Source organism: Zeus faber (genome assembly GCF_960531495.2).
Source record: "Zeus faber genome assembly, chromosome: 15".
NCBI lineage: Eukaryota > Metazoa > Chordata > Actinopteri > Zeiformes > Zeidae > Zeus > Zeus faber.
The window spans coordinates 23,549,363-23,619,755 of NC_137194.1; the positions used below are offsets into that span (position 1 = coordinate 23,549,363).

General features: G+C 45.0%; 4 protein-coding genes across 5 annotated transcripts in view; 1 reads left to right on the plus strand and 3 right to left on the minus strand.

Moving 5' to 3' along the window:
• Positions 1 to 17,700: 17,700 nt before the first annotated feature.
• Positions 17,701 to 25,832, minus strand: dhx35 (DEAH-box helicase 35). The gene is made up of 21 exons (XM_080015901.1): positions 25,778 to 25,832; positions 25,373 to 25,500; positions 25,135 to 25,227; positions 24,442 to 24,519; positions 24,103 to 24,207; positions 23,952 to 24,013; positions 23,762 to 23,831; positions 23,578 to 23,637; positions 23,110 to 23,222; positions 22,881 to 22,977; positions 22,151 to 22,309; positions 21,786 to 21,996; positions 21,535 to 21,659; positions 21,362 to 21,416; positions 21,061 to 21,251; positions 20,858 to 20,935; positions 20,640 to 20,769; positions 20,470 to 20,551; positions 20,242 to 20,313; positions 19,721 to 19,832; positions 17,701 to 19,493 (listed from the first exon to the last, which is right to left on the minus strand). The coding sequence occupies exons 1-21, from the start codon at positions 25,815 to 25,817 to the stop codon at positions 19,455 to 19,457; spliced, it is 2,100 nt and encodes a 699-aa protein (XP_079872027.1). The 5' UTR covers positions 25,818 to 25,832; the 3' UTR covers positions 17,701 to 19,454.
• Positions 25,833 to 26,473: 641 nt separating this feature from the next.
• rab5if (RAB5 interacting factor) lies at positions 26,474 to 30,345 on the minus strand. The gene is made up of 4 exons (XM_080015457.1): positions 30,073 to 30,345; positions 29,442 to 29,545; positions 29,096 to 29,225; positions 26,474 to 27,897 (listed from the first exon to the last, which is right to left on the minus strand). The coding sequence occupies exons 1-4, from the start codon at positions 30,178 to 30,180 to the stop codon at positions 27,856 to 27,858; spliced, it is 384 nt and encodes a 127-aa protein (XP_079871583.1). The 5' UTR covers positions 30,181 to 30,345; the 3' UTR covers positions 26,474 to 27,855.
• Positions 30,346 to 32,616: 2,271 nt separating this feature from the next.
• Positions 32,617 to 45,465, plus strand: zhx3b (zinc fingers and homeoboxes 3b). Of its 2 annotated transcripts, none has more exons than XM_080015592.1 (7): positions 32,617 to 33,131; positions 39,032 to 39,938; positions 40,053 to 40,154; positions 40,273 to 41,919; positions 42,051 to 42,851; positions 44,569 to 44,908; positions 45,066 to 45,465. In XM_080015592.1, exons 2-7 carry the CDS (start codon positions 39,195 to 39,197, stop codon positions 45,074 to 45,076), a joined length of 3,645 nt encoding a protein of 1,214 aa, XP_079871718.1. In that variant the 5' UTR covers positions 32,617 to 33,131; positions 39,032 to 39,194; the 3' UTR covers positions 45,077 to 45,465. The 2 variants fall into 2 exon arrangements, with proteins under 2 accessions (XP_079871718.1, XP_079871719.1); XM_080015593.1 differs by having other exon boundaries at positions 45,072 to 45,465.
• Positions 45,466 to 49,521: 4,056 nt separating this feature from the next.
• plcg1 (phospholipase C, gamma 1) overlaps positions 49,522 to 70,393 on the minus strand; it is a gene marked incomplete at its 3' end in the record, with an annotated part of 28,638 nt that continues 7,766 nt past the window's right edge. The window contains exons 6-33 of the mRNA XM_080015314.1: positions 70,273 to 70,357; positions 70,017 to 70,100; positions 69,504 to 69,526; positions 69,331 to 69,400; positions 69,136 to 69,237; positions 67,825 to 67,943; positions 67,099 to 67,184; positions 63,750 to 63,870; positions 63,438 to 63,606; positions 63,192 to 63,314; positions 62,993 to 63,094; positions 62,260 to 62,447; positions 60,230 to 60,430; positions 59,383 to 59,502; positions 59,051 to 59,231; positions 57,520 to 57,597; positions 57,294 to 57,397; positions 54,556 to 54,649; positions 53,713 to 53,785; positions 52,603 to 52,766; positions 51,882 to 51,978; positions 51,537 to 51,761; positions 51,261 to 51,409; positions 50,965 to 51,079; positions 50,554 to 50,715; positions 50,351 to 50,439; positions 49,733 to 50,073; positions 49,522 to 49,564 (exon numbers count right to left, since the gene is read on the minus strand). Coding sequence (XP_079871440.1) covers positions 49,522 to 49,564; positions 49,733 to 50,073; positions 50,351 to 50,439; positions 50,554 to 50,715; positions 50,965 to 51,079; positions 51,261 to 51,409; positions 51,537 to 51,761; positions 51,882 to 51,978; positions 52,603 to 52,766; positions 53,713 to 53,785; positions 54,556 to 54,649; positions 57,294 to 57,397; positions 57,520 to 57,597; positions 59,051 to 59,231; positions 59,383 to 59,502; positions 60,230 to 60,430; positions 62,260 to 62,447; positions 62,993 to 63,094; positions 63,192 to 63,314; positions 63,438 to 63,606; positions 63,750 to 63,870; positions 67,099 to 67,184; positions 67,825 to 67,943; positions 69,136 to 69,237; positions 69,331 to 69,400; positions 69,504 to 69,526; positions 70,017 to 70,100; positions 70,273 to 70,357 — 3,508 coding nt within the window. The remainder of the gene's footprint in view (positions 49,565 to 49,732; positions 50,074 to 50,350; positions 50,440 to 50,553; positions 50,716 to 50,964; positions 51,080 to 51,260; positions 51,410 to 51,536; positions 51,762 to 51,881; positions 51,979 to 52,602; positions 52,767 to 53,712; positions 53,786 to 54,555; positions 54,650 to 57,293; positions 57,398 to 57,519; positions 57,598 to 59,050; positions 59,232 to 59,382; positions 59,503 to 60,229; positions 60,431 to 62,259; positions 62,448 to 62,992; positions 63,095 to 63,191; positions 63,315 to 63,437; positions 63,607 to 63,749; positions 63,871 to 67,098; positions 67,185 to 67,824; positions 67,944 to 69,135; positions 69,238 to 69,330; positions 69,401 to 69,503; positions 69,527 to 70,016; positions 70,101 to 70,272; positions 70,358 to 70,393) is intronic.

Genomic DNA, 70,393 nt, shown 5'->3' on the forward strand with positions numbered 1-70,393 from the left:
TTTCTATTTAAATGGCGCCGACTATTCTGACCCATTTTCGTCTGCCAGATGCCGGTCTTGCCGCTCCCCGAACTCTTCCCACGGTTCTCTCAGTCTCTCTCTCTCTCTCTCTCTCTCTCTCTGAGGGAGGGACAAACAGTTCATAAAACAATTAAACGGATGGATAAGTAATACGCTCAAGTGCCAACAGACCTGAAAAACATTGTGGTATAAATCCCGGTAATTAAGTAGAGGAAGGTCAGCATCGGTTGTCTGAAATGACCAACGAGAACAGACACTTTCATCAAGCGGTACATCATCAGCGGCTGAATAATCCAGGATATATTTTGATTGACCAATGACAGAGGACATGTTTTGTACGTGACGGATTTAAAGACTTACGCCCGTCTTCGTCGCAGAATATCATTACGCAAGCCAGAACCAAAAACTCCCTAGTGGTTACAAGAACATCCCACCAATTAAGACTTGTTTTTAATTCAGGTCTCCCCTCGTACAGCAGCACCCTGCCCCTTTCTCTCGCCCTATCTTCCCCCCTTTCCTCCCGCAGTCCTCTAATGAACTGAAAGGTCAGAGCACTAATAAAACTATTAGCAGAAATGAATCTCTCATATGTGTTAATGCACTTTTAATTCCTGTTAGCAAATTTCATCCCCGAGTAGTTTGCTGCCCGCTAATGAGAAATAAAACGCCCCGCCCTGGGGAAGGGGGATGGGAGAACGGGTTGGCACTCCAGCCATTCCACAATAGACACTGTGCGAATGCAACAAACGACACAGCAAACACAGACATGCACAAACACACACACACACACACACACACACACACACACACACACACACACACACACACACACACCAACGTTCTATCTCACACCAACCCTGGATGCACTGGGTGTTATTCACGGACCGAGGCTGTTCTCAGCCCCGTGATTCTGCAGGGTTAATTAAAGAGCACATCTCCATCTGTTCTCAGTCAGCCCCAGCCCAATCCCACCCCATAACACGCACACGCGCACACGCACACTCACACTCACACACACACGCGCGCACACGCACGCGCACACACACACACACACACACACACACACACACACACACACACACACAGCAATCAAACGCTAATGTTCCTCTTCCTCCTCTTCTTCCCCGGGGGAGTGACACGGGCGAGCTTGACGGCACCCTCAGTCAAGCAGATGTGCAGATACTTGTACGCTGTGACACTCGCGATCAGGCCTCAGTCTCAGGCCTCGGCCACTGACCTGACTAATGAGCGACAGGAAGGGCTTGTCTACGGTCTTTTGTCGCACGTCTGGGAGCCACACGAGATGTCAAATGTCGGGAGTGATCCGACAGTGCTGCCTGTAGATCACAAATCTAGAAATGACCATAAAGTCCATCATTCGCTCACTATGACCACTTTGTACTGATGTTGGTAGCAATTGTGGTCAATACAGCAGATAACATGGAAAAAGAGAATTATAGCTCAGAGAGCTGTCACTATTATTGTATAATCACTTGATTGCAATCATTTTGGCAGCATGTGATAATTTTGAAAAATTGTTAGATTCCACAATCATTATTAGAAATGTTGCAGCAAATAAAATGCAAACTAGGCCGGTCTAGCCAAATTTTTATGTCAATAAATGGCTTCTTCTTGAGGAGGATTTGTGCTATTACATCATAGACTTATAGTATGATAGTTGAAAAAAATAAACAAAAACAGACAATTTTATTGCCGATTTAAATTATTTTTATGACAAATGTCAACTAAAACTTTATGATCATTTTCATAACAGCCCTGGCTCCAATTATAGAAGCACTTCCAAGTACCTGTAAGAATCAGCAGGACCATTTGCTCATATATGAAACACAGCTTGTATAGAAACAATATTAATGTTAATTAACATATATTTAAATCTAATTAAATAAAAACTTTAAAAAGCTGCTAACTTACAACTGACAATAACACAATCTGTTGCAGTTTAGGCACAGACTGGAACATTTTTATGTTCCTTTATCCCTTGCCATTGAAGATAAGGGGACGAAAAGGAAGCATAAAGAAAGCATAGGGAGGTCCATTCAGGAGGGGCAGAGACATTCTATTACCAAACTAGGCCTTTTAATCAATAAAGAGATAAAAGATATTTTAATCAAAGACATATTTCCTTGTTTGTCTAATGCCTCTGCCCCCGTCGAACACATAATCTTTAAATGCTGAAAAGGATGCATAATACTCTCCCAGAGAGCCACTCATCCATATAAACACAAAACAGGAGCAGTCAGCAGAAACACACACCAGCCCAGCCCAGCCCACGGACACTCCATAGACGCCAAATTACATTTGGATGGGTATATTAAGGGGAAATTGCATCCTGTAAACTAGAATATTATCCCACACCCAAACACACCATTTGTGCACATGACCATAATACACACACATAGGTACACACACAGATATGTTCCCACTATGTGGTAACACATTGTTTTGTACATGCACACAGAACACAATATACTGCTATCTCTCTCACACCACACACACACACACACACACACACACACACACACACACACACACACACACACACACACACACACACACACACACACACACACACGCACACACACACACACACACACACACACACACACACACACACACACAGCAGAAACACAAAGCATAGTGCTATTAGTGTCAGACACGCAAGCATCCGCTAGCCCTGGCTAAAGCCTTTCAATGAGATTAGAGGAGTAACCGGAGCCCTTTCCAAGCCCGATAAACTGAGCTCATTCTGGGCTAACGAGTCGGAGATGGTGGGTGGGCTGGATCACGTTCCGGGAGCTGGTGGGTCAAATACCAATTGACACTTAATAGAGTGGGATAAGTGTGCACGGTTTGTGTATGGATGTGTGCGTTTGAGGGATATGCGTGTGGGCGTGTGTGCAGGCCTGCATGTGAGTACATCTGTGAATAGCTATAGTGGGGCTGGGCGACAAAACGATCTTGATCATTTTCCATATAAAATCTTCCAGGATAACAAATGAAGGAGATTTATTTTCGATACAGTTTTCTGAGTCGGTATTCCTCTACCCACAAAGACACGACGCGAACAGCCAATCGTACAGCAGAGAAACCACCGTGTGACGCGAACAGCCAATCATACAACAGGGAAACAATCATGTGACTCTGACGCAGTGGGTCTTCCTCAAAACACCAACTTGAAGTCCAACTCACCCTCCTCCCAACCTGAGCCCGGCACAGCCCCCGTCCCTACATAAAATCACAGAGCGCAGATTGGGGAACCTTTGGGAATGTTCTCAGACGACAATAATTATTATATTATGTATCTAAATGTCTATAATGTATATTTATATATCATTTATCTATTTTTTGGTTTACATATTTATTATATTTATTCAGTGTTTAAGGTAAAGCCATGAGAACACATTTAAAACTGTCAATTGAGCATTATGAAATATATACTGTGATAACTATCGACCGATATATCGATCAATATAAAAAAAATTGTATGTTATATTTCATTGTGCCAACATTTTCGGCCGTATAGTCCAGCCCTAAGCTTCACCGTTTGTGCACGTGTACAAAAATCTAGTTCATTTCCAGCGCTAGGCATGAGTGGTCCGGGCCGGCACATCATTGCTCACACGCATCTGCCAGGCGTGGGGAGCAAACAGCAACTCCAGTAATAGTGATTCATGCCTTTCGTCAGCTTCCTTGACAGATTGTGTTCGACCCCCTGTTCCACGCGCTGTAGCGGCAGCTACAGCGGCCCAGGCAGCCGCAGGACCAGGAACTTTATCATAACTGCTGGGGGGGAGTGCTGGGCTGCTGACATATTGATCCACCCTCAGTTAGGAGATTTGATAGATTGACCTCAAGACGCTTGACTTTAAGCAGTGAAGAGGGAGACTGGAATCGGGAAATAAGGGAAAGTAGGTGCGGCAGGAAGAGTAAGAGATAAAGAGGAATAAGTGACTGAGATGGATAACTGTTAAGCTCGTTTCGGACGTAAGCGTAGGGATAGACAAAATGTTTCACCAAATAAAACGGCATGTTTGGTGTTTGGGTGCGTGAATAAAATTGGTGAATATTTTTGCTGAATATGTGACGGCGTTTTTCCGTCGCTCCCCTGTGTATCGATGACACATTCAAACACTGGCAACAACCGATTCTGTTCGCATCGTAATCATGCTGTGTGGAAGGGAATAACAAAGGGAAACAAAGGAATCAAAGGAACACCATTTGAGTCTATATTAAATAAATAAATACATAAATATGCCCATGAAATAAATCCTGAAATAAATAAATGAGGCAATAAATATAAAAATATCTTAATAAATAAATATAATTCAATAAATAAATGTAGTTTTTATTTTAAACAAGACGTTTTTTTAATTAATTTCAGGGGAATTTTTTTTTTTTTATAATTTCACATAAGGGGACTCTTATTTATTTCAGGGCACTTTCATTTCATAATAGGCCCGCTTCTGTCGGGATCCGGCATCCGTTCAGGCTTGCCTGGTCAACCCGTGCGCTTCTGTAGCCTTTCACGGAGGTCATGGAGGTAGCCCAGGCCGGGCTCCACCCGCACCTCCGGCTCTGTCGCGAACACCAAGTCGACGGGGGTATGAAGTTTGTGTCCAAACATAAGCCCTGCGGGAGGGCAGAGAGTAATACCGGATCCCGACAGAAGCAAGCCTACAACTCCCGCTGCCTGACAACGGACTTTGCACCCCGGGCCCCCAGTGTAGGTCTACTGTCCAGAGAGAAAGAAGGGCCTCCCCCCCAAGCTGTCGAGCCAGTGGGCTGGCCCTTACACTGTGCTGGAACAGCTGTCGGACGTGGTGTACAGGGTGCGGTTGGTCAAGCGGAACCGCGTGGTGGATCTCCACCGTGACCTGCTCGCTCCAACCGAGGAGGTATCTTTAATAAAATACATAGAAATGTGGCATTATGAAATAAAGAATCCCCTGAAATAAATAAATGTGGACTTGTGAAATCAAAGTCCCCTGAAATGAATAAGAAGCCTTGTGAAAAACATCCTTTTTGAAATAAAAACTATATTTACTCATTTATATTTACATTGTTTTATATATTTATTGCCACATTTATTTATTATTTATTTAATAATGACTCAAATGAAGTTCCATAACAGTGCAGTGGGGTAGTCTGAAGTGATAAAAGCAGAAAAAAAAAGGGATTACAAAATATGGTATTAAGAAGGAAGCATGTTTACACTGTATTTTTACTTTCCATTGATGCAGTACCAATTTGTAAAATTGGCTCCCACTGGAAGAGAAACCAATGACGAGTGTGAGAACTCCAGGTACGCAGGATTGTGATGGACGCTCCCACGCCTTCGGTTTGTTCACATCAGCCTTATATTTTCCTTATGTTTGTTAGTGTTTGTTAAGTGATTTTTTTTTTACAGACTACATTCATAATGCACATACAAAGTTAAAACACAGAATAACGACAGGTTTTGTTTCAAATAAAATACATATTTTGTTGCTGGGATTTAAGTTTCTTGCCCCTGCTGGGAAGGACAAAACTCCACAGATGCAGGGCTTAACGCGATGTGGAGGAGTCTATTCACTCATGGGGGGGGGGTTATTTTTATTTATTTACTTTAACAATAATTTATTTTCACTGATGAATATTTTGTATTTATTTTGCACTTATTAAACCATGTGCACTTGTGTTATTTATTCCCTGGTTTTATAATATTGATAGTTAAATAATTTTTGTTTCTGATACTTCTTTGACCCCTGTTGTGTCATTTTGGTTTGGCCATGTGCCTATATACTGTATGTTTCCCCCCTGTTTCAATTGAGGAGGTCCATTTGGTGTGTACCTTTGTCTTTATGCTTACCCCTGTTTAAGTTTTTTTTACCTTATACTTTAGTTCAATTGTAAAAGTTTCCCACTGCACATGTTTTCCAACCATCCTAAGTTAATTATATTTTGGTCAATAAATCCAATTTTTTGCCCTGATCTACCTGTGACTCAGTCTACTGTGTCCGACAGCTTGGTCCCTCACAAAGTATGCCAAAAAAACAACTACAGTGTCATCTTTATGTATTTTTGAAAGCTACAGGCTTTCCATGCCTGGAAAAGCTTAGCGCATGGATTTTATTTTACTGAGCCGAATGCATGGAGCAGGCCTGACGGGTATGGTGGCACGGTGCATTGCACGGCTGCCTCACAGCGAGAAGGGACTGTTGGCACCGCGCTCTGGCGGGTTATCCCCCGATGAGGTGCCTTTCTCTGTGGTGTTTGCATGTTCTCCCCGTGCTCACACGGGGTTTCCGCCATGTAACACCAGTGAAGGACCCCCACCAAAATACATGCAGAGCATCGTCGTCTGACCAGCGATGGACATTTGCAACTGGTCCCCGGGCGTCGCGGTATGCTGCCCACTGCTCCTGGCTGCCCCCTCCCCGTGTGTATGATAAATAAAGAATGTTCTTCTTAACGATATTTTGAACTTGCTCCAGTCAATGATATGGAGAGATGTGGCAAATAACTAATACCGAGACAACCATATTTTGTGTAAGGTATTTTCCTCAAATTTCAAGAATCCTCTATTCTGATTTCAAGAACTTTCACTGCGGTGTGTCACACGTTCAGAATTAAGATAAGATAAGATAAGATAAACCTTTATTAGTCCCACACCGGGGAAATTAAAATTGTTCCAGCAGCAATAAGGGGACAGATGTTTTGTTCGAGCATTATTACCAAGTTTATAACTTATCTTTTTTTTTAATCAAGCAAGTGACGTAGTGCCGTAAAACGTAACGCACTTTTCCCACGGTTTCGTACCCCGAACACCGTTCAGGGGGCGGGTGGGAATAAAAGAGGTGCCATTCTCCATGTTACAAGTCAGTGTACCATGAAAATGATTCCAAAGCTGTTATTTTAAGGTAAAAAAGTTATAGTGTTGCTTTTATTAAATCTCATCGCTTGGATTTATTATATATTATTTATTGCCCTTCACGACCAGCAGAATCATACAGCACACCGTTCCCGATGCAGTCACAGAAGGTCTTTCTATCCATCTGCCCTACCCCCAGTCTACCAGTCGACCAGCCCAGCAAACTATCAGGCTAAGCCTAACCCTGAGCCTCCCTGGGACCCCCTGGGGCCCAGGGGCCAGCGAGGGCCAGAGAAGGTGCTAGCTCACATTAACAATAGGGGAAACCATGTCCAGTCGGCTGGAGCCGGAGCTGAAGCAGAAGCAACCCTGCACCATTGTTCTGCCATCACGCTGACAGCCAGTGATTTAGCACCGGGGTTGCCCAGGAGCGTTAGGGGAAGGACAGGAGTGAGGGGGGTCAGAGAGAGGCTCCACGGGCACACCTCAACAGCCCCCCCCCCGAACCCCTCCATCCATGAGATGGCAGAATGAATCATGGCTGACTATGTATCGGGCCCGGGCCTTGCCCGACCCGGCCTCTCCATACCCCCCACCCCCACCAACCGACCCACCCTCTCCCTGGACAAACATGACAAATCTGGTGTTTATTTACTTAAAAAGACCTGGAGAAAGAGCAAAGGGGGGGCAGATAAAAACTGTGTAAAATCAATACCGTGTTAGCAGTCCCTGCCCCGGCGTTACTTTCTCCAGGCTGAGGGGCCCAAGCAGACGCTGCGGTGAGGAAAAGGTTCTAATAAGGGCCCCAGGCGGAGCGGGACGCAGGTGGCTGACCACGAGGGTGAACCAACGAAAGGCTAGCGGGAAAAACAGAACCGGGCCTGAAACAGGGCTGGGCGTCAGCCAGGGCCTTACCTTGCACTTGAATAAGCCGATCATAATCGGGTAAAGGCAATACTCTAAACATTTCAAGTGTCGTGCAAACACCTTACCTCGATTATCTTAATGGAGTTGAGCTCAAAATAAGGGTAAGTACGACCCGGTTAACAGACCTGGGTTTCTCCTCAATCATTCCATTTATTGTGGCATGTTAACGTCTTACTTGAGCCAGAGAGAGTTGTTTCAGGAGATAAACAACAGGCACCATGACAACCACCGGTGAACACGTTCACTTTTTTTTGTCAGAGAGTGAGACTCCGCCAGTAGACTGAGGTTCAGTCATCGCATGATTCCAAAATGCATGTAAACATCTTAAATGCGTCATTACCTCAACCCGACTATTGAGCGCAATTGTGTTATTGAGTGCACATAAACGCACCGAGTGACAAAATCAAGCATAATGATGTTTTGGACGAATACTGCGATAGCGATATTTTTCTGATATTTTGGGAATGACAAAATATCAAGGAATATTTGGGAACCAATCACGAGAAATATATAAATTATGACCAAGCAGGTGGAGGCATTGATTTCGAACAGCTAGAACAGTCCATGAAGTTCATAGAATTGCCTTACTTGACTGTAATGCAGCCTGAAAGACAATTTAACTACATTGCAATTTATTTAGCTACAGAGACCAGGCAATCTCTATATTTCTATCACAATATCAATAATACAACAATATACTGCCCAGCCCAATATATTGTACTTCATTCTTATTGTCATTCATTAAACTAGTTATGTAACATTATTCAAAAAAAAGTAGCGACAAATTATCCAATTGCCTTGGTTTAACACTTGGAATATTTTCCTGAATGAAGCATGCGTGCAGGCGTCTGACTGGTGACCTGTGAAGTCTGAGCCGTGGGTGATACATACGCTGTCTGGGCTTTGTGAGATAAAAACAGTATCCAAGTAGGAGTTCAGAGCGAGGGCCACTGGATCTACAGAGCCCCTACATCCTCCACATGACAGGGTGAAAACAGATAAGGCTTTCTCTCGGGGGGGGGGGGGGGGGGGGGGGTGCGGCCATCAAGCCAACCCCTAAAAAGAAATAGCAGCAGCAAGCTGTCAAGGTTTGTGTCATATCCTACATCACATCAGCCGCCCATTCCATCTCATTGCTGGCAAACCATACACGCAGCATTGGCCAAGGATGAAAGTGGTGGAAAATGGGAGTCATTGTAAACCATTTTCTGGAGCCCTGGAGCCCCCCCACCCCACCCCCAAACACCACCGCAACCCCCTCCATCTCTACCCGTTCTTCCCCGGGTCCTCTTGAAGACAAATGGGTCCGGGGTAATGACAGAGTGCCTGGTCCACAAATCACCGGCGGCTGGCCTGCTCGTCCACTGCCTCCTCCTCCTCCACCGCCTCTCCCAAACCCCACCTCGCCCCTCCTCAACCTCAGCCCCTCCATTAGTCATGTGCACGCGGGCAGCAGCAGCCAGCAGTTGTAATTAGACAAGGACAAATCGCCAGCCGCGGACACGGACGGGTCCAGACGCTAAATAAGGCCCCGTTTCTATACCGACAAGTGGGCGGCGAGCAGGGCCAAAGAGAGGATTGGAGTGTATGAGGGAGATCTGGGGAGGGGCAGGTAGTGTCCAATACCCTGCTCCTGGCCTGGTCCGGCATGGCAACTCATTTATTATCTCAGAGGCTCATGGCTTGGACCTTTGTTCCATCCATACACACCCATAGCATACCTCTGCTCCCAAACCATCACCAGCCATGACGATGTTCCCGAATGGAGCCCGCTTGGGTCCATGGCAGCCTTGGTTTAGCGTTGCACCACACACAGGCCTCAGTGAAAGGGTGCATGATGGACTTTGCATACATGGTCGAAATCCCCCAAAAAAAAAAAAAAAAATCGACAGATTGGTTGGTATAATACAGAATTTAAATATCATGTGTATTTCTTTGGGCCGCGCTTCAAGAAAAAATTTGACGACCTTCGCAGTTTACTGTGGAGAACCTGAAGTCCATGCAGAGACCTCATTCAGCTCCCTATCGCACTCCAGTCGGTGCAACACGACTACGTCACTTGTTTCTGCGGTGGTCAAGCCCAACTCTAAATAAATAAATTAAGTAAGTAAACCCAAGCTGAAGCAATAAAGGGCAATAAAGAGGTTCCAGGGTACATTAGGCGTAACATTAGATGGGTGGAATTAGCAAAAACGAGAAATCATCGAATCGCATTACACACGGCCAGAGAAACTGGTAGTCAACAAAATATAAATTAGTGCTATAAGAGGGTAGAGTGGGCTAAATCCACAGAGGAGTATCAGTAACAATTGTTTTGGCCAGGTCACAGCTTCACCTCATTCCCTAGGAGGAACGGGGTCGACCATGTACTGACCACCACACACACACACACACACACACACACACACACACACACACACACGCACACACACACACACACATACACACACACACACACGCGCTCCACCGGAGCAAACTTTATTGATCTCCAACCTAATTTCCTAATTAGTTTTTATTGGATTTCATAATCGTCATCAGGACACATCAAAAGAAACTCAAAACCCAAGCAAGATTTTCTGCCCTCCTCAACATAAATTTTTTTGAGTTTATTTCTCCCCCCCTCCCCCCACTTTGAAAATGAAGCCATGTATTCAATTTCAACTCCCCAGCTGTGAGAGCGACCCTCTGTTTCGTTCTTTTTTTTTTTTTTTTTTTCTTTTAATTTTTCTACCAAAACTCCTTGGACAGCAAACACTGCGCAAACACACATTTTTCCCATGTGCAGTAAGTGATGTTTAGCGTCGCACATTTTCTGCATGATCTGCTGCTATTTGTCACACTGCAGCTCTCTCCCCGGTCGCCCTTCACTTGTAGCACTTGTTAAACACGCAGCAGTAAAAAGCGCAGGAAATCAGGGGAAAAACATCGTCCCTTGCTGATACCGATTCTGGTCAGTGAATTATTAGTGCCCCCCCCCCCCCCCCCCCGCTCCCTCAGAGCCGTGATTCTCAAGCTCGGGTGCCAGACCCCCACAGGGAGTCGCTAGAGAACGTAGCAGGGGTCGCGGGCCCTGGGTCGATTGGAGGCTTTAGTTTCCTTGCTCAAAAATCAAGCTTGCAAGTTTGTTGAAATATAAATTGGAGAAATAAGCCCATGATCACATGTCCTAATGCACAGCACGCCCAAAAAAAGCTCTCTCCACCATGAAAATAGAAAGAATTCATAGAAAAACGACGGGCGAGGTTGGATTAAGGGATTCGGAGGAATAAAGGTCGGGAACCCCGTCTTCAAGAATACATTTTTATTTATTTATGATTTATTTATTATTTATTTATTTTCACGCGTGCTGTCAACGTGCTGGGTATACAACACACAGTACTTGTACGCCATTGCATCTAGGACAGAGTTCACCCGAAAGTGGCGCTCAACTTCTCAGCCTGCAACGCCACTTTAGAGGAAAACTGGGACAGCAGTTCAACACACAGCCTCTTCCTGTGAGGGCCACAGTGGTGTAGGAGGGAGAAAAGGAGAAGGACGCGATCAGGGAGGACGTCATCTTAAAGATGTCTACAGCCCATGTTACTTTGTTCTCCTGACCCAAGGAGCTCAACGCTCAGCGGGTCAAAAACAATGAGAATGGGCCGGAAGTAGCAGCGAATCATCTGAAAAGTAATCCATTCCTGACCTTCAGGAATTTTGTCACCTGGCCACGCCCCCTGGCACAGAGTTAACATAACAAACCCCCTTTACTGTAAAACCGAGTCGTGTTCCCTGCCTGACACCGGCCACCGGGTATTTTTCCTCAACACGGGAAACCCGAATTGTAATCCCCGCGCATTGCATAGTCGCCCGCTCGTCGACACGCTGAAAGATTCAGAGTCCAACGCAGGAACAATGCTTTCCAAGATACACAGACGTCGGTGCGGATCGCTACACATCAGGATGTCCGCTTAGACAGCGTGTGCGCCGGGCACTGTTTTTATGTCCGTGGTGTTGAGCGATTCAATAAGGAAGCATAACAGAGAGAGTCTGAAGGCGTTAAGAGACAAAGGACACCTAATGTTCATGTTCACAGCAAGGGGGATAACAACCTGTTTACAAATCACCGTCGGCCCGGACTGACACATGACTCCCGATATCCATGGAAAATGGTCCCATCTATTTAAGCCATTTTCTGTGCGTTTTGTTAATTCATCGAATGAATGACAAGAGGAGGAGAAATCAACTGAGAAAATGATCAAAAAGCATTGAACAGCAAGTGTTTCTCTCTCTGATAATCCATTTTTTATTCAAGGCAAATAAATTGCAGGTCACAAAGCGAAGAAATGTGGTATTAAGGGCAGTGACGAGTATGACCCGATGCAGTGCAATTCTGGGACGAGGCGCCCTTCCCCGCTTCTTCCTCTGCTAACCTCGCTCGGCAGCAGAGACTCCTCCATCACTCCGGTCCTCGCTCCATGTAAGAAGTGAACGCGCCAGAGGTTCGGCGTGGAACGGGCTTAAATCGCAGTGAAGATGTTTTTGGCCTTGATCACCGCGCACATCGATCCCTGGCTGATTCCCACTCAGATATGTCTTATTTTATTAGTGGCTTCGGCCTTCTGCCGCCCAATTCCATTGTGATCAATACCAGCATTGGGATAGCCCGTATTTTTCTCACTTTTAGTGCCTTAACACTGTTTAACCGTGTCACCTGATAAACGGCAGGCCCTCCCCAAACACTGATTTCCTATTGATTTCCCCCTCATTCCACCATTCTTCCCTTCGTCACTGTCCCGTGGTTTTTATCTCCAGTTATTTCCCTCCCGTCCCGCCCCCCTCCCCACCAATCCATCCCTTTCTAGCTTACTTCAAGTAGAGGAGGGCACTGTCAACCATCATGTCAACCGCGGTCACCCATTCAGTTGAGAGTGAACCGAGCCCAGTCGAGTCGACCCACATAAGAGTCCTTCCTGTGCTTCATCATCACTTTTAATGAGAATTAGTGAAATATTATCCAATATTATCACCAGTTCACCACTTCGTCAATAATTTCTACCAGCCGTTTACGCCACACAGCATGGGGATGGGTTTCACTGTAACCGGACATCGCCGGGTTACCATTTCTGTGCGGTATTAAAAAAATGAACCCAGCCTCGATACAAACAGCCCCGTAGTCTAGCCTTGCCTCGAACGCCTGCGTCGCCGTGTGCGCAGGCCCGCCACACCACACATCTGCGCATGCATGCGCTACGGGGGCCAAGTCTCTGTGGAGCACAGTGAAATGAGTACCGTGCAACAGATGCTATGTCAACCTGGAGGGGAGACAGCTCCATCCATCATCGGTCGTGGTCCCGACGATCAAAGCGAGGGTTTGGACCGGGGAGCGGGATGCACTGGGAGCTCCAGCGGGGCAACACCAAATCCACTTAGAGGGATTCTGGTGGGAGTCAAGCCGCACGAAAACACCTGATCTGAGTCAATCGCCCAATAAAAGCCAATCAAATGGGCAAGGACCATAACGCAATGAAATGTTCATCCCTGATAAAAAAAAAAAAAAGAACGACAATATAAATTCTGTTTAAAGGTACTGTATGGAACTTTTCCGCATAAAAATTTCGAAAAACGACTAGACCTATGTTATATATATTTTTTGGCGTTCTGTACTCACATTATCCCAAATGTTTCCAACAATTTTCAAGTATTGTTTGAATTGCTCTACTATTACTCTACCGACGATTGTTTTGATGGAGAGCTATTATTTATTGCCGTTTGCTGCGCGGTCTGTCGCCGAAAGCTGTCCCCATCAAGACCAAACGTACGGGCGGAGGCGGCAACTCCCATGATGCCACGCTGCTACACCACGTTGTCAAACTCCGTCTTTTTTTTTTTGTTTTTTTTTTGATTAACAGACCCTGAGCCGCAGAAATTGCATATTGCACCTTTAAATGGGATGGGATAGAAGAAAATAAAACAACATAAAAAACACTTGAATAAATGCGCCACCAGAAAATGTACATTAATGACAGTATAGTGAAACATCAGGCTGGTGCTTGGTTCCATCTCACTCAGTTCATTGTTTATGCACACTTCAACTTTTCTATTATCTCTGCATAGTGCAACTCGCTCGTTTTGATCGGGCGCAATTATCGAAACTCTGCAAAATGCAAGGTTTTGCTGATACATACGCACGTTGCGTAAAAAAGCGCTTGGAGAACGCTCCCCTTCGTTTGTAGTGTCACCCTGATGCAAAGCAAGCGCGGCAAACAACCAAGGTAAACGAATCTCTCCTTTCCCCTCCGATTCCCCCGGAGACGCCTTAAAAACTATTTTATCAGACAAACAGTACAGCGCTGGGAGAAGCGGAGCGCCTGGCCCGCGCACAAACTCTGAACGAGCGAGCGGAACTTTGGACATCGGTCAGGAAACCCACTAACGTGACCTGGCATTTTTTTTTATTAGTCCTCTCGCCCTCGAGCCGCGGGTTGTGTGATAAACTGACGTTCGCGGCGGGGCCTGCCAAGTCACACAGAGCGAGGAGCACGCCGAGGAACTGACCGTGAAGTAATAACGAGGGGGCGGGCGAGAGCACAGGTTTTCTATTAACGCAAAAAGGAGAGGAGTTAAAGTGTTTGGGGTCCGCGAGAGGACCCGCGTCTTCTCGAGGAAAAAAACACCTTCGCCTCCTTCGGCGACCACTCATGCACCTCGCTGTAATGGCCGCAGCTAAATAGGAGCTTCAGCACCAGCTAGTGGCGGCGGCGCTCCAGCACCAGGCTCGCTCCGCGCCGAGCACATAAATCATGGCCAGGAGAGTGTAAAATTCAATCGGCTTCTTCCATCCATTTCATGTGAAGCAGACTGAAGGCCGGCCTTGTGGTGCCCGAGAAAGGAAGGGATGGGGGGGGGGGGGGGGGGGAAGAAAGAGGCGCTCCCTACACTTCATCAGGACCCCTACTTCATAACAAATGGAGTGTCTCTCCAGCGGAGGAGTGCCATCAGAAACACGCATTCTCTCTATCCATTTAATTCCGGCGGCGGAGGAAGGGTCAGGGAGGGAGCAGTGGGTACGAGTTCTGCTCTCCGCTCGCCGCTTCCCCAGTCACACAGTAAACTACCTTTTAGGAATTGTTTCTCAATAAGAAATGATCAGTCCATTTATCTGCACCAGGCGGGCCTGTCTCCTCACCCGGACCTCCAATATTTTTCGTTTGACCTGATCAGGGCTATAAACTACACCGAGACACTTTCAATTTGTCACCCGGGGAGGCCCCCGGCAATTCCATGCTACTGATTGCATCCTACCCAACAAATGTAAAAATTCCTCCCATGCTTGAAATTTTTTGGTTTCGGGGTTCTTGTTCCCTTTTTTTTTTCATATTTTCAGCTACTAAGAAACAAGGCCTTTCTATGCTAGAATGGGATGTAAAGATCATGCCTTGGGGATACGGCTTTCATTCACATCTAGTTACTGATGATATCATACCTGATATCAAGGTGATTTTTGAAATAAATAAATGTCTATGTAATTACACAATTAGAAAAAAATGGAATGGAAACACACACAAACAGAACAACAAACACAAGCACGCAAGCATGCAGGGCAAACAAACATACACACACTTAAATGTCTATGTCCCCATGCTTTAAGCTATGGATATTTATACCTGACCATATGTCATTTAATAATCTCATTATGGCTTTATATCCATATGTGCTCAAATATGGATATGGCTATTTGCTGACCATCACAGGTTCTCCCAAAAGCAAGAGTTTAACTCTCTATTTCATCAATGTTGCCTAACATTTTGGGCAAAATATTACTACGTAGTGGTTTTAAGGAATAGTAGATCCTGCTACAGTGGAGAGCGTTATAAGAGTGTCAGCACCGACACTTGCCGCTTGACTGGTCACGGGGAAGAGAAAAATTAACCCGTTTGTTTTCTCTCAAAACATGTATAAACTTTGAACAGGGGGTAATTACAATTCACACATGACTTGCTTTCCCATTAAACTTCAAAAAACAGTTAAACATTCTTTAAACGGAATAGGACATGTCAATGATTTTTTGTTTTTGAAAGCGCCGAAACACGGGAGGGAAGAGTCGACCTCGTACACACAACCCCGTTCAAATGGCCGCCTCGTCCGAATCACACGCCCACTATTCATCAGCGGTGCGTCCGGCTGTCAGGCCATCCCATCATGTCTTTAGTTGCACAACAATAATGGCCAACTGAGCGGAACAGACCAGCACATGCAGAGACGTTTCCTGTATTGTCTTACGTGCATGCACACCGTCGGCATATTACGCCTCCTTCCCTTCGGATGACCCCGAAACCGACGCCGGTTGAGCCTCACCCTCCGTGCGTCCTGGGGTCCCTGTAGTGGCAGTAACAGAAAACACACACAGGTTGTGCAAACCACAGCTACAGTATATGAGTGCAACGGTCCATAGAAGTCATTATTACTTATAATATGTTGGTAAATGGTGTCATTTCTAAACCCGCTGCCGGTCACATTATATTTTGCTGGGATACCTTCTGGACGTAACATGAATAACCAGTAACCTTTGAATAACCAGGTGGGGCAGCATGAGCCCCCTTATTCCCCAAGCGAATAAAAGCTTAAAAACCCACGTATCCACACATTGCAAAAATCGCTTCTCCTGTTGCGTGTGACGATAATTTAATTTACAGAGACGCTTTGCATCTTTCATTTGGAAATGGATACGGCATGACACGCATCACTAAAATAAAGCGATAGACATCGTATCTCTGGTTTGCAGTGACTAGTTTGACGCCCACATTTGGAGTGTAATGTATATTTAATGGCATGCAACATGCATTACAAGGTATGGGCTCGGCCTAATACTTTCGATACGACTGAAACACCTAATTATTGAATTACCAGATACTTAACTAAGAGGATGTTAAGTATATGAGACTAGAATCACCTGGCCAGTGATGAGTGGAATGGGAGAAGCACTGTGGTCCCCTCACCTCAATGACCCTAAATGTCCCAGTGAAAACATGCAGCCATGGTGCTGTGCAGGATGGGCCGTTTAGTGCCAAACATCTATCACTTCAGTCATCATGAGTAAATCCATTACATTTTTATATATAATAGCTAATGAATATACAGTGTTCATGTGATTCGCTGCTTTTTCTTTACAAATGACAGTTGCTGCGGTGTTGTGTTGGCAAATGACAGAACCCACTTTGCAGGCCCCTGGCACCTGAGCCTGCTCATTCCAGTGAAAATAATCCAGTTAAGGTGCTTAAATAATAACAAAATTATAGTACATCATTATAGGACATCACTGTATAAAAGTGCCTTTTGGGTCAAAGTGTTATTGTTTTTCAGTCACTAACCTCCAGAAGTGACCGGTTCACCACGCGACGCGCCACCATCCAGACAGCGGCTGATGTTGATTACACCTTTGGTCGATCTCAAAAACTGTGCTTTGACTTTTGTTCAAATAAGTCCCATGGCACGACTTTGCATTTTGGAAACTGCACTCTCAGAACCCCTTAAAAATATATATGATCGTTAAATCCATTTAAATGTAAATCCAGGCCATAAATTGCATTTTACTACCAGATTGCGCTTTGGGAGCGTCAAAACGCGGCAAATAAATGAATTGACAAATGATTAATATAAAATACATACAAATTTACATTTAAACTCAATGTCTAAAAACACTCATTAAATGATTGGACGTCCGACAGTTTTATTGCAAGACTTGTGTCATTGTTCAAACAAGGTCCAACACTGCCACCCTCTGGTGGAAGGATTTACTGCATCGACAGGTCAAGTCTGAATGAAAAAGTAAAAGCTCAGTTTGAAGCAGTTCCAGTGTTTAATGGTGTGGACAGTATACAGACAAGAAGCCACACTTCAGGGCATGAGCATATGGCTTTATTGTAAGATCAAGAGATGTTGGGGGAGGAGGGGGTGGGGGTGATTTGCAAGAGTTGAGCGGCTACTACGAGTTTTACACATGAAAAGCTGAGTTGGCCGCACACGGTGTCCAGAGTACCAGCACAAATGTAAAATGAGTCGTCTTGCATTTTGCTACGTATGTGATTAACTTATATGGTGATTTTAAAGTACTGCAGAGTACCATTAAACATGCAAGAATACTTCACTTTTATACTCATCTAATTAAGATCTGATTATTTTATTAGCTGTTTAAGTTCAACTAGTTGTTATTGTTTTTTTTTCCCAAGGACAGGTTATATGATGAAAACCCATGCAGATGTCAAATGTCAATTTAGTTCTGCACAGTAATCGTACGGTTTTAAAAGCAGGTCCTAGTGATTGAAAATGATAACCATGTTCTATTGCTTGCAGAGGTCATTCGGTTTTCAGGGCCAAATACTTGGGGGGGGGGCGGGACAGGAGTAGGAATCACAAAGACAAAAGTCATAGAGTACACACGGAAAACAGAAGGAAAACTGTAAAAAAAAAAATTGTGAATAAACGCAACGGCGCTGACATAACGTACAAATATGGCTACAATAATAGATGTCAAGAATTTTTCAAGCACGTCTGTATGCACGTAAGCAATGGAACAAATGGCACTTAACGTTCAGTTTTTAAAATTCACAGTTCAGTACTTTAATTGCTCGGGTTTATTTCCACAATCCATTTCACAAGATGGAAGGTGAAATAAGGTGAGTAAAAATTATTTGGCACAGAGCGGTGTTAAGGCCAGTTTGTTTGAGCTAGCCGGTTGTACAGTGACAATAGAGTTGTAGACCTGTGGACTCAAAGGAAAAATCTCATGTTTGTCATACAATGTGGGGTTACCAAACTAAACCAAAAATATATTTTATTCTCCAGCAAAGAGCTAACCAATACAGACCAGAGACGTCAGTGTGAAATTTAGAGATTTTTCCGGTGGTTGTTTTTCATGTGTAGCATTGCATACTGTTAACGATGACTAACACAGACGCACCCCATCCGTGTCTGAAGCAAAAGAATCAATAATTAAAATCACATGAATTCCCTCCTCGAAATATAGTACATCTACACGCTCTACTGTCCTTTACAATTTTTCTGTGCTTTACAGCAATACCAAAAATAAAGCTTTACAAAAATAAAACAATGACGCCATTCGCCGGGTAGATCTAACAGGACGACAACATCCTGGGACCCCAGACTTCTCCGACTATGTACAGGTGTGAGGGATGGGGGTGGGGGGTGGGGGGGGGGGGCTCGCCACTATCCACTACAAGCACACAAGTAAGGCACATCCTGAAGTCCTGCCAAATCCAGCGCTCCGCACGGACCTTCCTATCATCCACACATGGATCACAGATCAGATATTCAATGGAGAACAGATGCTACAGTAGATCCTAGGCAAAAAAGAGGCAAAAAAATAAGCTTACACATGTAAGCAAATCACACATTTTCAACGTCAACATATGTCATATGTCACTAGTGTCGAAACTAGCATGGCGAAACAGTGCCTGCTTCGTGAAAGGGCCGGGCGGATGAAAATGGGCCATAGTATTTATATATATATATATATATATATATTACAGTTCTATATACAGGAAGATGGATGGGTGCACAGTGGTGGTTTCACAGGGGTGAGCTCCTTCGGGGAGGGTCTTCTTGTCTTCTGTGTCAGTACGGGGCTGGCTTATAATCAGAGAACACGGGATCTCTTGCTGGCCAGTGAGCCATGCTAACAAAACAAAAGAGAAAGTTTGTCTGCAGTCAGAATCAACACACCAACATCTTGGCCGTCTGAAACGGTTGAAACAATACGAGGGGGGGGGGGGGGGGGGTGGAAAAGCCTGAGACATAAACACGGCGAGTGACAGCCGTCGGTCATTTTCCGGGCAACAAAAGCCCTTTGACAGAGGCTGAGGCCGAGAGATTAAGAGAATAGATACTTCCTCTCTCCCGTACCTTGGCCTGCTTGTAGAAGTGGGGGGCCAGCTCCACCAGCCAGGAAGACTCCACAGCGGTCACATCACGCATGTAATACTTTGCCGTCTGCAACACTTCATTAAAGACGACCCTGCGGATGGAGCATAAAAAGTGAAATAGCATGAAATACATTCTTCTTTTAAGTAGGTTCGTTGATAAAGTGGACTGGAATCACTAGATGATCCAATCTCAAAGACTAAAGAAAGGTCATTTACTCCCTGCCCAAGTAGATCCTTTGTCCACCATTACAAGTGCAATTTTACGCATCAATAAAGAATACATTTCAATAAACATCCCTCACAGCATAAAAAAAAAAAAGTATGTGACAGAAAATATAGTTTACAGTCTTTTCTGTTTTGTTTTTTTGATACAAATCATGTTATGTGTTGTTGATTCATCTGATTGAGGATTAGGAGCAAGGCTCAAGAAGCACCCTCATGAAAATCCATTATTATATACACATACATAAATATGCATAAAGTAAAGTAAAGTCTACTTACCATTTTGGGGGTTTTTCACCAAACAACACAGAGCTGGGATGGATGTGAAGCTCACGGTCGTCTCTTAACGTTCTAAGAGTGACAGCAACGAAAAAAACAATATAATAAAAAATAAAAACATTTTATTCATCCAGAAAGATCAATAAAATGAGGGTATAAAATACACCCTAAACTAGGGTTCAGTGAAATAATTGAACAGAGTAGTGACGGACGCCCATTGTCACCGACCTGTAGGATCCCGAGTGGTGAATGCGGGCTGCGTTGGCGAAAAAGCCGGAAACGATGCAGCGTAGGATCACGTCGGGGTCTCCTGATCGAAAAGACCGAAGACAAATACGTGATCAGGAAGAGCACCGGGGGGGGGGCGACCAGGCGGCACTCATTTCACACCAACACACCTTCGCTCGAGGTCCGCGGCACCTTGAACTTGTTCAGGAGCCGCCGGAGTTGCTCCCGCACCGTCAGCGCGCGCAGCAGACCCTTGTAGTTGAGGAAGTGTTCCTGGCACCACTGGGAGCTCTTCTGGTGCTGAAACGAGGGGGGGGGGGGGGGGGGAGCGGTTCAAATTCCTGACGGGTGTGGCCTGCACCCCCTCCTCCTCGGCGACATACCGTACCTTGATAAACGCTTCGTACACGTTCAGCATGGTGAGGTGGTCTCCCTCGGCGACGGCAAACTTCCTGTGCTCGCGCGCCTGCAGAGTGACAGATTCGTTCTTTCGTTTTATTTGGATTTTTCCCTCGGGGGTTTATTAAAATTTGATCCCGTCTCGTCTTTACCCATACACATCTCTACAACACCACGCCCGCGTTCACTCACGGCGGCTTTCTTCTGATTGGGCGGGACGACAAAAATGTTTTGAATCTGCATCATCGCCGCTATGGTCACGATCTCTTTGGAGCATCCGAAGTTCCCCGACTCTAAAAGCATCTTGGAGAACATGGGGTTCAGGGGAAACTCCGCCATTCGCATACCGATGGCATCCGTCAAGCGGCCGTACTGGTCCAAGCCTGCCAACACAAACGAAGACGTCAGGCGGGGCGCGGTCGTACGCGTGTCGTAATACTGTCGGCTTGACCAGCTCCGCGGGGGAGGCCGAGCGGCTCAATGTCGCTCCTACCTCCCAGAGCATAGAGCAGCTCTAGAGCCTGGATCATCGTCTGGGCCGGAGGAGGCTGAACGAGAATGAGGGAACATACTTCGAGTTAATTCAATTGCCGAGTTTGATATTTCACAATTTTTAGAAGTAGTGTTTTCTGAAGCCATTCCAGCTCTGTGGACACAGTCTCTTACAGAGAGGAAGCTGAAGCGCAGCACGTTGTCGATGCCCAGGGCTTTGAGCTGTAGGATGACGGGGGCCAGGTTGGTGCGCTGCATCTCTGGCACGGTGGAGGCGGGCAGTTTCTCAAAGTCCTCCTCTGGTGAAAGGCAGAACGACGAGGGGGGGGGGGCAGGGGGAGGAGGAAGCGTGGACATATTTAAAAGCCCCGCGACTGATGAACAACGTGAACAACACCGTCAGCTCAAGTGACATTGGCACCAACCTGTGTAGAGTCTGAAGCATTTCCCGGAGCGGTTGCGCCCGGCCCTGCCTGCCCTCTGGCTGGCCGAGGCCTTGGAGATCGGAGTGACCACCAGTGACTCGATGGCCGTCAGAGGGTTGTAAGCGCGCATCTTCACAAAGGCACAGTCTATCACGAACACGACCCCGTTTATAGTGATGGAGGTTTCAGCTATGTTGGTGGCCACCATCACCTGTGTAGACGTAAGTTTGATGGAAAATAGCTGAAGATTTGATCGGTAATCTATGCAAGGGTGAGATTGACCCCTCATCTTGAATAATCTTTCCCCCCTAAATATACATTTATATTTGTTTGTAATAAATGCGTCAATGAAGGATGGTGTTCACCTTGCGAACAGTAGGTGGAGCTCTCTCAAAGACCTTCATCTGCTCGGCGTAGGGAAGGCCAGCGTACATGGGCAAAACACGCAGGTGCTTCTTCATTCCGTATCGGGATAAAGACCTGGCCTGGTCCTGGAGGAGGGATACCACCTTCTCCACCTCTTCCTACGAAGAACAGCACAAGGAAAATCAAAGTAAGGAACCTGTCGCACAGGACGATGCTCCGACAGAACGGTCGAGTCATTTAAAGTCTCTGTGAAGGAAAAAATATATAAATAATTTAAAAAAAAAATCTAATGTGTTCCGAGTTCGTCACACCACGGAAAAATGTGTTGATCCCACAGCCAAATCTGAATGATTAAAAAAAAATTAAAACATTGACGCACGGCGGAGCAGATATCGCGGGCGCAGATTGCCCGCTTGGCCCCTCTCTATGCATAATGCGCAATTTGCATCCCTGTCTCCCTCTCCGTCTGCTCTCCCTCGCCACCAAGCCTTGGCGTGAATTCACGGTCTCCCCGAAGACGCCATTTACTCCAGATGTTTATCCAACCCCAAAAAATTATAAAACAGCGTTTTTTTTCCACCCCCCAAACGCCGGGCTATTGGCTTAGCTTATCCCACCACGGATGCTCCGATTCTGACCTGGTCTTTATATAGTGTTAGGGGGAGGGGGCCATGAAATCACTTCACAGGGACTTTACGAAAAATAAATTCTGACGGTAAGGTCACCCACCTGCCCCGTGAGGAAAGCTAGAACATCTCCATCATCCTCCGTCTCATGGATCTTCATCACGGTTTCCACTGTGGCCTTCACATAGTCTGGGACCGGACTGATGAGAAATCCAGCCAAAGGGAGCGAATGAGGCCAGAGTTTGACAACCAGACTGCGTGAGATTGTCTCTCTGCTGTTGAGTGGCAACGACGTAGAGCCCGTGGAGCATTTTGTTTGTGGTGAACAATACCTGACGGTGTAGAAAACATCCACGGGGAAAGTGCGTCCCTCCACTGTCAGGATCCCACAGGTGTCCTTGTTTGGATCGACCGTCTCATTCAGGTTGAAGAAGTCTTGGAATTTCTTAAGCGGATGATCAAATAAAAAAATAAATAAAAATGAAATAAAATTTGTTCAATTTTGTATTTTTTTTTTAAACTTTAATTATTTTGTGTGCTAAACAAAAAGCGATAGTTGTGCCACTAAGTCACACAGCAGCACCGAGTATAAACATAGTTGTTGTTTTTTTTAAGTTAGATACATCTTGCTTACTTGACCTGCCCTGCTTAGTGCTGACTGCTTTCACTGCCTGATTTTTGTCTTTGTTTCAATCGGTACACAGTGCGCTGTGACATCATTTTATCTCTCATCTGCCTCTTTGTTTCACACTCCCGTCACACAAGCCTATCTGCGCATCTCGATGAGGGACCGCAATCACCTTGGCATCCAGAGTAGCGGAGGCCACGATTAGCCGAAGGTCTCGGCGCTTCTTTTGAATCTATTTGGGAGATAAAATAAAAACTTTTTTTTTTTTAAAACAAGAAATGTCGGGTGTGTTTGGTCTCATACCAAATCTGCCCTCCACCTAAAAAGTCTATTTCCAACTTTAAACGTTGCGTTACCTTCTTCAGTAAACCAATGGCAATGTCTGTGTAGAGGGTTCTCTCGTGCGCCTCATCCAACACCAACACACTGAGGATGATAGAGAAAACAACAAAGCATGAGGAGGGAAACCAAACAAGTACAAAATACATGGTTTCGTGTTGTGATTCTAGTGTCTTTACACTCGTTCATTTTAAAAATCACTTCAACCTGTATTTTTTCAGGAGAGGGTCAGCCATCATCTCACGCACCAGCATGCCATCCGTCAAGAACTGTTGGGGATACGCAAAATGAGTCATTTCGAGGAAACAAGCTCAAGTGACGTTAAACGTGTTAACTATATGAGCTGAGCGAGGACTACCTTGATCCTGGTCGCGTGGGGGTCAGAGCAGTCGTCAAACCGGATGGTGTAGCCGACCTCGTGCCCCAGCAGGGCACCTCGCTCTTCCGCTACACGGTTCGCAACCTACCAGAAACGGAGACAAATATATATATATATATATATATATATATATATATATATATATATATATATATACACACATATATATATATATACATACACACACACATAACATTTTGATGAGGTTTGCTCGTCCGGTTGTTTCGTTTTTGACCAAAAGCATTTGCTGAAGAACCATAACGGACGACTTTTCATTCACGAAGCCGAAGGGCATCAGCGATCCAGGTCCATGCTTACCGAGATAGCAGCCACGCGCCGAGGCTGCGTCACTCCGATCACCTTGCCCTCCGCCGCCCAGCCAGCCTCCAGCAAATACTGAATCCGGTGGGGGAAGAAAGAAAGAAAAGAGCGTTGCAAAAGCCAATGAGGAAGCACAAAGGGAGAGATGGTGAAAAGGGATCGGAAGAGCAGACGCCGCACAAATTAAACTCCGGCTGATTTGCTCCGAGCCCTGTCGAAAAATAAAAGGGAGCGCTAAGCATCTTTGCAAGGTCGTGCAAAGAAAAAATAACTGTGGGGGGAACGCGGCGCAGGAAGGGGATCGGTCGGCTGCTGCAGTGTGGCGGCCTGCGGCCGTTTGGTTTTGGTGCATATTTAACCTCGACGATAAGCTCATCTTTGGCCACGGATGGATAGATGGGAAGGCCAAGTGCATCTAATCTCATTTCAGAACGCTGGGCAAGACGTGAAGGAAAAACTACATATATAATTCATTTTAACCACTACAAATAATGCCTTTGATGATGAATGACATCATACATACCAGTCGCAGCTCATGACAGAGCATATAACAGTTCAAGCTAACCTCTTGAGTGAAACTAATAAAAATCAGTGCACTAGGTGACGAGGGTGATGCTGAATAGATGAGTGCAACGCCATGTAGTTTGTACCAAATCGGCATCGACCTAATCCGCTGTGATGAATACAAACCTGAGGGATCTGTGTTGTTTTCCCACATCCAGTCTCACCAACCACCACGACGGTCTGGTAGCTCTCCACCAGGTACAAGATGTTGTTTCTGTGCTGAAAGACACTTCAGGAAATTACACCGAACCTACAACAACATCTAGTCAAAACAAATGTCTAGTGGCATAGTTATAGATTATCTTTATATATATATATATATATATATCGTTTTATGTAATATAGTATCAGAGATGAAGGGAACCTTGAAGACGGGCAGCTTCTGCCGCTGCTTCTCTATGGAGAGCGCGGTGTGCGGGTTGAAGATAACGGGGGAGCCGGTGGTCTCCGTGGTCAGCTCCCTCTCCTCCGAGATCCCCGGAGCCTCCGACCCTGGAGGAGCAGCAGGGGACGAAGAAACACCGCGGAGTTGCCCAATGTGATTAAAACGAAAAGAATGTACGTGTGTGTGTGTGTGTGTGTACTGTGTTGCTCGGATATACCGTTCAAATCGCTGTAACGCACAGTATCACGCAGCTAGCACCGGCAGACATTTTGTTCTGACTGATAATCCACGCTCTAGATTTACCTCAGCGTAAATGCAAAAAGCACAAACGTGAACATTTACAAACAAAATAGGTTTTTTTTGTTTGGTTTTTTTCATATTTACCCGGCTTCCAAAATTTCATCGTGGAGAGGGGAGCCGCCATCTTTGTTTCTATCGCGTCATCTTTTTTTTTTTTTTTTTTTTTCTTCCTTGCTTTTGGTGACGTCACACGCTGGGATTTCGTCATTTTATTTGGTAAACGTCGATGATAATAATAACCACACTCATAATCATAATAATCATTACAAATATAACACATTGATTCAAAAAGGTTGCAGCCCTACTGCGTTTTTTTGCTGATAATTTTTGCTGAACTTGAACTTGAACTTTACTTGTATATACATTTTTTCAGATTTAAAATATAACATTTTTTTCTCCCTACTTTGTTTTGCACTTCACTTACATACTTGTATCACTGCGTGTGACAAATACAATGAGAAACCCTTGAACATTTTCTCATTGAGTACAAATGCAAACTACCTTGATAACGGACCCAATTCCTACTGAATGGTGCATTGATAGCATACGCGTGTTATTTCTTATCCCATTTTAATTTGTATCTCTCTCGACTGCTTTCTTCCTGCGAGGTGCCATCTGGTCTTATTATCTTAAGAATAATCCAAATAAACCAATGAATGTATCGTAGAGCACTGCACAAACTGAATTTCGACGTGGCACAAATAACAAATAACAAATATGATATTTTACTCTGATCTTAATCTTAATACTTACTGAAAATAAAATCACATTCACACCATCTCTTGGAAAATGGAGGCTGAAGAAAGCCCATGTTTAATGTGGTTCTCAAAAGATCTCAATCAGAAAATACAATCCTCGCAAACACCATCTGTATATCTACTATATTAACATTAATCATCCTGCAAGAGAGCTGTCTTTTAAAATGTATTCACTATAAAATACTGAGAACTATGTTACATCAAACAAGATGTAACACATGTGTAGAACAGAACCAGCATAATACAATGTGTATTTTGACAAATGGAACATTGTACAAAATGTATGGACATTTTTTAAATAAATTTTATAACATTAGGTAAGACTTTGATCAGGAAGTTACATGTGAAGGAAAACAAATTTAATTAATTCTAAACACTACATAGAATGCCTTCGGTGACAAATGACATCATACATATACGATTAGCAAATCATGGCAGTGCATATAAGAGTTTTAGCTTAAAAATCGGTGGATATTACGCGTCTCGAGTCGTGCATGTTGCCTTGCATCTCCTTCCGTCTCCTGAACGTCTTTGAATGTGAATGGATCGGTGACTCCTGGGCCCGGCCAATAAATCAGTGCATTAGTGTTATGATCCACATCTTCCTTTATCATCAACCTTCCCCCGCCCAAGTACTTTCTGAATTGAAACTGAGTATTTAGTATCAGTGTTTGTCCTCCCCAAAGTTATCTGCAATTTCACACTTAATGTGTATTAATGCTAGTAAACAGCAAAGGGTGTAAAGATGATTTTTAAAGTGGAAAATTAATTTGGATTAATTATAACAAAGTGGGGGGAAAAAAACATGAATATAAATTATGATCAGGTGGTGAAAAGAACAAAAACAAAGCGCTGCTGATATTTTGAGAATTGAATATTCTTATTACTTTGTTATAGCCAACAGGAAAATAATGCACCAACAGGGCCTAATAGTTATGCATTGAAGCTTTCAGTTGCTTTCCTGACATTTAGTGATGACAAGACAGTTTGGATTTTTACTCCGACTTTCTTTTCATAAACCACTCTTAAAATCAGCAAAGTACCAGCTTCTCCTGTTTCGTTATTGCTCCAGCATCGTTGGAAATGCAATAGGTCCATGAAACCATAGCTTTCTGAAATTAAAATGTGTTTGTTCAGAGACGATTCCAGTGGTGGAAGGAAGGAAAAACAACAATTTAGAAGTGTAATGTAAGGTACTTGGAACGAACAGTCAAAATATTTAGATGTGTTCCAACATATTCTTCATGACGATCGCACAGGATCTTATCCAAACTATGAATCCCATAATGCACTGCTCATGGAAAAAGTTCAGTGGCACAGTGTTACCACTCTCACACCACGTAGTTGCACGTGTCTTGACATTCTGCTTCGAAGGAAATGTTCATATCAATTCCCTGGTGGTTCTCAGTCATAATGAAGAGCAGTGTAAAATATTATCCACACGACCTGGAGAGAAAGACAGAAAAAAAAAAAGACATGAAATTCGCTTACAAGTCAAGATTGAACTTTATTGATTGATTATTGGGAGGAACCTCGGTTTTATTGGCCTATAGGATAGCTCATATGCTCAGCAATGAGGTTTTAATGCCTTGGAGGTGAGTTACTTCGAACCGAGGCAGATAATCATAGTGGCTTAAACCTTTGAATCTTGAATCTTGACTTATATACGGTACGTGTATAACAAAAGCAAGAAGAATGTAACTACTAGTTTTAGCAGTTCCGATGGTTCAGTCACTATGAAAATGATCTGTTGAAAACCTGAATGCTTAAGTGAAATATAACAAAGCGGTTTTCAAAACCTGAATAGTGACAATGTGCTGCATTTGGAATGATGGAAGAAGCTGAAAAACGATTAATACCATAACCTGCCTGAGGGACCACCTATGTATGTGACAAATAATCTCTTGAACTTGAACATACTACGTTATCACGGTGAGGATGAATAGATTCATGTAATAAGTGTTTACTTCCAAAAGATAATGGCGATGGTGTCAAAAGACTAACAGTTACATATTGTACAACGAGAGCCAAAGCAAAGGGGTGGGTAGGCAAATCATACAACTGGATCTAAACAACTGAAACTCAGCATTACAGCAGAAATACATCTTATATTGTATCCAATACAAATGTATGAAGCAATTTTCAAGAAACTCTGAGAGCTTAACACTTAAATGGTGAGATAAAAATCATTAAATACAGTTCAAAGACATTACATTTTTTTATATGACAATCTATTATCATGGGAAAAAAATGCATTGTAGTTACTACAAAGGCGGAAAATTGCCTATTTTTGTAGGGACAATTGCTCTGCTTGAAATGTTATTATTGCCTGTGTTAACTGTAATGAGGAGATATGCTGATCAAAGTGACAGAATGGACCTGTGACATATTTTAACGCTTGTTTGGACAACAATGGTATTCCTAGAACTTCCACTACATAAGCTAAATGCATTTTATTCTATTGTGTTTGTTTGTGTAGAATATGTTGGCGATAAGAAACGCTTTTTAAATTTTTTATGAAATATTCTTGACTCATGTTTTCAGCAATCAAGTGAATGACTTGAGAAATATCTGGAGGTCTTTCCAAACCTTTCATATTTTGAAGCTCCTAAAATTCACAAGCTGTTTTCCTCAGAGTCCTTACCAGAAATAGCGCAAAAGATGTCATGAAGCCTTCTTTGGTGAGCTCCCAGGTTCCACCATACTCCTCCTCGTCAATCTGTTGAAAACTGCTGAAGTACACGTAGAGGACACCGGCATTGATGATGCAGAATCTGAGGGGAAGAGATTTCATTGATAAAATTACATGACAAGATCCTTCCACAATTACCTGGCCAAAGCCTTTGACAGCCGAATAAACATCAGTCTGTCCAAATACAGCATTTGGCGAACCTCCGTTCACCAGATGGATTTGAATCAACTGTGGAAGAAACGGAGCTCTGTCATTTCAGATGGAGTGGATTAAACAGGAGGTCGTGTTAAGTACTTACATGGCAATGCCCAAGAATCCTTTCAACGGCGCGATGCCCCATATCACACCGAGGACGATTGCAATGATTTGCCTGATCCAATAAATCACATCTAAAAACTCATCCTGTTCAAGGAGAAAAAAAACAAAACAAAAAAAAAAAACAGAGAAGGTCACAACATGTAATGTGCGATAAACATTTAAGATAATGAAATGCTGAATACAATCCTCTTATATTAAACAACGTGACACGTGAAACATTTTCCTTTAAAACTTTATTTTTAATCAGAGAATGGAAATTGAGCTCAGATACTAACATTCCGCTTAACATTTAAATCGGATCGATATAGGAGGTGTGTGTGGCTATAAAGAGATAATGCACATATGGAACTTCGCTTAATTGCCTTGTTTTTGTTTCCTAACGGTCTATTACCGGTTCTGGTGTTTTGACCCTTCGCAGCTTCCGTACTACACATTTTTTTCTTTACGCGTTAGAGCGCGATCTTAGCTGTCGTTCGCCGGCAATGTCACGGTGGGGTTAGGCATGCATCGTTTTCGCACGGCGGCGACCTCGCCAGAAATTTTCCGAGCGGGGAAACGCCGTCGAACACACAGAGAGCTTGTGTGGAAACGGGTGGAGGGGACTCCCTGACCTTCTCCTCCCAGACAGCGGTACTGTTGAACGCCTTGCTCCATGTGGACTGCTTCACTCCTCCGTTCACCAGATGGATTTCCTCTTTCTTCTTGGAGCTGCTCGTCATTCTCCGGGTTGTGGTTGTTGTTTTTTGTTTGTTTTTGTTATAATAATCCTTTCGACTGCACCGGGTGGTTGCACGGGTGCGCTCTCCCGAATGCTTGCGTCCGGCGGGGGGAAATGTTTGTAAAAAATTCTGAACGGGTGCGAGGAGTAACCCCGGTGCTGATTTGACAGATTGCAGGCGAACGGAAACGTACCGCTCTGCGCAGGCGCAACGCCGTTTGACCCCGACAATCCCCACCAATGGCGGAGTGCGACGTCGCTTCAACGCTACAGCGGAAAGGCTGCGCACCGCGAGAGCGACACCTAGCGGTTAAAGTTTGCTCTCGCTCGCTCCCGCTCTTACTCATGTCCTTAATAAACGTAACGATAAATACATTTCATACATTTTAAGGGTCACCCATTGATCTATCATACTATTGATATAGTACTGTAAGTGCATTAGTAATCTTGAAATATTTGTTCTTTCATGCAAGACTGAGATCAGTTGATGTTTTATTTCTATGTTATGTGGATAATTTATAGCCTGGATTATTTTCGGAATATTTGTTTTTATCAAGTGGGTAACGAATGGATGATGATAAAAATGGATGAAAGTTTTCTTTGTCAAGGGTGAGCCCTTCCCTTCACGAGTGAGCATAGAAACAGTGGTTGTGTTGTTGTAGAAATACATGTGTGATTGAACCTCGACTCTATTTATTTTTATTTAAACAGAAATTCTCAGTGAGTTAAGGAATCCCCTTTGCAAGATCAAATCCAAAATACTGCTGTCGTTTAAAGATTTTTTTTTTCCCCGACATTTCCTTGACATTAGACCTTGGTTGTGCCCCAAGTCACTTTAATGTTGGCCCTTCCGGTGTCCATCGAAATGTTCGAGTCCAACTGTGTTATGTCCTGTTGCAATTGTAGGTAGGAGACTACAGAAGTTACTTTTCGTGTAGGCAACACCAGTGTATCCTACCAGGAGGCGTTTTGTTGTTGTTGTTGTTGTTGTTGTTGTTTTTCGTGATTTACTTGGATTCATGCTAAGAAAGAAAAACCATTCATGTGCTAGCCCTCACAGTTTGGATAATGTGAGGGTTGGACATTCAAGCAGGAGGTGCCCATTGACAAGTGAATGAAATGTGACCATTTGTACAGATTGCAATTGTGCAAGAATGTGTTGGCCATGTATAATAAATGGAATTCGCTGCCAGGGAAATGTGGGTCTTGGCTCGAAGTGAAAGTTGTGATTGGCCCAGTTTTAATGACGCTGAAGCAGATTCATTTCTACTTTCAAGACAGCCTCTTTTATACTTTCCCCATCTCCCCATAGGAGACGTGAGAAAGCAGTAGCATTGGTAGCAGTTGGTTTTACTGCACTATGTGACCTTCATAGTTTATTTGCTTCCAGAACTGACTGTTTTTTCCTGTAGTTTGGCACAGGTGTCCAGTAGAGGGCCACATTTTCTCCTGTAGAGTGCGTTATTATGTACTTCTACCTTTATGGTTTGAGCCTTTGCAAAGGATCCCATTAGAACTTATTGTGCATAATCTCCAGGTGCATTGCAAATACATTTCACTGCATATATGTATGAACGTATGTATATGTACAGTATGTGACAAATAAACCTCTTAAATATTGAATCTTGAATCTACCTGAGAACTACTGCACTGAAAATAAGATAAGATAAGATAAGATAAAGATACTGAAAATGTTAAAAGCCTCGACTAAATTAAACTGATTATGGACAATTGTGCGATCTTGTGTCTGATTTGTTAACCGGTTATTTTCTGGAGCTAGTTAAACAGAAATAAATACAATATTGAGAGAATAGTTGACATATTGCCAACCAATAATCTATGTATCTGTCTATCTATCTAAATGTTTGTTGGCAGTGGGAAGAGAAAGGGGGATAATGCAGTTTAATTACTGTGAATGTTTAATCTGTTAGATGTTAGTATTGAGTGTAATTTTAATTACGAAATGGATATAATGTTTAATTCCATAAAAAAAAATAAACTGATGACCAGATTAACCCTGAATGTAAAGCACTGCAAGGTAGATAAGGCTCAGCCTTATCTATAATAACCGAATAAAACGTTATTTTGGGATTATTTGCATTATATGGAGTAATGTTATACATTTCTAATTGCATTATTGTATAATGACAGAACAAAAACATTACTCACTAACTCATTAACATGTAATCATACAATACGGTGCAGTGAAATGATAAGGGGCAAATTACAAACACATTTCACTGCATATATGTATGGAAGTGTGTTTATGTATGTGACAAATAAATCTCTTGATTTTAACTCCTGTGTGAAGGGCTGTGCAAAACAAAGTATTAATAGATAATAAAAAAAATAAAATAATAAAAATAAACAATACAATTAAATAAATAATAAAATAAAATAAAATCAATACAATTGAAAGAAAAAAAAAAAGTTACATCAAATAAAATAAAAATTCGAGGAAAAAAGAAAGGGAAACGTCACCTGAGGTGACCGGTGGAGAAACTCTTAATTGTCAGGCAATTAAGGGAGGTCTCGACACCACCACCGGGTTCACCGCATCCACCGGTGCCGGTCAAACCCCCCAGGCCGGCGGCATGTCCGTCCTGACGCTCCACGCCGGAGCTCCCACGCCAAACTCCAGAGCCTCCGCCGTCAGTGACGTTGGCGTCACGTGTTCGTCTCTCCACTCTGTACGTCCGTCGTGTTTTCCTCCCCACTCCGCCTGCTCCGGCGCCGAGAGCCACTCGGAATAAACAATAGCAAAGGGCCGGTGCGCGACCCCGGTTCACCGTCCATCGACCGGGAAGGAGGGGGCTGCGCCTCAGTCTGCACCAATAAAAGGGGCCAAAAAAAAACCCCCACCAAGTGAATTTATTAATTCCACCGAGACCTTGTTAATTCACGTAAACTTTTTCCGCGCCGCCTAAAGTGCTCCGCTCGGACAAAGACCAGGTGAGTGGGCTTTTACTGTATTTCTCTAGCGGAAAAGTGTTCCGCCTTCCCCAAAGTTGCCGGAGCCTGCCGCGGCGCTACCTATGCGGGCGGGCTGGGCTGGCCGGCTGCGCGTCGCTCGGTTAAAATGGCGACAGCGAGGGGGGCGAGCGGTTAGCGGGGCGCCGCCGCCGCCGCTCCGCACGGTTCCGCCGCGGGCTCGGGGCTCCGCGCGGCGACGCGGAGCGGAGCGGCTCGCGGCACTTATCGCTCGAGCGGAAAGATCCACGCGCGCGCCAGGTTTTTAACTGGGGGTGGGTGGGGGGTGTGTGTGTGTGTGTGTGTGTGGGGGGGGGCGCTGTCATCATCATCATCATCATCATCATCATCATCATCATCATGGATCGTGGATCATCCTCGCGGAATGTTTCACGAGGCACTTTGCCCCTGTGCTGTGTCAACAAAGTGTACTTTTATTACTATTTGTTCCCCCCAAATTAATGGAAATGGTTGTCATTGAATTGATGGACGCGTTTAGGTCTGCTCGGCAAACATGTGTTTAGTGTTCTGAGCCAGCTGTCAAACTTTGCCCTGTCCCATATCCTATGAATGAAGAATCGGGTAAGTGTCCAGTTGCATTTTATTGCTTATTATATATAGGGGGGGGGGTTTTGTTGTTTTTTTGTCCCCAAGTGATGTCATGAAATCCAGCTGCTTTAAATGGACTTTTGACTACTGTACTTAAAACTTTCACTCACAACTCCACTCAGTTTTACGTTATTGACATTTTCACGAGTCAAATGTCACATTGATGGATGTGGGTTTCCATAAAGTCAGTTATGCGGCTGTTAACTGCAGAAAGCCTCCGCGCACCCGCTCCACAGGCAAGTTAAAAGAATAAAAACTGATGCCTTGGCTGTTTATCTCGGCAGCGTTGTCACCAATGTGCGGCCGCGGGGATTAGAGCAAATCGTTTCCGGACAGCTAATTTTTGTCTGATGTCCACACAATTCCCGACCGTAGACTTGCCGCCTTAATCCGACTATCTATTCATTGGCCGTGTCACAGCTATTACCCTGCACATAAGCCAATTGACAGACTATTGTCGCTGATAAAAGTAAAAAAAAAAAAAGATATCACAATAGCCGCTCTGGGCGGATGGGGTCGATGTGTGTCTGCTCGAGAAATGCGATTTGACAAGTGTCAGATTGTCCAAATAGCTTCGGTGTTTTGTCAATGGGCCCGCTGCTGTTGTATTCCATTGTGTTGTTGTTGTTGTTGTTGTAGTAGTAGTATGTGCTGAGGCCACGATCTCCCCGAACATCTGACTCAACCTTGCGTTCAACATTCCTGATTTACTCCGTTCGGAATCTCTCCCACTCTCCTCCGCTCGCAAAAACGGATCGATACCATTAACCTTTTTGTTGTCGTTAAAGAGCGTTTCCTCTGTCTTGACCCCCACGTACAGACGCGGTTACCTGCAGCTTCCTATTTTATATGCCCCCCCCCCCAAAAAAAACAAAAACAAAACATAAACAAACAACACATACTTTTCTCATGCAAGAGGAACAAGCAGCGTGATTCACTCCTCCAACCAGGGCCAGTAGGACTGGGTCAGCAATAGCTGCCTCTGATCTGCCTGGCTGGTTAACAGCCTGTGATGTCAGCCATTTTAGGTTGGACTGCAAAGAGCATGGTGCTCCGCCATTTTTTTCTCTCCCTCCCCTCTCAACAACCCAGCTTTAACGCCTGCACTGCCAGTGGCCACAGCAATGCAGCCTTTATGCAACCCACGCGGCCGTCCGCTCCCTGACCCGAGAGCGGCCCAAACGGGACTCGGCAGCAGATGGGACGGTATTGCGGGAACACCATCACTGAGGTTTTCTTATGGTGGCCAGAATTAGAAAATGCATGAAGCCAGTCGCCAGCAGCCAGGGGCTAGAAAGCTCAGATACAAATATGGCCCCTGGAGCCTGCAGAGGTGAGCGTCTTAAAGACCCTGGAGTTGATTGACGGTGTTATTAGTAGAGGCAAGTGTAGCGGGGTACGTGATGAATGGTTTGTCTAGGCGGATGTAGATGGCGAAGGTTTTGGTTTGGTTAAGTCATACCTATTAGCTGCTGGTGCAGTTTTGGTAATTGGCGTTGGTACTGTTGGTGTAGTCTAATGAAGTTGTCCGCCGCAGGGCATAGAGCTCCGATTTGCAAACCTTTAACTTACAGTCAGTCAACTAATCCCGTAACCCCCTGTGAACCGAGCAGAGTCCCGATCCACTAGCCCAGGCAGATGTCTGCACAGAGTCAGGCACTGTGTGTGAACAGGAAGAGACGCCATTAGCTCAGACCAATAGCAGGAGTTGGTGATGGCGACCACACCTTGCTGGGACACATGAACACCGCGTGAGAGGCACTGAAATAGGAGCAGGGCAGGGACTCTCCAATCACCACTCGCAGGGGTGTGTGGAAAAAACAAGCCCATCAAGAGCCAGGGACTGGATGGCAAATGAGGCGTGTGTGTGTGTGTGTGTGTGTGTGTGTGTGTGTGTGTGTGTGTGTGTGTGTGTGTGTGTGTGTGTGTGTGTGTGTGTGTGTGTGTGTGTGTGAGAAACGAGCTGGTGGGAGAGAGGGGGTAGGAGGTGGTTGCCATGGGGACAGTAACACACCAGTGGCGCTGCCGACCTGTCTCCCTGGGCCGAACTTGTTCAGAGAGGCAGTGGAAGGGTGGTGGTGGTGGTGGGGGGTGGTGGATGGTTTTGGAAAGGAAATGCAACAAACGTAGAGACTGCTGTTGGTGTACGGATGGATATTTGCATTTCTGAGCCTGAATCTAACAAGAGTAGTGTGGCGAGCGTGCAGGTAGATTCTAAAGCCAGACCGCAGGACTAATCTGTTGGCTTTCTCGTGAGTGAGGGAGAGCGCGGGTGCTATTATTGGCCTGTACTCAGAGGATATAGCCTCGGCCTAGACGAAGGCCAAGGGATGAAAGAAGGTCAGGCGGCGCAGAACCGCGGACGCGGTATAGATAGTGTACGTCGTGAGACAGGACGTCAGAGTTTTGTTTGGAAGAGCACCGTGTCTCGCACGCAGCAAAAATGGCCGCCTCACTGCCTCGGTAAACAAGCCTCGCCTCGCACACAGGCTTGCGAGCGCCCACCCCCGCACGCCACATGCACACACACACACACACACTCGCGCTCAAACTCTCTGACTGCCCCCCCAACCCCCCACTCGCAATCTCTCCCTCAACCCACAGGAAACCCACATTTGCAAAGCACTCACACACATAACAGACGCTCAAAGACATCGTTGCCACATGGTCAGTGTATGCGCAATATTTCTGACCCAAATTAGGTCTTGGCCGATACCATCATACCAATGAGTCAACAAGGCTCGTCTCGGCGCGGCGCGGCTGAAGCAATGCAACCCCACTTTTGACTCCCGAATAATCGCTCAACTTAACGCTGTGCGGCCTCCGTCTTCATTCCGTTCCGTCCCTGGCCTGCGGAATAGATTTTCTCCCCTGCCAATTTCTGCCAGGTCTTCTTTGCCGTGGCCCTACTCTTACATCATTCTTTTTTTGTTGCGTTCATATGACGAGACGTAACCGCTAAGTTATGTTCTTGGTTGACAGTGTGGCAGCCTTTTTTTTTTTTTTTTGTGTGAGCAAGATGGATAGTTTGTGGCTCTCTGCTGTGGATCTTCATATCCACTGGGTAAAAACTACTGAATACAGGCGCTTTGTGCACACACAGATATTAAAGCTCAGCACTCCAGGTTGTGTCCAGTGGCTGAAGAGTCCGGGGTGGAACATTCCAGGCTTCGCAGTGCAGCGAGGAAGGAGGGAGGGAGGAAGGGAGGGGGGGGGGGAGGACGGGAGCGAGGGAGGGGGAACGACTCAGTGTGATTGTAGTGCAGAGCAAGACTTGTGGGTAGTGGAGTGGGGGTTGGTAGGGTGGGGTGGTGTCGGGGTAGGAAGGGTGGTATCAGCGCAGAAAATTCCTCGCTGAAACACCTCAGTGCTTCCTCCACGACAGTTAACACCCCCCACCCCCACCTCCCCCCCGATCTCACCCCAATACAGCAGCCCATCCCCCACCAGCCCTCTCCCGTTCTCCACTCTCATCTGCCATCGTTCCCCACCCCACCCCTCGGACCCACGTGATGGATGGCTGGGACTGCCCACCCATAAGCCTTTGTGTTTGGTCATGTGACCAGCCTGCCTTGGCAGAGCTGTGCCCCCTGATGCAGAACTGAATGGCAGGGGTGTAGGAGGGGTGCACAACAGCCCAAGCCAAGGGCAGTTACTCTCTGGGGGGTGGAAGGGGGGAACAAGGGGCATCACGTTCCCCTTCACAGTGGCGAAACTCCATTTGCCTCTTAACCCCTCACACGCCAGTACGAAGAGAGGCAGCCCGCCAATAAAACAAATGTATGATGCTCTTCAGCAATACACAGTTATAACTTGAAATAGAATGCATTTGGGAAGATAAAAACTTTCTTTGACAACCTAATCAGATAAAGCAATTAGGCTTTTTCCATATCAAAACTTTGAAACGCTGACCGGGTCAAACGTATGGTAGGTAATCTACAGGTACAGTCTAGTGATTATTTAATGGCACCCAAATTATAGCCCGGGATTAAGACCCGCATTATGTCATTATACCTCAGCTGTGTTAGTGTGTAAGAGGGCAGATCACCCCAGTTGTGTGAGGGTTAACTGGGCTCTGAGCTAATGCACCATGACCTTTCTGTGGCAAAGCTCGGCTTGGCTGTGTAAGAGGACGTGCACTCACGTGTGTGACGGTGCACAAGAGAGAGAGAGAGAGAGAGAGAGCTGGTTGCACTGGAACTGGGTTACTGTAAGATAGCGCTGACCTATATTGCTCACCTAGCAGCGATGGCAGTGCTGTGGCAAGAGGTGAGACTCGGTCAGAGCTAGGGCTGAGGCACCGAAAGCGTTTGACTGGACTTGTTGTGGATTCGTTGCACCGTGCAGACGTAGGGCCATACAATAGTCTTGTGTTCAGAGTTGGTGCATTGATGATATTGGAGGAAAGCGAATGAGGGTGCTGAACCCAGACCAGGCGTTCAAGGAGAAGTGAGGCGAGACTGTTCGGCGACCGCACAGAGCGGTTCGAACGGCCTGAACGCTGTCCTCCAATACTGCATCACTACTACTTAGTCGTGGGGGTGGGGGCTACCATCTACACAGGAAGTGTTGCCATTTTGTGGAGACGCCAAAGGAGTAAAGGTGAAGTACGATCGCCTCTAATGTTGTTAGTCAGGATTCCCTGACTGTGTGTTTTCGTACATGCTGTAATTAGTGCTGAACACCTTTCCAAAGTCATTGAGCCACTTAATTTTAAAACTGGAAAGTTTACTTTCCTCCCGAGCAAAGCAATGGACTCTTAAGCAAGTATTTCTCGAGCACCCTTCAGCAAGCCTTTTATACCGTGGAACGGTTGAGGCCCTGCATTAAAAAAAAAAAAAAAAAAAAAAAAAGACAGTGCCTCCTCCGTGGGGGTGTGTTTGAACGAAGGGAAATGAGAGGGGGAAGGAGTTGTGGGGGAGGGGTAGGAAGGGGGTAGACAGGAGCGCTCCCAAAAAGTCTTTAGTGAAGGAGCTAGGACTAAGCTGGCTTGAATACCCTCATAAAAGAGATAGCCTTGAGTTTCACAGGGCAGAGGAAGTTAATGGAAAGAACTTTTTTTTTTTAATAATAGGAACCAGTGGGGGGCCTTTGGTCTCGACATTCTTTACAGGATCTTGCGTCCTTTTCTTTATATTTACCTGAAAACATTCAGTAAGTGTGGCCCATGGAACAGATTTCACGAGTACTGTTGATACTAATATCCCACCTTTCTAGCAGTATGGTGCTCTCGTTTATTTGTTGTTTTTTTTGTGTTTACTTTTTTGTTTCAGGTTTCCTGTTTTTGCGTGGCAGTGAGGACCACAGAGCTATGGACGTTCCCTGCCATTCTCCTCCCCCGATGGATGGCCCGTAGTCACCCAGGAACGACGCATTCAGTTAGTCACGCCCCTCTCACAGCCATTCACCCACCCAACCGCCCACGCTGTGATCACCATGGCCAGTAAGAGGAAGTCCACTACCCCATGTATGATCCCCAGCAAGATCGTGCACCTCCGAGAGGAGCTGGAGCAGGACCCCCCCATCCTCCCCCGCCAGGCCCGGGGTTCGGGAGGGGGTAGACACAGTCCCCTGGACTCAGGGGGGGAGGCTGCCAAGCCAGAGATGGGGGACACTGCCAAGGACGGTGCTGGCACCTACACCTGTAGGCCCTGTAATTTTGAAACCCACGATCTTAACCTTTTCCTGGATCACGTCTACAGCGGGCACCCAGATTTCCGTGCGGACCCCAGCTTCTTCTGCGTGGACTGCAGCGTTTCTGCACCCAAGTTTGAGGGTCTGGCTCTGCACAATGCCAGGGTCCACCCCAGCACATTGGCCACCACCCTTCAGTTGCGGAAGAAAGACAGGAGGGTGGTGGTGGAGCAGAATCTGGTGATTGAGCCGGACACGGGGAAAGACACAGAAATATGTATCACCAAAACCCCCATCATGAGGATGCTTAAGGGCAAATCAGAGCTCAAGCGTATAGTGATGTCCCACCCAGCCCCCGGGGATTCCTCCTCAGACCCTCACTCTCCCTCCAGGCAGGCAGAAAGAAAAGAAGCGACAACAGTGACAGTCACTCATGTCCCTACCATTGTCCACAATGGAACAACAACCAAGGTTTCCCTGCCCTCAGCCATCCAGATAGTCAACGGCTCGAGTGCCCTACCGATGCTCAAGACTGCCATCACACAGGTAGGCAGTACATCTTTCTCTCAGGAAACCTTTTTTTGTGTTGCACTAAAAAAACAAAACAAAAAAAAAAACGTTGATTAATTTTCTGAATCGACATTTTCAAATTCCTTAAAGGTGGTCTCAGTGGTACAGAACAGAAGCCTTCACCAGTCTGGCCCCATTACGGTCTCCTCAACTCTCCCTTCCTCCTCCTCTTCCTCAAAAAATCTCCCCAAGGTATACACTTTTCCCCTGTTGAGCCACTGCTCGGCTTTAAATAGAATTAAACAATATGATCATTACAAATCATCAAATCTTTTAAGCAATTTTCTCCGTCTCCCCTGTCAATGTTCAGGTGATGATTCCTCTCAGCAGTATCCCCACCTACAGCTCCTCCATGGATTCCTCATCCTTCCTGAAGACCTCCTTCAGTAAGTTTCCCTACCCCACCAAGGCTGAGCTCTGCTACTTGACCGTGGTCACCAAGTTCCCCGAGGAGCAGATCAAGATCTGGTTCACTGCCCAGAGGTTAAAGCAGGGAATCAGCTGGTCTCCCGAGGAGATTGAGGAGGCCCGGAGGAAGATGTTCAACACTATCATACAAACAGCACCCTCTAACTCCCAGAGCCACCACAACACAACCCAGCACACGATCACGGTTCTGCCTGCCTCACTCGGGGCGACTGGAATCCCTCACATCCTCCAGGGCTCTCTAGTTGGCCAAGGAGGGGTGATTGTCACCCAGCCAGTCATGGCCAACGGCATCCAGGTTAGCAGTGCACCTGTGACCTTGGCAGTCACACCAAAACCCCAGGCTGCGGCTCGGCCTATGATGCAGGCCCGGCCTGCTGCCGCCTTGGTGGCGGATAAGTGCATCAGCACGGTGTTGGGGACAGTGGGTAGTAGCAGCAGTGGAAACAATGTGATTAGCAACAGTTGTAGAAGTGGAGTAGGAAGCACTACCAGTGTTATTAGTAGTAGCAGCAGTAACAGCAATAGTAGCAGTAATGGCACTAGCTGTCAAGCTAGTGTTATCAACCTCAGTCTTGGGAACAACAACCATAGCAATATTGGCAGCAAAGTCAACATTATCAATGGCAAACCTAACAGTGCTAAAGCCGATTTAAATGACAAGAGCAATACTAAAGCTACCAGCAATGCTAACTCTATCAAAGGCAGCAGCGAAAATAAGAACATTGATATCAGAAAAACCAATAACAGCCCCAGCACTGTTAAGAGTAACAGCGATAACAAAATTAGCACTGATATAAAAAACACCACACATAGCAAATCTAACAACAGCAACTCCAAAAACACCAGTCACGGAGAGAAGAGCAAAGAATCCAACAGCGGTAGCAGCAAAAACATAACCAGCAGCGCATCCGGTGCTCCGACCAGTACCCATTCACAAACCGCCTCCAGCAGCACCTCTCCTGCCATCAACATGGAAGCCGCCTCCTCCCCTGCCTCCAAATCCTCGTCGCCCTCTCCCACGGCACATTCACTCAGCGTGCTGGGCTCTGGGATACTCGCCAGCTCATTGTTGGACCCCACGTTCTACAAGGGCAAGAAGTCTCAGGGGCAGCTCAACGCTCTGAAGGACAGCTTTCTGAGCAGCCAGTTCCCCAACCAGGAGGAGGTGGAGCGCCTCATCTCTCTCACCGGCCTCACCGTGCGAGAGGTTCGCAAGTGGTTCAGCGACCGGCGCTACCACTTCCGCAACCTCAAGGGCTCGCGCGCCAGCCTGGGCGGATTGGGTAAATCCGGCAGCTCATCGGCGTGCGCCGCAAGCGCCGCGGGAGGTGGTGCCGCTGGCGGCTCCATACCCGTGGACCTCCCCGACGGAAGCGCCGGGGCAAAAACCCCCCTGCACAGCTCCGCCCCCCTCAGCCCTCCGCCCTCGCAGACCCCCACCTCCCCGACCACACCCTCTCGCCGGCCCCCGAGGGCACCTTCCCCTGACTTCACAGCTATACGCTACAAGGAGAGAGAGCCTCACCAGGTGGGACTTCCTTTACTTTCGCACAACATTAGCCTCACAAATGTGGATCCGAGTTGTGGAATGTTTGGTAAATTACAACGAAATGACTTTGTTCTTGTTGGTCAAACCTTCTGGCTTCATCTCTTTCTCAGGTAAGGGCGCTAGAGGCGAGCTTTGCCAAGGACCCTGACCCCTGTGGAGAGGAGGTGGACCGACTGCGCGCCGAGACCAAGATGACCAGGAGGGAGATCCACAGCTGGTTTGCTGAGAGGAGGAAGAGGGCGGCTGCTGAGAAGAGGAAAGAGGAAGCGGAGCGGGCTGTGAGGGAGAGCGTCGGCGTGGAGTCGAAGGAAGAAGAGGGAAAGAGCAGTGACGGAGGGAAAAGAGAGGATGGGGAAGACAAACAGAGAGAGGACGTCTCGGGGGAACCCAAGGTCAACCCTATTAAGATCAACCTGAAGATGCTGAAGGTTACAGAGGCCAACGGCAAAACCGAGAGTGAAGGTGCGGAGAGCCCCACCGTACCTCCTCCACCCAGCTCCACACCCTCACCCTCCCCGGGACCCACTCCGTCCTCCGCTCCCAAACAACTCCATTCCCAGTCCCCAAGGCCTTCACCCATCTCGGCTATCGTCATCAAGCCCTCACAGTCCCCCAAACCCTCACCCATTCGGGGCAAGAAGACAGCAGAGCAGCTCCATCTTCTCAAACTGGTCTACGCCCGCACCCAGTGGCCCAGCGCTCCTCAATATGACGAACTGATCACCTCCACAGGACTTCCCCGGCCCGAAGTGGTGCGCTGGTTTGGGGACTGCCGCTATGTGCAGAAGAACAGCCAGCTCAAGTGGCTCGAGGCTTACCAGGCCCTGGTCATGGAAGAGGAATTTGAGAAGGGCGACACGCAAGTCCTCCAAGTCCACCTGGACGCCCACGGCAGCCTGGACGAGTCAAAGGTATTTACACCAACCCGTGTGACGAGCTGTTCAAAGAGGTGACCATCGAAACCAAATTCACGCAGTTGTTCAGTGTTAAACGACGGAATGTAAGAAAGTCGAATATTTTTGTTCATCGTAAAGTGGTATGTTGTTGTTCGATTAGAATTTTATTGTCGATCATTTTATAAAATTTCTTACATACAACTAAACAAAATGTCGTCAGTCGCCGACCAAGCTGCAACATTAAACAATATAAAGACAGTAGACTACATATGATTGGGTTTGAAATTAAGATATCATCATTGCATCATATCATTTTGTAGTTGAAAGGGACGATGGACAGAAGATATGGCCTCAACCTTATATATTATTATTATTATTATTATTATTATTAATAATAATAATAATAATAATAATAATAATAATAATAATAATAATAATAATAATAATAATTGAGGGAGTTTGATAAATATAGATATTGATAAATTCCCTATGATTATTTGATGTTGATATAATACTGATCCACTTCATGGAGCTGCTCAGGTCATTTGAGGCCATTTCAATCTGAAAACATGAATGCTGGGGGTTACACTGTGACAAGGCTGTTGTTCATGTTTTTTAAATTGATGTTTAGCAATACAAACATCAATAAAACCATCTGGTTCTCAAGCCACAGTCCATAGAGTCACATTGCTGTTTAAAAACGTACAATAAAATATGCATGTTGAACCGCTAACAAAATGTATTTGTTTTTAAGATCAGGATATTTGATCTAACATTGAAGTTAATTTTCAAGATAATTATTTTTCATTTCTTCTGTCGTGCCTTTTTTATGTGTATCTTCTACACATTATCTCCATGCAAATGAAGATGAAAGAGATCAAGTTCATAAAAGCATTTGACTAAATAAAACATATTTCTTTGCACAATGAAATTGCATTTAATCCCTAAATACGTGCTGTTATGATTGAAGTGAAAACTTCCCATTTATTTAATTTGCGTCCAAGAAACTTTGATGAAAGTTATTCTAAAGTGCTATTGGGCACAAATCCAGGTGTTTTAAATGCACTTGATGCAATTGAACAGGAGGTTTGCTGTCTTTCAAGGTTCCAGCACACTGCTGTAGCCTCTCACTGGGCACCGTTTAAGCCCTAAAAAAACACTGAATCTCCTTTTCCAAAATGGGAAAGTCACATTATAGTGACACATGCCTTGTATTTCGTATTATTTTTTTATTTACACGTTTTGAATAACAGTCACATCAGAGTGTTGACAAAGTGCAAATATAACCACGGGAAAGATACCTGATAAAATGCAGGTTTGACAAACATTTTCCCTAGTATGATATATAAAGACCGAGCTTCCCGCTTTCAAAAAGGAGATTTAACTTTTATTTTATTTTATTTTTTTCTTCAACAATTAAATGTTGGCCAAAATAACCGCCTTCAAGTGCAGGGAGAGGCTGCAGCAGAGTGGTACCTTTCTCAATACTGAAGCGCTCAGCGCATTTGTGCCATGAGCAGTTATAAATGAGGGGAAACCAACAGCTATCTTACCTGTCTAGTAATTGCTCAGCCCTTACGTTCACCTTGATGTAATTAAATGTCGACGTCAACCTTGTTGTTTTTAATAGTATTTTCTGTCAATTATTTTTATGAATATTTTAAACTTTTTTTGTGTGTGTTTTTAATATATGTAAATGTGGGGCTAATGGGAGTCACTGTGCCCGTGGCAGGTGAAGGAGCTGGCGCTGGCTAGCGTTTTGACGGAGGAGCAAGTGCGACGCTGGTTCTCCATCAAGACGGCAGCTCCGCCGCCGGCTGAGGAAGCCGCCGTGATCGCGGCCGCTACCGCCGCCGCCGATTCGACGGCGCCAACTACACTGTGCCGGGCGCAGGAAGTGGAAACAACCGGAGCGTCTGGATCCTCCCCAAGGAAACCCCAAGAGAGCGAGGAGCAGAATGCGGACGCTGTAACAAAAGAAGACGGTGACGAGGAGGAGGATAAGGAAGAGGAGGAGGAAAAGGAGAAGAAGGAAGAGGAGGGCGTCGGCGGCAAAGGAAATACTGTTAAAGGTAACGAGGCGCTTCTGTGGGACCTCACCACCAACCCTGCATTTCAAATGATATTGTTTCTAGTTTTGATAATTATTATTTTCATTTTTTATTTTTCTTATTGTGATAGATCATGGCACTATGGTATTTTAAAAACTTCTCTCTCTCTCTTCCCTAGGAACAGACTGATGGGGGGTGCTCGCTCCGAGTGGAGGACAGAATTCACGGCGCAGGTGGTCTTTGTACAGCGGGCGCAGCAGAAGACGGCAGATGTGATTGTAACTGGATCACCGGGAATGGACCTTGAAGCCCCGCCCACCCATGCCTCTCCTTCTCCTCCCACAGCCCTCGAGGTGGGTATGACCCCCACCACCACCACCTCTTTCCTCCAATTTACCACTATGTGGAATGGACCCTAAAGTCGCAACCCCCTCCCTCCCTCCTGTGCTGCTCCCACCCGTCCAACGCACTCTCACGCGTTTAGTTTACCGGTGTCCTCCTATCCGCCATTTTCTCTTTTCTGAGGAAGTTCCAGTGAAGACTGAGGCACAGAACCGGGCGAGGGAGGGAGAAAGGAGAGAGGGAGAGAGAGGGGGGTGGGGGGGGGGGGCGGGGGCCGGCGGGGGAGGACTGGCTGCGTTTTTTTTCTGCCGCGTTTGTTCCGCCTGCCTGCAGCAGTGGGAGGACGAGAGGAGCGGGGTCTGGCTGGATTACGGGGGTGGGGTGCTGGCGGCGGCGGCGGTGGTGGGGTGGGCGTGGTCAGAAGTAAGGCTGTGGTGGGGAAGAAATGGACGTCGGGGTGTTTTCAAAATCGCGACGGGTCAGATATCGGGCCAAGCCAACCCGAAACGTGGCTCGGTCGCTGCGTTCAAGCGGACGTCTGGCCGGGGTTGTGAAGCCGCCTGCACAGCTCTTTGTGACAGGGTGCTTGCCCAGGCCTAAAGAGTCAAACGGACCCCCCTCACCTGCGTGCGAGTCCCAGTGCATCCAGATCTCCGCAGACATGCACTCATCCACTTTGGTTACACGCTTGCGGTTGATCCCCCACCCTCCTCGCCCTGCCCCTGAATGTGCTAGCGAGTCTTTTCGTACGACATCATGTGAGATCAACGACCGACCGACGATCGGCCATTTTTTTTTTTTTTCCAGTTTCATTCTTAATCTCTGTACACTTCCTTTTGGTACTTTGTTGTATAGGCATTGTTCAAGATGACATTAAAATGTATTTGTTACATCATGGGGGGGGGAAGTCTGGAATTCTGTCCCGTAAGGGCAAGCACCCTGCTTCTATCCGAACAGAAAGAAAACAAGGAAACATTGGACTATAAAATGTTTGTGTTTTAGCATCAAGTGCTTCTTTACGTCATTGACGTGTATGTATGTTTGTTTTTATGGAACATACCTAGGCCTGACGTGTAATTTTTACAGATGTTATTTGCAAAATAAAAAATTTAACATACTGATTTGTTTGTCTACATCGCAAGGCCCCCTACTGTTATACATTAACATTAAGACAAAAGTCCAGTCATTAGTTGAATAAGTACTTTATTTAATTTTCAGGCTTGAATATGTTTCATATGAAAGGCAAAATTAAAATGAATACTTATCTTCTCCATAGCTTAGGCACGTTACAGAAAGGCGTTTGTATATGAGACAATCAGTAACAGAAATGTAGACAAACGACAAAATAAAATAAAAATCAAAACAAGCGACACCGGATCCCAAACACATTGGGACTGAATGTAAATAATGTGGCTATAAAGTAATGTGTACATAGACACAGACAGAGGCACATTGACATCAGCAGACAGGTCAGCAGAAGGAGCTCTGCAGCGATGGAGGGGAAACTCCACAACACAGACCAGGCATTGACCGTGGAGGAGGAGGGGGCTCTGATAATGTGAGAGGGGGAGGAATTACGGGTGCAAATACAACATCGTGCAACACATTTTGCCCCCGCTTTCACCTTAAGTAATTCATACCGTATGGCTTCGGAGTGTCTTGGTGGTGAAACACTCTGACTAGGACGAGTCACACGGTCAATACGTTTATGGGAAAAAAAAATTTTTTTTTTAAATCTCGTAGCGGGAAACCGAAACACTCGATTTGGAGGAAACGTGTAGAGACGATTGGGTCGTTTCTCAGTACAAGCTTTTTGGTGGTTCCCTTAAGGTCCAGTCTGTAAGCGCTGGTGTTTGATGACCAGAAAAAAAAAAAGACAAGTAGCTGCAAGGTTGAGAGACTTAATTCTCAAATTCCGCTTTCAGATGTGGATTCATTGACATTTCCAAATTAGACCAACGTACGCTTTGCACCAGAGCGATCTGAGTTTGGGTCGTCGGGGCCTGAATTTGACATTCGACTTAAGACCCTCTCCCTAAACCCCCATTTTACCCATTTATTTCTACCAATCTTTGGGGAATGCATGTGAACTCACATATGTATTCTTAATGGCAGTGAAACTCAGGTCTTTGCACAGCTCAACATTTTTGTGGATAAACATTTTCCTAAAATGCCAAAGGAAAAACAAAAGGTTCCTCACGTCGCAGTTTTAGCAAAAGACCTTGTATGGCATGTAGGCTTTTATTTTGCCTTGTACTGGCAAATGAAAACATCCTATTTGGCAGTCATTCAGTCAAAAATGCTCATTTTCATTTGCATTATTCGCCCCAATCAAACAAAAGGCAATGGTGTTGACTTGTGACCAAAAACAAAGTTTGACAGAGGCTTCAGCTGAAGACATTTAAATCACTATAGACAGACATCCCTTCAAATCAAAACACATCTTCCAGATATCCACGGAGTTAAAAACTGATTGGTTAAAGGTGTCCATTTTCATTAAAAATGTATGGCTTTGACTGTTATAGGGATAGTAATGCTTTGACAAATCCAACATTGAATAAGGGGATTATGCTTGTCTAAGACTTAAGAGACATTTACACAACATTCAATAAAAAAAAAACCCACTGGGAATCCAGGACTGCATGATTAATCGTGTACAATTGTAAAGGTCATGGTGTTAGTTTCCATAGTCATCATAGAACATTACCATTTCCCCAAAAAATGTAAAAAAAAAAAAAAAAAAAAAAGTTCTAAATACCCGCTCTCATTGATGAGATTGAAAAGTGCAGTACAAGCCATTTTGTTCAATTCGGATTATTCATTTTAATGTCCATATCCAGTAAAGTAATCAGGTTTATTAACCATGCAGCCCTTTGGAGGTTTGATGGAAATTTTATTATGTATTCAATAAAAAAAATTAAAAAAAGTTGAAAGAACAAAACTAGAAGCATGCAATGGTTGGCTTTTCTAACCCCCTGTAAACACAATGGAGGATAATGTGTCCCAAAATCTAAAATGGAAATAAACAAATAGCACTAATGTGGATGAAATAAAGACAGTCATTCATCTCTTATAACCCTGATCCTGCCGCTAAACACGGGGAATAGCAGCTGCAAAGACATCTTCATGAAGGAATGAGACTAAATCTGTCGCTCTGACTGGTAAAGGCACCTGCAATGCAGGGAATGGAATAACACGCAGCTTTCGGAATGTAAGTGCGCAATGAAACAAAATGGAAAAATAAGAAAATATGATGGAATAGCAATTTAAAAAAAGACGGGAAGAGAACAAAACTTAGGCTAATTATGTTTCAATGCAGATGACGCGTGTGGTGCTGCCTGCTCTCACACAGCTTTAGACACAAACAGGCGATGACTTCTTCCTAATGCTTCTGAAAACAAAGGAACCAACTCTCCAGGTTTAAAGGTGTGTGTGTGTGTGTGTGTGTGTGTGTGTGTGTGTGTGTGTGTGTGTGTGTGTGTGTGTGAGTGTGAGAGAGGCATAAAAATAGTCAAAGAGAGCCCTCGTGTTTTACACATACATTGAAAAAAGAAGTCACATTATGAATACTTAAAAGTTTAAATAATAATAATAATAATTAAAAACATGGTGACGGGAGCTCTTTGAGAGCAGGTCAGCTGCTGCTGGCTTCTGGCCAACAGCACTTCAGGAATAAATATATATATATATATATATATATGTATGTATATATATATATTGATGTACTCCAGAGAGGGGAGCAAAGAAACTTAACACCTTAACCTGGAAACAGTTTTAAAATTATACATTTTTACAGCTCTCTTTCCCTCTTTGCCTCTAAATAAAGCAACTGTTGCACTCGCCGTAAGTCAAAACAAAAAACAAAACAAAAAAGGAAAAAAAACAAAAAAAACGTCTCAGAGACACTCGCTCGACGGTTGGAACTTCTCAGCCGTGATTTTTGTTCTCGTGTCGTCGACGTCCATTTCTCCTTCCTGTCCGCAAGCGACAGCTTCCCTTTGGCTCCCTGTTCCGATGTCCTGGGCACTCCTCCATCTCTCCGGGCGGGTGGAGGAGGTGGAGGAGACCGGAGGGAATGGATGAGGGGAGGTGGAAGGAGAAGGGAGGGAGAGAGGGAGGGAAGGCTGCCTGAAATATAGGCCAAAGCGGTGGTGGCGTTTCCATGGAAACAGTGTTCACAGCAGTCACTGACATCATCGGTACGGAGAGAGGCAACTGGGAGGATGGGAGGAGGGATGGGGGGTTGGGGGGGAGGGGGGGGCGCAGAGAAACTCATCCTGATTGGACCGGACCTACACGCGGTTCTCCCCGCCCACTCTGGTCCTCCGCATCATCCTGAGGTTTGGACAAAGGGAGAAGGAAAAACTCTAGAACGTTTTACCGCAACAATGGCACAAAAGCCCGGGCATGAACGATGGCGCTAAGAACTTCAAATTCACAATTATATGTACACACACACACACACACACACACCTTCTGTTCTGGGGGTCCATGTGGTCCAACAGCGCCTCCTGCGACACTCTGAAGTCCTCCAGGGGGGACTGGTAGCGGGTGTCGAAGGAGCCCTCCCTGCCCCTGTAGGCCTGGGCCTGGGCCTGGGCCGTGGCCGGGGCCGGGGCCGTTGCCGTGGCCGTGGCCGTGGCCGTGGCCGTGGCCGTGGCCATGGCCATGGCCTGGGCCGTGGACGTGGCCTGGGCCGGGGACTGCGGCAGCGGCGACACGGTGGAAGAGGCTGAGGATGTTGAGCCCGAGTCCACCAGGCGCTCGCGCCCCGTCTGGGCCACGACCGACACCGGCGAGGCCCCGGCACCCAGGAAGGGCGAGAGAACTTCCCCGTTCTCGTCCTGCCGCGGACGAATACACATATGCTCAGTCTAGAGCCCTTTCTGGAAGGTGGCAGTATTACAGGACATGGCCAGTCGTGCTAACACTCTGGACAGTATAGAAACTCTTGTGGGGTACGTACACGTTTTACCAAGACACATACCGGTGCACCGACACACCACACTGCACGTATAAAAGGACGGCGCACCCCAACATATGGTGCTATTTCTGTTCGGTAAAGGGCTAAAGCCTCTGAGCCGGGGTATTTCAAGGTATATCTCAGAGACCAGGACTCACCCTGCCCCTGACGATGTCGATGTGGACCAGCAGAGAGGCCAGCTCCAGGTCCTCGTTGTAGCTGTTCTTCAAAGGAACAGACCGATAACCTGGGGAAAAAAAAGAAGAAGGAGACACGGTTGAGCTGGGTAACAATTTGCACCCCGCCGTGCATTTCCCGGATCCCGGATTCCCAAAGGGTGCCTGGGCGAGGGGCAGCTCACCTGTCTGGAGGCCGTTGATGGGGAAGGTGGCCTGAGCCACGAAGTTGGGGTCGTTGAACATGTCGATGTCGTTCACCACGAAGCGCAGGAAGGCGAAGGCCGAGTTGCCAACGGTGAAACGGAACGCCTTTCGAGGCCACGTGGGGTTCAGGCCGTTATCAGCTGTTGGGAATAGAGAGAGAAAATGTTAAAAAAATAATAATAATAATAATTCTAAAAAATGTCCCAGGACGAGGCATAAGGAGAAACCATTCCACCAAATCTGCTGCCACGACATTTCAACTCTGTAACATATGACAGAATGTTTTTCCCTTTACGCTCCCGTACTCGCTGGGCTCTTTGTACAACTTCCTGTTTTTCTATGACTAGATAGGAAATCATATGAGTGGACGTGTCCACCGAGCGCCTCACCTCCAGAGTCAGTCTTTTGCTTGGTACTGTCGTACTCTGCTCCGCAGACCTCGATCTCGATCAGCGGACTCACGATGCCGCGCCCGTGCTTGGGAAGGTGGCGTGCCCCCAAAACCTGGAAGGACAAATTCATCAGTACACAGTTGTGTGTGTGTGTGTGTGTGTGTGTGTGTGTGTGTGTAAATTGCCACATCACTTCCAAATCAAAAACAAAATCAGGAGTATTTTTTAAATTAATTATGATTTTTTTTTAACCCAGCTCCCTGCTTCCTTTAGGACAGCACCACCCTCTCTACCTCTATCTCTATGGTGACGGGCTCCAGGCCTCGCAGCGTGAGTCTGTCGAAGGGGTCAAAGTATTCGTCCCTCATGATGGGCGGCTGCAGGACGTAGCCACTCCGCCCGTTCAACATGAACAGCGCCTGGTTCATCTGCATGGGCTTGTCTGGGAGCGGGAGATAAAAGTAAGGGGAGTTTACCCAGCAGCCTCCAGCAAAAACTAATAAAGTCACCTCCCTACTGGCCTAAAAAAAAAAATGGGGGGGGGGGGGGGGGGGGGGGGGGGGGCCTACCTGCAGTTTGAAAGTTGAGGGCGACCAGCTGGGACCCGCACAGCCACATGGGCAGTGGGTCGTAGTTGGAGGAGTCGAGCCTCTGGCCCCTGGGGTAGATCCTGGACAGCTGCAGCCGGTTGTACTGCAGGAACTTCTTCCCCTTGATCTTGTTGACGTACTTCTCCGCCTTGGTCTCGGGGAAGGACGACATGTCTCGAAAACAGGCTCGCTCCGTGCCGATTTCTGGGAAAGGGCGTCAGGTGAGAATGCAAGACACAGTTAAAGGAGCCATCTCCGCGTTGTCTCGATCCTACTGTGTTGGTGTGTGTGTGTGTGTGTGTGGGGGGGGTGCCAGGTCCTTACTGTCTTCGTCAAAAGGCACAGGCCTGCAGTAGATGACCAGGTCAGAGAGTTCCAGTGCAATCTTCTTCCTCCTCTCCATCATCTTCCCCTCCTCCAGCTGAGAGCGGAGAAACACAGCATTTCACATGCGGCCGGAGCAGCGGGGTTGATGTGGAATAACCGGTTATGATGACCATCAATCTTGTTAAAATACAATTTGATATCTGTTTATCAATATAAAAATCGAAATCAGAATCCAACATATATTCAGTAAATTGAGATATGTGGGAACTTCTAGTTTTTCCAGTAAAACAACATTGTTTCTGGCGACTCATAGTTAAATAATAAGTTACATAAATAAAATAATTTGATTTATTTTCATCAAATACAAAACTGAACCATGACATCACGAGTTTTCAATTTATTGACAACACAAGACAGCTGAAAGATGATAAAACTATATTACTGAATTTGCTGACCAGCCTCAGCAGCCACAGGAAATCACGTTGCTTAAAGGCTCGACCTTTGACCCGGCAGCTCGGTAACAAACGGGAGGAGACAACGTGGTCCGAAAAATATCACTGCTTGACCAAACCTCCACACCCCACCACCCCAAAGAAAGCAGGGCTTGATGAATGAGCCAGTGTACGTAAAGCAACAACGTGCGTCGGCTTGAAGGGCGACAACAAAGCCCGGCGTGAGGTCAGATGCAATCATTTTCCGTCCGCCCATGTTCTCTTACCTTGGCCTCAGACGTCATGGTGACTTCACGGATCTTCAGCACCCACTCCTTCAGCTCCTCCTGGCTGCTGGCAGCGATGTCCAGCACCTGGCCCGCCCGGGGGGACGTAGCCGGCACCAGGGAGAAGACGTGAGGCCGGCTGCCCTTACCATCCGGCCGCACGACTACGGGAGGACCACAGCGAGGGAGAGGGGAACAAGTTAAGACGAGGTTAACCTTACTAGATTTAGGATGATGAATGCCTGGTCACAAAAATTTTTTTCATGGGAATTTGAAACCAATGTTATAAATTTTGCCATAAATGTGAAAACAAAACATTCATCATCAATCAAACATTTTCCATCAGGTGGATTCAGGAAAATGAACCCTCTATGTGAATTTCTATATTCCAATATTCAAAACCAATAAATGTTTTGGTAGTATGTGTATTATTATGCCATTATAGGCCTCCGCTATGATAGTGGCATAAAATGAACAAACAAAAGACAATTAAACTGTTAATCGCAAGTATTTGCTATGTATATTATAATGACGATGAACCGTCAACTAAAATATCATGAGCCTGGCTGCCCCAGCCTGACTTACTTTAAAATGGAGATTTTATTTCCTCCCCATCTGAACAAAATGTCATTTTGCATTAAAATGTACTACAGTCAAAATTCTAGCATTATAAAGATATATTAATTCATTTTCGAAAAAAACAACGTGTCAAAAATACGCTTAATATGAAAGCAGTCGAAGGAGAAGGCATGGGATATAATTCAGTTATTATTCATATGAGTTAGTCCTTCCCTGGCCACTAGATAGCGCCAGAGAGCCAGGCTGAGTATCGACACCAAGGGGCCAAAGTGCTGCAGGGGAGTTATTGACTGGATTACGTGTCAACAGATTGTAGATACAGCTGAGGGGGCGTCGAAAACAATGACAAAAACAAAAGATGGAAGAGTTAATTATAGGGGAGCGAAAAGCAACAGGCAACCGAAACGATTGTTAAAAAAAAAAAAAAAAGTGTGTGATCTGAAAAAAGAAAACACAAGAAAGAAACACCTTGCTCTCTAGCAAGGTGACGGCATGCGCCGCAGCAGCACAGGAAGGGGCGTGGCTACTCACCGATCTGACAGGAAGACACGTCCACACTTCCCCTCAACAGATCTCCCAGAGGGCTGTTCTCAGTCATCTCCTGCTGGACGAGTGGAAGGACGACAAGGAGCCGAGTGCAAAACCAAGTTACATTTTGTGGGGTTTTTTTCTCCTCCATTGTGTCCACTAACGTGGCAAACAAAGAGATGTTGTGAGGACGCTTAGAGTGACCAATCGGCTGGAAACCTCAGATTAAGTTCATTCTTTTCTAAAAGATGGGTTAATTGTATTCAGGGGACTTTGGTGACAGATATTTATCACTGGAGTATAAACAGACACAGGTACTTCTCGAGGCCTAATTTAACGAAAAAAAACTGGCTTCGTATTGTGGCGTAAAAGGACCGTGTCACTGTCAAATTTTGTGTTTGCCTGTTTACAAGTCAGCGCACATATTTTACATTTACCCCTAACCCATTTTCCAGTTTTATTGATTCATTTGATCATAATTTGTATTTGTTAATTCCATGTTGGTGTTTCCACAATGGCACTTCGCCCTTTTCAAAAGGAAAATAGAAAAAAATATATGGCAAAATTAACTAGCTTTAAAAAAAACAAACAAATATGTGCTAATATAGTTGTTAGCGAGACAACAGTATAGATTTCAGGCTTCTCACCATAGTGTTCACGGAAAATAAAGAACGCTATGGTCCTTTAAATCCGGCAAAACGTGTTCCATTAAGTCACTGAATCCACGCTTTCTTACTGAGCACAATGGAACTATTTTATCGTACATGTGATATCGCTTGTCGTCAGGGAGACCACAAGATAGAGACTCAAATGTTGAGACTTGCAGCATACAACACGGAGCCTCACAGTTCTGTCCGGCTCCACAGCTGACGGACTGATCTCTTCCACGTAGTTGGCGGGGAACCACAGCTGCTTCTTCCCTCCACAGTCACCTTTCCACCTGGGAGGAAAAAAAAATTGAAAAACACGCGATAATGAATACCATTATCCTGAATATAGTAATGCAATTATCAAAATTTGTAATACACTGGATTCAATTCTGTTAAAATCATTTTATTTATTTTTAATCAAATCTTTTGTTTTTATTGAATCGTTAATATTTTGCCAAAATGTTAGAAGTGGACGTACTTTGGCCACATCCCACACTGATGAGCGCTTCATTGTGAACAGTGCCCTGCGGAACCGGATGATGAATGCCACTCAACTCCAGGCACATTTAAGGGAGGTGAGAGGCACCCAAGCTTCACATCAGACCATTCGAAACCGTTTACATCAGCGTGGTCTGCGTGCTAGACGACCTGCAAGGGTACCTGACCACACCACCAGGCACAGCCATCATCGTCTTGCATGGGCCAGGGAGCATTTACACTGGACGAGGGACCAGTGGCCTCAGCGCTGTTCTCTGATGAAAGTCGATTCACGTTGAGCAGAAATGATGGCCGGCAACGATGTCGGAGACGTCAAGGAGAGCGCTATGCGTCAGCCACTGTTGTCACCGGACGAGCTTTGGTGGTGGTGGTGTTACAGTGTGGGCAGGTGTGTCTAGTCAATACAGAAGTGCCCTACACTTTGTGAATGGTACAGTGACAAGCCCATACTACCTGAATAACATCATTAATCCAGTCATTGTGCCCCTGCCTGAACAACACAGGCCTAATTTCATCTTCATGAACGACAATGCTCCAGCTCATCGAGGTCGCATCATTAGAGAACGGCTGCTGGAGACTGGGGTACCTCCATTGGAGTGGCCTGCACTTTCTCCAGACCTGAATCCCATAGAAAACCTATGGGATCAGCTGAGTGGCCGTGTAGAAGCTCCTAACTCTGTACCCCGGAACCTCAATGACCTGAGGGCCGCGCTTCAAGAAGAGTGGGGGTCCACGCCTCAGCAGACAATAAGTCGACTTGTGAACAGCATGAGACGTCGTTGTCAAGCTGTAATTGATGCTCAAGGGAACATGACAAGTTATTGAGATATTGACATTTTTTGTTGTGGTAAACCCACCACTGTTGTTGGCTTTTGTTTCAATAAATTGTTTGAGATGAGGAAATCACCATTGCATGCTTCTACTTAAATGCCCTACTTTCATGATATAATATCAACTTTTTACATTTCCATAAATTTCACCCGAAAGCCAAATATCCCTAACTTTTTGTGAGTAGTGTATATACACATAAGACGCTGCATTGACTGCTTCGGATCGTTGCTGCGATACGTCAACGTCGCCGCCATACAGGAACAGGCAAGACTGGCCCGTTAACAAAGACAAGTAAACGGGGGAGCTGTGGTTTTTCTGGATCAAAAGCACTATAACATTTATATTTCTCAACCGATTTCAATGAGTCGTTTTTATATTCAAGGGTTTATGAGCTACCTGGAGTAGATTGCTCCATCGCACACCATTTTGGTTAATGGTTGCACATTGGTTGACGCACTTCCTGTGACGCACTGTTGTAAATCCATCATTTTCCTGGGAGGTCGTAGCCGGTGCCGGTCCAATTGCATAGTGATATGGAGGCTTATAGTGAATCAATCTAACTGCCGATGGTGCCATTATTCTGTCACAATTACACTGTTTAATCAACATTAACTGCGATAATTAAAAGCAAAAAGATTGTCTATTGCTCCTTTAAAACCAGGGGTTCTCAAATTGGATCGCTGCCCCTTGGAGTCATCGAGGGAATTGCAGTAAAATGATTAGGGATGCAGCCCTGAAGGGGCGAGAGCCCTATTGTTTTTGTTCATGAAAAACTGACGTCAGTAGTCTGTGGATCTCATGGATCCGCTGTACTCCCAAACAAGATGAACAAAATGTGCATTCGGGGCAGTTCCGCCATGCCGTCGTCCAAGTTTGATCCGGATCGGTCCATTATTGTGTAATAGTTTAGTAAAACATTGTCATCCGTTCAACGCGCGTGCATCCACCGGTGATGGCTCGCACTTTAAAAATTTGTACATTTGAGTAGGTTTATAAAACACATTATTTTTGTGAAGGCAGTTTTCTGTTGATTTACAAAGTGCAATAAAATAATTGTGTTCCCCAAAATGGATGAATAATCGTGATAAGTAATCGCGTCACAATATTATAATAATATTATCACAATATTGAATAAAATAATTGTGATTATCATTTAAGCCATAAACCAGCAGACCTACTTCGGAATGATAACCACAGTTTGTTGCGGTGTAGAAAACCCACCGCCCAAAGATAGAATTACATTGTAACCAAGCCGGAAAAAATAAACTTCTGCAGTCACAAAACACACCAGAGCAGAGAGCCAAAGCACACCCACTGAACTTTAACAAAGGGCCACCTACCCTGGACCCCACGTATTGCTGAGTGCAGCTAGATTTATTTATATTTTCTTTACACAGACACGTTTTTTGGGGTTGGGGGGGTTTAACATGTTTTACCTTTTTCCCCATTTAATATATTTACTCAAGTCCACTAATGATGGTATGTGGTTATCTTTAGGCAGATAAAGTACATGTGACCTTGTCACATGGAAAAGTATTCACATTTCTTACAATGGTTTCCTCTCCCCTAATTACGTCCTGATTGAATCCTCTGTCTTCCACTCACCATCCTCCCTCCTGCTTGTCCACATTAGAGATGATGGCGTTCTTGGTGAAGGAGAGCTCATCATCTCTCTGGGCCTTATACTCGTACATGGCCCTCACTGTGCACTGCGGAAACCAGGGAAGACGCCAATCAACACACAAGTAAATAGACGGCTTAAGATGTGTGTAACGAAAAAAATATATACTGTATATAAAAATATGTAGACTCCTCCGTACTGAGCACCCACCTTGAACGTGGGCATTTGATTTGCCTCTACGTAGAAGCCCGGGTTCCTCCCCTCGTACAGGGATCCGTAGTCTGGCTCCTGTTTGACAACAGATTGGCCGTCAATAAGGCTCATTCACAATTCAGTAAATCACTACCACGTCAATCAAGTCCATTGAAATGTGCTTCAATGCGGCTTCTAAAAACAGGAATATCAGATGCCAACCTAAAAAATGAAAACAGGCCCACAAAACATACAGAATAGGAGACATCAGCCAGAATTTTACGGTGTCAATGTAGTATGTTTGTATTGTGCTTTAACTCTCAATAAGTCCAACCTTGTAAAATAACGATTGCAATTAAATAATTGTAAGTGAAATAATATATGAAATAAATAACTAATACTATTAATAATAAAAACAATAAAATATCAAAAATAAATTAGAATAAAATAATGAATATAAAAAATAGAAAAGGGTAAATTTTATAATGATAAATGAACCTTTATATAAAAATGTTGATACAGTACTAATGATGATGATACAGTGCTTTTTTATAAATTGTGTACAATTATAATTGAAATGTGCTAATCATTGCACTGCTCTTATGTGTCTGCATCATTGCTCAAAAGCCAATTTAAAAGTCAGTTCCTGAGGCAGTCCTGCAATTACACATTATAATTTTAAATTAATTATAATTACAATGTTAAAGCGGCACTTTGTAACTTTTGGTATGTATTTGGGATTTGGCAATTTGGGATATTGTCATAAAACTTGGTCTGGTGACCGATAAATAAATTATTTTACCAGACAAATTCTAACCTTATCAGTGAAGTTTTAATAACAGTCTATGTTACAAATACAAATATAATGTACACCTAGGTTAGCGGCCCTTGCACGGACCTCGCTGCTTCAGCGAGCACTCAGTCCACGTCTCCACTGGAGCCTTTTCTCCGGGGGAGCCGTGGGGAAAGAGGCTGGGAGAGGGACGGGGCCAGGTACCAGATGTGCTCAGCCTGGCAGATCAGCTTGCATCCGCGAGTCAGAGGGTGAAACAAACCCTGAGGTGCAATAAAAGTGAGGGCCGGCGCATGCCGGCTGAGGTAACGGGGCCGGGCACATCACTAGCCCGTCTCATCCACGCCGTCAGGGAGGTGGTGTGGCTACGTTTTGTATGAGCATTGTTACCGGATTTTGACCAGCAAGTTTATAATACATATATATATTTTTAATCATTTTTGCCAGGCAAAAAAACTGTAATTACCGAAGCCAAACATCAAGGAAGTGACATAGTGCCGTAAAGCCAAAGTTACATAGTGCAAGAACAAGCGTTGGGGGTTTGGGTGGGAATGAAAGAGGTGCCATTCTCCATATTACAAGTCAGTGCACCAAAATTATTTTGAAGCTGTTATTTTAAAGTTAAAAAAAAAAAGTTACACAGTGTTGCATTAAGTGGAGGAACTATTTTATTTCTTCAAGTAAAATAACAACAACAACAAAACCAAAATCAGCTTCGTCTGAATAAGAAGTAACAGACGCTCCCCTGCCACTCACCGCAGTGCCGATCTTCTCCAGCGTGTCCTCGTTGATGGGGTACCGCAGCTTCATCTTGCGGTACAGCGGATGCTTCTCGTAGTAGCTGATCAGATCCACCAGGCTGTCAAATTCAGACGTGCCCAGCACCACCGTCTGGCCCTCCTGCTGCACGCGGCAGTGCTTGATCTTACCCTCAGCCCTGGGAAGGGGTCCCCGAAAAATAACACATCAGTCCCTGTCTCCATTTCATGGATCGGAAATAATGCCAAACATTTGAGATGATAATGTATATCCGAGATGTAGAAGGGAAACGCCATCATTTATTCGGTGATGGGAATGGAGGTACTGACCGAAAAGAGATTGCAAATGAGTTGGGCTCCGTCCTTTTCCTGACGAGGAAGGCCCCGTCCCGTGGAACCCGCATCAACATGTTCTCGGCGTGGCTCCTGGACAGGTTTGCATGGTACCACCTGCCACGCAAACACAACACGGGAAAGTTCATTTACATTCCTTAAATATGAAATTATTTTTTGACTGAATAGGTAGAATCTGATAAAAAAGAAATAAATAAAGACACAAAGAGCAGTAACAACCACATGTCAAGTTAAAATATATTTTTCAAAAGAGTTGGAGAGGGTATCGATGAGATAATCATGAAAATGTATAATTAAGGCCCTTCTTTAAAAGGCATTATGTGGTAACTTAGCCACTGAGTTTGCTCATGCAATAACACCCACATTTTTAATAACTCACTAAATTTTGTAATAAACATCTTGAATTTAACACGTAATAATTCTTGCCACATTTTGTAGTAATCTACAATAATTTGATGGATGTAGAAAAAAGTGAAATTTGATATAAATTAAGATAGCAATGTTGATGTGTGAAATTACATAATGCGTTGAATTATTACATGATCAAAAAGTTGGAACCCCACAATACCTAATAATCACCACATTATGTGTCATTACAAAATGTGGAAAAATATATTATGTATAGCGTTGCGATCCTAAACCACAAAATGAAATAAGTTACTTTCAGTATGCTGGTGCTATTGCATAATAAATGTCAAATTGATCACATAAGTTTTAAACGATGCGATGTTACGGGGATATTCCTCACTGGATAAAATCTGTGAACTACCACCACCTCTTTAATCTCAAATGTTTGGGAACGCCCGGCTTCTCGGGGACTCACTCCTTGCTCTCGTGGGCGTTTGTCTGAGGCACCGGCTCCGTCAGCTTCATCTCAAACTCGTTGCAGCGCAGCGCCACCTGCTGGTAGTGGGTGATGAGCGCGAAGAGCGTGTCGAACACCAGGTTGTCGGTCAGGTAGAACTTGGGGCTCCCCGCCTCCTGGCGAGAGTGAATTCGGCAGTGCTGCACCCGCCCCGAGCGCCTGCACCCGGAGAGATAACATCGGTTGTCTTTAGGTTTTTGGGGCTATTCCCTATTCCGGACCAGATCATTTTAAGCCCTACGCTGAACTGTGGATCAGTATTGACGCCATTTCCCATATTAACCTTGAACGCACGACCCTTTGAGTACATACATGCGTTGCGGTTGACATGATATGGATTGATTAACGGCAGGCTGAATCCTCTAATGCAGAGCGATGCGGATCGCAAAGCCATTCGGCGCAATTGATCTTCGAGCCCGACGCCCTCCACTACGCACGAATTGGAGTGTTCACAAAGACTGCGCGTGAGATAGGTTTGATAGTGAACTGAAATGTACTTATGGACCATTCCACAAACACAGCACACATCTTCATTTGTTCTTTGGTACGATCAAAACGTATGTCTGTTTGGAAGCATCCTGGAAGGCATCAGGCCAGTGGTGGCCGACTAGGTTTTGCCAACCGTGGCACAAAAGCTTAATGTTTGACCAATATTCTGAACAAAATTCATAAATACAGGCTTAATAAAGACGTAAATGCAAAAATTACATTACATTACCTTTTTACATTACATTGCATTTAGCAGACGCTTTTATCCAAAGCGACTTACAATTATTCAAACACCGACGGACGCAGCCATCAGGAGCAATTAGGGGTTAAGTGTCTTGCTCAAGGACACTACAGCATGCTAGCAGGAGGAGCCTGGGATCCAACCAGCAACCTACAGATTACTAGATGACCAGCTCTACCTCCTGAGCTACCATCACCATTGGTACAAATCTTTATTTGTGCCATGTGCCAGCCCTCAAGCCGCAGGTTGGTTTCAACTACAGTAGAACAAACGATTGTCCAACTGGATTATTAACAATCTATAATGACCAGAGAACATGCCACCTAAACGGAGCTCTTGCTTTTTATTGGCGCATTTGGCTTAAACGCGCCATGAAGAAAGAGCGTTGGCGCATCCTGAGTGGTGGCGTACTAAGTATTACTACAAGCTTGTACAATCATCCAGCGTACTCTAGTGTGCGAGTAAAAAAACAAACGATGAATTCTCAGACCTGTTCGTTATATCGGTGCACCAATTGAAACCATTAGCTCATGATGCATTGTGGGATACACTTGCCAGCGTGGTGTGCAGTGTTTGTAAATTAAGATATTTCACCGGATATAGCACATCCTGGTACTTTTCACCTTATAATAGTTTATCACACACTAAATATTAATTTGGAGTAGTAAATAGTATTCTAGTATGCCATTCCGAGTTTCTCTTCTCTTCCCTTTTCTTGGGTCTTTTCCACAATGGATTATTTAGACACCGCCCAGAAGTCTAGCCATAGGCATGAGGCATGTGGATCCAGTTTAGCAGTCACCATCTGGTGGACCTGAATTATGCAGAAATAAAGGGGCTATGCATGCTTTCCAAATTCCTCATTGGTTGTTCATCAGCTCTTTTTCCAACAACAACAACAACAACAGAATGAAGAATTTAAGAAAAGCTTTGTGAATGAGGCCCATTATGTCTTTGCAAAGGTAGCCTGAACCAGAAAGCCTGAAAATTTTAAGCTTAAGCACTATCATTTACGCTACAAAAATTGTTTATCACAACACGATAATATCTCATATTTAGCACAATAAAATAAGGCTGGGTGATAATGAAAATAAATAAATAAAAAGATTTTGTGGAAACAATGCCTCGATATAGATAATTCCACAATATTTTTTAATTCTCAGCCCTTTTACAAAAGTCCATTAGCTCATGTAGCTACGTACTCCTGGAAACAAGATAAATATTTCAAGACATTTTAAAAAGCCTCCCGGCACAGTACCAGAACGACAGCGTGTAGTCGCCCACGAAGGTCTCACTCTCCCGGACCAGGAAGGAGCCGTCGGGCGCTCCGGTCTCCAGGCAGTACTCTGACAGCAGCCGCTCAGCAATCTGCCGCCCGTCCCGCCCCGCACCCAGCTTTCCATGGAACCACTTCTCCGTCACGTGCTGGTCCATCCCGTTGGACACCTGAGAGGGAGGACGAATAATGTAAATATTTATAAAAAGCGATTTCACTCGTGGTCGCTTTTGTATCCTGTGAAGACAAGTCTCCTTCGAGCAATAAAATCATATTATTCTGGCATAATTTTTTTCGCATCCAAAAATATGAATCCGGCCATCAGTAGAAAATATACAAAACAAAAAGTATAATTTCAGTTGATAAATGGATTAAATAGTTGTGATGTTGGAAATTAAATGATTCATCTCCAAGCCAATCCCAACAATGCAAAGAATAAAAAATAGTGACAGACAGACAGATTTATGGTTTAAAAATAAAAACGTAAGAAAAAAAGAGCGGCTGTCATTAAAGTGACTGCAGCTGTAATAAAATGACCTGAGGAAGATGTATATACAAGGTATTTACAGAAGAAATTGAACAAGTACGCTAATAAAGTAAGTGTGGCAGACAAGGCGGAGTGGTTAAGCCAAGTGGTGACGGCTTCTTTCATTTATTTATTTATTTATTTCCCCTGCTCTTTACATCTTGACTTGAGCTGGTCAGGACTCCTCACCTCTCTGTGCTCCTCCTCATCGTCATTGCCCTGGTTACTGGATGTCTCCTCCGAGTAGTAGATCTTACTGCTGGTCAGGACAAAGAAGTGAGGGTACCACTCCTAAAAAAAATTAATAAAAGATTTTTCAGACCTTGCTCCGCACCCGGTGATTTAATTCTATGAGCAGTAAAGACAATGGAAGGTTCCTTGTACACACATGGTTGATGGGGTCCTCCAGAAACAGGATGCCATTTTTGATGGAGTTGCTGATGTCGTTCTCAGAGTAGGGGGTCGAGGTGGAGACCTCCTCGTAGGCGCTGCCCTCAGCGAGCTTCTTATGCTGTAGGAGGAGGAGGAGGAAGGGGTGGCGGGACTGTGAAAACGGGGAGGTGGATAGGGGGGCAAAAAGGAATAGGAACACACGGCAATAACATTTAGGTTTGTCGTTCTCGCGACCTCTGACCTTGATTAAGATCTTCCTCTTGAGCTGGTTGGGAGAGGGCAGACCGTCGGCGGAGATGTCCACGGCTTTGGTGAGCAGCATGTCACCAAACACCTTCTTGAAGTAGGTGGCCATGTTCCTCTGCTGCACTATGCTACAGTGGTCCTCGATGGAGAGGGTGATGGGATAGCTGCGGGAGAAACCGAGCGACGGCAAAGACGGGGTCACATTCTCTATTGTTGCGAAAGGGATGCAGTTTTTTTTAACAACACCCAGACTAGAACAACAACAAAGTTAGTCATGCAAGCTCTTTATCTCTCCTCAGAGACTCACTCTGACGTGACAAAGGCGTGCTCTTTGATGGTCGTCAGGACATCGCAGAACTTGATCTTTGTCGTCAGGGTGTGTCCATGGTAGATCACTGGCATTCCATCTGGGCCATCCCAGCAGTCCACTGGAGATACAGAAACCGAAACATCAGACACACACACACACACAGACACACACAGACACACACAGACACACACAGACAGCGCATCTGACCTGGTTGTTTTAGATTTAAATTTTAACCAAGCTCCTGATTTATGTACTTTACTTATGTTCTTTGTGAGGCCCTTTATCAACATGATAAAAAAAAAAAAAAAAAAGGCTATATTATCATTGATTAGGGGTCCAGCCGCCACCCATTTTTCTCGGCGTAAAAGCATCGGAAACACGACGACGGCAGAACACACAGGGAGGGTTCAGTTTGATCACATTTACATTTAGTCATTTGGCAGACGCTTTTATCCAAAGCGACTTACAATTGTTCAAACACCGATGGACACAGCCATCAGGAGCAATTAGGGGCTAAGTGTCTTGCTCAAGGACACTACAGCATGCTAGCAGGAGGAGCCTGGGATCGAACCAGCAACCTTTAGATGACTAGACCACCAGCTCTACCGCCTGAGCTACCATCCCCTACCATCAATACCGATGTATGTTCAGACCAGAAGTTTGTGGAAAAACTGTCGTAATTTAATTTGTTTCAGGAGCAGGGCCACGTTGTGACATGGTTACCCGAAGTTCAAGCTCGGTCGTTCGGAAGTGGTTTCCCTCCAGCCACTTACTTGCGAGTACGACACCGAGGGGGGAGAAGGGTCATTGACCTTCGTGCACGGAGCGTAGCTGCTTCGTACTCCTTTCTGCTTTCCTTCATATTCCTTTCCACTCATTCCTTTATATTGCGGATACGTCCAAACCCAAGATGACTCCAGTCACTGTTTTGATGACTCATAACTTCATTTGACAGAAAATGAATTACTTGGGACTCGAGCGGAAGTGGAAGATAAAGACTTCTGACTTGACTCAAGACACGATGACTCGAATGGAAACCATTACACAAAAACGCAATCAGCCAACAGAAAGGCCGTTTGGTCGGGCTCGGTAGTCTCCCTCACCTTATGTTGTCGCGGCTCGGTAGCAGACGGCCAAATTTTGTAGTAATCCGTGAATGGTGCCGTCGTGCAATTTGAGACGTCCATCAAACACAATTTGGGGTTTAGAAAGTTGCAAGTTTTAAACGAGGGACGTGGGGTTTTTTTCTCTTCCGTGTTAAGCTGTCTGCTAAGAGCCACTCTGCTCCATGTTTGTTGACATTCGTTCCCACGCGCAGATAACGTCAAGCCCGGTGACTCATAATGAAATCACGTATCACATATTGTCGTAAAGCAGTTCTGCTTTTGATTTGCGACATAGTGATAGAATCTGTATAAAAGTCGGACCGGTATCGGTCATTATTTGACTTTTTTGACCACATTCGGATGGCAGTTATGCAGCGGATGTGTCGAAGTATACTAAACAAAAAAACATTGATTATTTATCCTGTACTATCTTTTACACTACATTTAAGTAACTCCCCAAATTAAGCGCAGAAGTCCGACGAGGCATTATAAATGTGTGTTTGTTTGTTTACACTCGCGTTTAGACACAGACACGGCTCTCCAAGCAGGAAGCCATGCTGCATTCATGGGAAACTTGGAAAACTCATTTTTTTGGGAGTGATGATGCGCTCTGTGGAGGTCAGGGGGAAAAACAAAAACAAAACATCATCTTTTACATTTTTTTTTTAATCCATAAAAAAGTTCTTTGTGTGTTTATTCCTATTTATCCGTTTGGTTATAAGTTAGATGTTCTCAAATATAGAACATTTTATAAAATATAAGTTTTTCAAATTGATTAAAAGATTTTGCACTGCACCGCAGGAAGTTCTAAGAACCATTGGAAGAACAGACCTTTTGTTTGTGTCCGCACTGCGTCATCGAGGAAAGATCATTATTCTTAAAACAACGTTCTTAAGGGATATTTAAACCGAACGCCAGAAGAGCAACATGCATAAGTGCACGTTAATTGGTCCAGACGTAGGTCCACAGTGTTTTTAACTTTGTCATTTGTGCTGTGTTTCACAGAACCCGGATAACTGTAATACGTACCTAAAACGACTAAACTGGACCCCGGGTATTGCTGCCTGCAGCTATATTTAAAGGCCCATCATGTAGGGATGGATCCCCTATTGTATTTGTTCGAATTTTTATTATTCTCTCAATTTCTCGTGCTAAAAGTGTCCGGAACAGGAGGACCGCTAAAGCTACGAAGACGGTTGAGGTGTCGTTAGACTCGGGAAGTCACAGACATCTCGATATAACCCCATGTTAGATGCACCGTTGTGTTCCTCCTTACTTTGCCGGATTCAAGGTAGTTGTAAAATACAAAATTGGCGAGTGCATGATGAGTTTCATATTCTCGGAAAGAATTGGAAAAACAGTATAATGAAAATTGTAAATAATGGAAAACATTTTACAGTTTCATGGAATAATAAAATTAAAACTACTAAAACTACTAAAATTTGGACACAAAAAAACTTGAATCCACAGAATGTGACAACTGACAACTAAGACAACTAACAACTTAGAGTCCACCCCGACAGTGCGAATGAATGATGCATTCATGTAGTAGAAACTTGTCGGAAATCTACAATCTAAAAAAAAAAAATTTGATTCAAAAAGATCTTGTGTTATAAATGTACATTTTTTGGACATTATGTGAGTTTTGTCATGTATGTCATTGCTGCTGCAACTCTAGAAATCCCTTTGGGGATTCATAAAGTACCTTTATCTTTGAAATTGTAATAAATCACAGATGTAACCACAGATGTAAACGCTTCAAAATGTAATTTGTCACTAACACATCTAAAATGAACCCTGCAGATATATTTTTAATTATTATTAGTAGTAGTTGTATTGTAATTGCGGCGATAGATTTACAGTATGCTTATGCCATTTCCCTAGTTTCACACATACACCTCACCTAGAGTCAGAACAAGCTCGAAACCTTTAAACTGGAAGAAGCACAGGTTTACATCAGCTTTATTTACTCGAGCTGCATGACATAATGACCCTTTGGTCCACTCAAAGTGTTACATCAATAGAAACCTGTCTTACGAGGGTTTGTTATATTGACAATATACTTCACTGTTGTGTAAGAGTGACTCAATGACAGTGAATGAGTCTAAAAAAAAACAAGTGGTTAAATTAAACTTAGCACTGAAGGGGAGGAGGAGGGGGAGGGGGAAGAGGATAAGTCAGTATGTTGACAAGTGTAGTTGTTTCACGATGAATGGTTGAGTGTGTGTAAATGCACTCACACTCAATGCAGCGGCAGCCCATCCTCAGACAGCGCGAGTACGCCTCCAGAGACGACTCACTGGAAAACTGGTCTCCCGTCAGGTAGCTTTAAATAAAAAAAAAAAAAAAACAGCACACACCCACGTCACAGCGAACACAAACAAACACCTGAGGAATCTTCCAGTCAGAGGACTCTGACTGGGGCTGCACCATTTACACCGATTTTCCACTGTGGTTCTACAAACACACAGATGAGGCCGATAGAAGGGGGGTTTTACAGGACAAGAGTCTTTGCAAGGAGCAAACACTCGTTTCATCAGGCCGAGTCAAACGCAATCAAACCAACGTCGAAGTTTTTGTTCCTCTTTGCACCGTATGTATTGTTGGTAACTGGCACATGAAGTTTATCATTTAAAACAAGCCTTTCACACACTTTTCAATGGGAGGAAAATGTAATTGTCCCGCAGAATGGAGCACCGGCTTTCATTGTGAAGCGTGATTGTTAAATAATACAGTTTTATCTGATGCGTGAGGATTTTTCAAGTCAGTTCAAAAGGCCTTCCGGCTGGGGGGAGGCAGTGCAAAGGGAGAGCTGCCAGAGTCTGAGAGTTCCCAAGACCTACTTACAAAGGATTTCAATTGTTGTTCAATTGAAAACATATATATTTTCAAGGCATAAAGGTCTCTCCTACCCCAACCCCACCCCTCTCTCTGCCACCCTTCCCTTCCTACTTCTCTTCACTTACGTGTTGTGGGAAGAAGATATCCAGTAGTGAGACAGGGGGTTGTTCATGTCATCAGGACAAACCTGGTCCAGGGAGGCGTCCCATATAGTGTTCTCTTTGGAGAACAGGTAGGTCAGGAACTAGAAGAGAGAGGGGGCGGCCATTATACACCATAAACATAATAAAACAGGTAGCAACAAGCTGTTAATAGATCTGGATGTTTTTATATATTCAGTTTGAACACAAAAGTTCAATTTACAGTGAAATTAGGTTTACACCGAAGATACATAAGAGATATTTGAGAAACAATCATTAGTAATGTGGATATTATGACTAAGCAGGTAGAGGCAATGATGTAACAGCTAGAACAACCATGAAGTCCAGAAAACTGCATTACTTTACTGTTACCTTAAAGACAGCATTTGGCTTTATCATAATAACAATTTTTTTTAGCACCGAGCCCTAATGGGGAGCGGGGGAGATGGTGTACCACGACCCTGCTCAACGGTGACTGGGCCGATCTGTATAATAATGAACCCACAGCAAACTGATGTTTATTTTTTTCCTCTGATGTGAATGTGAAGAACTCCGTTTCAGCTCATGAGTATCTATGACTTGACAAATCCTTCCTCCATCAGCTTGCTGCCCAACCAAGATCTGCCCCTTTCAGACTAAGGCCCTAGTAAGTCACACACCCGCGCACACACTTTAACAGTAGCATGGCAGATCACACAGGTTCGTGCACAGAAGCATGGAGCCGATTGACCGTACAGAGGACCAAAGAAATAAAGGATGCATTTCGACAAAGTCTTTCCGCATTCGTTTTGGCCACATGGACCATCAAATACTACTACATAGAATTAAGTTTTAATTTCGTGACCCAATCTCAGAAAGCTCTCTCCCCCAACACGGCAGACAAGTATAAATTATGCCAAAATCGATCAACTCTCACATAAACATTAGTGGTGGAACCCAGCTTCCTCTCTACAATCAAGATTTTATGGTGTCACCACAGGAGAAACGCTTTCCTGAACCATCACACCACAGTCGACAACAATATTTTTTCTTTAGAATGGTCTGTGGGTGGGTGCACTTTCAGCTGAAGTTGTGACAATCTGTAACCATTTTGACTATGCATCTCCTTCCCACACAGAATGCACAGAAGGGGCATCGGAACACAAAACTAACACAAGTCTCTCTTTTAAAAAGCACCAAAATCATGTTTAAAAACCTTTAACAACGTCAGAAAAATGGCTGTGAGAAGCTGTGAGAGATAGACAGTGAAGGGAAAAGTGTGTTTGTGTGTGTGTGTGAGTGTGTGTGTGTGTGTACCTCCTCTTGGTGGAAATAAGGCTGCTCCACTTCTCTTAGTGGGTCTTTCAAGTAGCTGAACATAAACTCGTGAACTTTGTTGTTGTCTGTGGCCCACAGTTCCTGTGTTTAAGGAATAGAAAGCAAAAATATTCAAAACATCATCTCTCCAGAACCAGGACTCGCTGGTGAAACATTCGCGTCTTAGATCCACACCTTCTGAGACTCGAGAAGGAAGCTCTTGAACTCCTCGAGAGAGATCCTCTGTTCCAGTCGGTCAATGAACCTGGCATAGGACGATGACGTTATGGTAAATTTAATTTGAAATACATATATTCAACAACAGAGACATTGTGTATACAGGGTGTGTGCCTCTGTCCTTCACCCACCTCTGTAGAAACGGAATGTCCATCTGAAAGAACACAAAAGAAACAGGTCAGACCCAAAGATCTTGACATTTATTACCAAAAATCTATGAAATTTGGGCGAGCGGGAAATTTGGTACGGAGATCTAAGCATCCACCTTGAGTAGGGTGGGGTGGGGTGGGGGCATGGCAGTGCTTAGTCATGGGGGTGGGGTGGTGGTGGGGCTCTGAGGGGCGTCCATTTAATCCGGCCCCAGACAGCCAGACAGCCTGCCTGCCTGGCTTTGTATGCGTGGATGTGCATGAGTCCTAATGGCCTCCACCAAAGGGCTTTGGTGGGTTTTCAACGGCTCTGTATTGATCAGGCAGCCATTTGAGAACAGACAAGATAGGGGGAAGGGGGCGGGGGTGTTGGCCGTGCACCAGATGAAATGGAAGCACGGGGAGGTTTGTCTTTTTTTTTTTTTTCCCCTCCCCTTTCTCTTTTTTTAAGCAGAGGCACAGCGGCCGTTTAACCGTTTTGTCGACTGAACTTACACTTTTCTGGGCGTCGAACATCAGACTACGGTAGAGGTGAGCGAATTGGCTGAAAGACACGTCGCCATTCCGCAACTCAGAGTCCTGCGAGAGGCATATAGGAAAGAAAGAATAACAGGAAGAAAGAGAAAGGAGCTGTTGGTGAGAAGCTGCGATGGCGTCGCATGAAACCAAGTCACGTTGGCGAAACAACAATATCTCATTTAGAGGGAAGCGGGTTGGAAGCCGGAGCTGTGATGAGGGGGAAGGAAGGTACCGGAAGTTTCTCTCGGAGGAACTTCATGTTGGGGACCCTGTAGTTGACCTGGCTCAGCATGCTCTTCAGATCCTTACAGGATATCCTAAAAAACATGCGTTTATCCTGACGTTACACTCAA

What these genes read in the sequence shown, in the direction of transcription:
- dhx35 (XM_080015901.1), bottom strand. Translation starts at nt 25,817, where the DNA reads ATGGCGGCTCCCCTCTCCACGATGAAATTTTGGAAGCCGG. An exon ending in CCCACGCGACCAGGATCAAG is followed by an intron (nt 24,014 to 24,102) that starts GTAGTCCTCGCT and finishes TATCCCCAACAG; the next exon opens with TTCTTGACGGATGGCATGCT. An exon ending in TGTACGAAGCGTTTATCAAG is followed by an intron (nt 20,770 to 20,857) that starts GTACGGTATGTC and finishes CCCTCGTTTCAG; the next exon opens with CACCAGAAGAGCTCCCAGTG.
- rab5if (XM_080015457.1), bottom strand. Translation starts at nt 30,180, where the DNA reads ATGACGAGCAGCTCCAAGAAGAAAGAGGAAATCCATCTGGTGAACGGA. An exon ending in GGATTCTTGGGCATTGCCAT is followed by an intron (nt 29,226 to 29,441) that starts GTAAGTACTTAA and finishes TCTTCCCCTCAG; the next exon opens with ATTCTGCATCATCAATGCCG. An exon ending in CATCTTTTGCGCTATTTCTG is followed by an intron (nt 27,898 to 29,095) that starts GTAAGGACTCTG and finishes CTTTCTCTCCAG; the next exon opens with GTCGTGTGGATAATATTTTA.
- zhx3b (XM_080015592.1), top strand. Translation starts at nt 39,195, where the DNA reads ATGGCCAGTAAGAGGAAGTCCACTACCCCATGTATGATCCCCAGCAAG. An exon ending in CCTCAAAAAATCTCCCCAAG is followed by an intron (nt 40,155 to 40,272) that starts GTATACACTTTT and finishes GTCAATGTTCAG; the next exon opens with GTGATGATTCCTCTCAGCAG. An exon ending in AGGAGAGAGAGCCTCACCAG is followed by an intron (nt 41,920 to 42,050) that starts GTGGGACTTCCT and finishes TCTCTTTCTCAG; the next exon opens with GTAAGGGCGCTAGAGGCGAG.